The sequence below is a fragment of the Scatophagus argus genome, chromosome 4 (assembly GCF_020382885.2).
Source record: "Scatophagus argus isolate fScaArg1 chromosome 4, fScaArg1.pri, whole genome shotgun sequence".
Lineage (NCBI taxonomy): Eukaryota > Metazoa > Chordata > Actinopteri > Scatophagidae > Scatophagus > Scatophagus argus.
This window is the reverse complement of record NC_058496.1, coordinates 13,100,978-13,167,428: the sequence shown is the minus strand read 5'-3', so window position 1 is coordinate 13,167,428 and position 66,451 is coordinate 13,100,978. Positions and strand designations below refer to the sequence as shown.

Sequence of the window (66,451 nt, the reverse complement as noted above, 5' to 3'; positions counted from 1 at the left end):
CTCACTGAAGTCTTGGGAAAAGACAACCTCTTTGTCTCTGGTTGTGGAATCATTTAGTTGTTCACTGAAGGCTCCAGAAACTCTTTCAGATCATGAGCTTTTCCCCCTGCATGCTCTGTCCCTTCCTGCTCCCATTCAGGGAGATGAGCTGGAGACGTAAACATCATTATACATTACACTGTGGTCTGTGGAACTGTGGTGACTCAGGCAAGACTGTCACACTGAGACCATATGAACGTTTTAGGAAGAGCAAATACACTGCAGCAGGGAACGTTGAATGACACTGGGCCCCAACTGCAATGCTTTGAAGGATCGTGTTGCCGTTGAGAAAATTAAAATGGTGACATGACAAATTGCAGGAGGAAGTCCATACAGATTTAGGTAGGCATTACACAATTCTCTGTAGAGTCAGTTTCAACACAGTAAAAAGTATTACAGATGGATATGGAAAAACATGTTCATGCTTTTATTTTATGAATGAAAACAGTCTTTTCTCAGGTCTCTGCACTGGCTGCCGGTGAGTCTTAGAATATTGCTTAAGGCGTTCCTGTTTCTATAAGTCTGGTCTAAAAATATATTTGATTTTCTTCATCATCTCCTGATGTCAGATTTGAGATCTCCCTGTAGCATTGGGCTCACAGGTCCACAAGGTCAAACTGAACACGAAGAAGCAGCAACAATAAACTCAGTCCACATTCCATAGATCACTGAAATCTGACTCACCTTCCAAACAAGGGTAAAAGCTTCAACTTTATCCATCGCCTTTAACTACAACTTAAAGCACCTACTGCTTTGCCCTGCACTCTATTCAGTTCTCTACACGTTCATCTAACTAGATTTCCTTTACATTTTTAGCATGTACATCATGTTTTAAATCCTCTATGGTGCGTTGCTCATTTACTCTCTTGTAAAATGGTATTGTATGCCTCATGAAAGTATTGCTTTTGCATATAAAATGGCTACGGGTATGCCAGTGACACCCTTTTTATCTTGGATTTTTATGTGAAGGGAAATGAACCTGACAGGGACTCCCCAAGCCTTGCCTTTTTAGGGTTTTTCAGTTTCACGTCTTCAGTCTTGTTGTTTAGATATTCCAGCAGATAAGATGCATCCTGATCGAATAAACACGTTTCAGCAAACAGAAGTTGTTATGTTGCTGTGAGTAAGAGCAGCTTGTGTGAGACTCAGTGCCAGACGCTCATGTTTCCTTACTGTCTAAATGCTAAAATGCTCCCCTTGATGCGTTTTCAGGCTTTATCATTATCATCAGGAGTAGCAGTACACATGCAATGTATGTGGATGGAAAAAAAAATGCATGAATAATTTAAAAGTTTGGGAGGCAAAGATCCTTAAGTGTCCCTGGTGAGGGTCAACCACTGAAGAAGTTCACTTTTTAATGTTTTTGATATCCATTTCCCCCATATTTGCAGTGTTTGCGATCGTGCAATGCAAACATTATGCATTTCACCACATTGGTATGTATTGCATTCTTGCTGCATGCTGTTTCTGTTGTTCTGAATAAACCATACATAAAACCTTCAGAAAAAAGAAAAAAAACAATAACTCCTTTTCCCAGCCTGTTAACATCAACTCTCATTTCCTCTCTGGGAGGCTACAGTGGGAGTTTGTTAAGTGCAGGCCTTCTCACTGCCCTCCCGAAAATCTTCACAGCCTCAAACTTCATCTCAACGCTCACACGGCGCCTCACTTCTCCACCGTGTCATTTGGTTGAGCCCTGCCGCCGGGACTTCCTCTCTCCACACCAGATCTGTCTGTGTGTGTTGTCCTGGTGAGAACTCTGTGGGAGGCAGAAAAGTCTGTAAATAGATAAGTGCGCTCAATGTAGCCCTCTGGTCTCAGAGGCAGGAAAATGTTTTTAGCTACAGGGCAACTCCATCATGCATGGGAAATACAGACAGGACTTAAGAGACAGTGGGAGAGATGATTGGGTTTGATGGTTAGTGACTGTGGGGAGGAAGTTAGTCCCTGCTCACAAATATGCCATCATGTTGTTCCTGGTGTATGTGTCTACAGATATGTGTGTGTGTGAAAATAAGGGCTGGTATAACTGTGTTAACTGCATCAAAAAAACAAATTGTATCATGTGTATATATATCTATATATATAGATATATATACATGAGAGGGACAAAAACACAGCTGTTGCGTCATACACACTAAGAGAAATTTGACCGGTTTTGAATGAAAAGCTTTACTGGTGTGTTTGAGTTGTTTTAGTTATAAATGTGCCTCTAATCAAATTGCTGATGAACTCATACTGATGTCATTCTCCCCCTGAGAAACCAAGCAAATAACATGGAGAAGGCCAAAACTTGCTTTTGGTTAGTCGTGATCTCGCACTAAAAAATCAGGATCAATAACTTTAAGATATTCTGTAAATTCTATAGATTGTTCTAAAAACATCTTCTCAGTAATCCTTATGATGATGACCAGATCACCTCGACATCTTAGGTATTTTCTACAAGCAATGACTCAGAGGACTGACCGTGGCGTTGTTCATGGTGGCACCCTGCGGAGAATTACCACCTGACTCCGCAGCTTCCCCTCAGCTTCGTGGTGTTTCGTACTTTCAATGTCGTTGAGCTCATTGTTTTGATTTTACGGCCCACAACTGTGTTGATTTGGTCCACTCTCACATTTTCTCTGGGAGTAGACATATACAGTCGTAGACATGGCTCCAAATGAATGCTAACTGTTTATCCCCATCTCCTGAGTGTAATAACTGTTTACTAACAACTTCACCATTTCAACTGAAATGATGACGATAAATTGTGCTTACAGCAGTTCTCAAGTGGCATCAATCAACTCATATGGTTGAATGATTTCATTGAAGTTTCCTGATGTCAGTTATTGTGGTCTAAAGGATAAAATGGAGAATGAGATTATGGACAATGCTTTTTTCCTCTCCAGCTCTTTTGTGGGGTTGGTGGTGAGACTGCAGATTGAAAACAAGTCAAAACCCCTTCCCTGAACCTTTCCTATGGTGTTCATAAAGGAAGCAAAGGCTCTAAGTGTGGGCGGTGCCACATGGTGGACTCTTTGGAGAAGTACTAACTCCATCTGTTGATATTAAAGGTTCATTATAAGGTGACAAAAGTACAACGATTCCTGGTTTCAGGTGGCTATGCACAAATGAAAATACAATTACAGTCCTCCTCAATCCTACACTGGATCACTCAAGGCTGCTATCATTTGATTCAAGCTGATCATAAGCCTAGCCAAGCCTAAATAGGACTTTATTTTTCTTTTAAAATACCCTGAGTTCATGTTGTTGTCCCACACACACACTTTGAGTCCTCAAAGAAAGAATCCACCTAATTAGGGGTTAAAATGCTCCAGTCCAGTGAGGTAAACACAAACATACAGTAAGCAGCAGTGTGGTCAGAGGCCTGGCATTTAGAAAACTGGAGAATCCATCGTTTCCGTTTTTGTTCTCGGGGATTTCCCAGCAGTATGCAGTTTAATGTTAGAAATGAGGTCACACCAGGTCACACGAGACAGAAATAAGATATGACATAGTGGTGACACGAGATTTTTACACCACCAAAACACAGCAAAGAAGAACATAACAGATGAGTTAGGTCACCCAAACAGAGCACACTGGGCCTGCTGAGAGAACTGGTGACTTTATAACACAGAAAATGATGTCTCTTCTCCTGCCGCCAAAGACACAGTTTCACCATGACGGATAGTTCAGTGGTATCTCATTTCATCTGACAAACAAAAACAGACGGGCCATTCAATCTGTCACTGACTCATGAGTGTGCGCACAAATATGTAAACCTGAGATTAGGTTACTTTGGCTCACCGTTAGCTGTACAAATATTTTTGACTCTTTGCCTATTCAACAAATTAATTTTATCTGACAAACTTTCTTTTGCCAATATCATCATATTTATCAACCTGCAGACACAAGGAAAGAAGTGAAATGCTGCTTCACCTCCTGACTCATTAGTCAGATTAAGCACCTATCCTAACTAGCGTCAGAAGTGTCACATTGCTGCCAAAATGAACACAAAGTTTGGATGCAGGTGAATTGTGTTTGGACAGCACATTTGTGGTTGCTAACAAACAAAAGAGAAACAGCACACACCAGCTAACTCTGATATAACTGATATAAGTCTGATATGTGGAGAGGATTCCTCATTCCTCGGGCATGTTTTCACGATCCTATTTCTTTTCTCACTTTTTTCTTGTGATAGAAGTTCAAGATTTTATTTTTATTCTTATTGAAAGCATCTGATTAATTTTTGATGCTGGATTCTCCTGCACTGATTATCTTTTTATGTACATTAAAGTACTGGCAGAGTGTTGCTCCATTGCTCAGTTTTCTGTACAGTCATGCTGTGAAACTTTACTGTGAGATTAGAAAGGCCGTTAAAAGATAAGTTACCGTAAACCCTCTGCAGAGCTCTACATATTTACAGTGTCTTCTTGCCAAGTGGTAATGAAAAGAAGAAGAAGGTAATGAAAAGGTGGGCAGGCACTTTATTACAGTGAACTACAAGCTGGTTGGTTTAAATCATCCCTGTCTTTACTGTAAGTGTGTCAAAGAGTTGATGTTAACCTGTTGCAAAGCAGCAATTGCTGCTGTACACTAAAAGCTAATCTGCTGCAGCTGATGTGCTGAAAACTTTAAGCACATACTTTAAACATGAAAATTTTATTTAGGTTTCTCACTGCTGATTGCTATTACAACGCAAACATAAAATTGGAGTTGGGTGAAAAATTAAAGGATGAGGATTAAAAAGATGGGAAGCTGTTAGTCAGCAGAGCTTTTTAATATACTTTGTGCACAACTAACAAAAGACATAAAAGCTTCAAGATGGAGACAAATTACAGTTCTAAGTAGCTGACTTTCCAGTCCCATTTTGGTGTTCCTTTCGCATTTTAGAGCCTGCACTTGTGCACAAACTAAGCATATTGAAACTTTTTTTTTTTTTGCTTCTCTGCAACTGGGAACATATATAATAATATACTATAATAATATGCATAATATTGCTAGCATGCGATATTGCTGACACATTTGGGAGATGGACTCTCCTCAGAATCAGTTTTCTGTGTAGATTCTAGACACAGAAGAGGGAAAAAACACAAAGGTGTGGTGACACCATGAGCCCTGCAGAAAAGCTTTAAAGGGACAAATGGTGTTCTTCCAAAAGACATTCCTTCATTTGTAGTTTTGATGATGGAGGAGCAGAGGGCGAACGTCTCAGTCCAAAATATCCCACAGGAATTTCAAGAGATTGTGCTTCAGTATCTGCAAAGGCTTTAACATATCATTCAGATTCAGATTTCAATACTGATCAAACCATTTGGTGACCTCAGAGTTATTATTTTTCTCCACTCATTTACTCACATTTCTTGCAAGTACATGAGACAGAAAAGCCACCGCATTTACTGAAGAAAGTGTACTATCATGCCCTCTTGTGTCTGAAAGTTGTATCACACTATATCATTTTTACTGCCTTTTTTTTTTTGTTGTTCATTTTTTTATTCTACAAACTTTAGAAAATGGGTTCACAATGAATGTATTGCAGCCTGACACTTAATCTTACACCAGTGTCTCAATGCAAGATAAGAGAGATAAGAAACAAGCCCTCTAAGACTATAGTGAGTTTATTAGGTCAGAGTGCTCTTTGTGCTCTCTCTCTTTCTCTCTCTCTCTCTCTCTCTCTCTCTCCTCATTTATGTTTTTGTGGCTCACGAATCCAGAAACAATGGATGGTTTGAGCAGAAGGTCTTCTTCAGCTTGAGCTGTGATTGGACCAGAAGAAGGGGTGGAGGTAAAGTGGTGGCTGGTGGCTGCAGTGGCACAGAGACAGAGTCCCTCTATAACAGGAGAGGAGGGCATGTGTGAAGGTTTTAGGGTGAAAAGACATCAGTAGGTGGGTTAGTGTTGCTTGCATAGGATTTTATACACATAATTGTCATTTTCTGCACAAGCAGAATGCAGTGGACCCCTCACACATAAACTCAGGCCAGAAACATGAATGTGCAGTGATACAGTTGTAGGTGGCAAGAACAAACAACAACATCATTAATGAACAAACAAGGCCAGTTTACAATGCAAAAACGCAATCTAATGTGATGAAAAACAATTTATGGTGTTAACTCTTGTGACTCTCATCTGGTCAAAAGAGCATGTGACAAGTCCAACTGCTAGTGATTGCTGGTGGTCAATAATTAACCACAACTTTACCTGTGTCAGCCCAGGCCATTTCAAATGTGCTTCCCTACAGGAGGAGCAGGGCTTGCAAACTTGCAAACCCTCTTCCGCCGTTCTCATGACCCAAATCTGACATTTTTCCCAACCAACCCTGCTCCCAGTCCTCACCCGTTTAACCACTCCAGCTCCCTCCCTGCCCTCTCTCTCTCTCTCTCTCACACACACACACACAAACAAACACACACCAGCTTTGCCCACTCAGCCATCGGTCCTAGCTTCCGTCAATCTCTTCAGCCTTTGTTCCCTTTGGAGCGGCTCAGGACGGCCTCAGCTCCAGCCCCAGCCTGCGAGAACTAGTTGTGGCTGCAAAGAGAAAATGTCCCTCATTACAGTTGACAGACGGCCCCTGGTACTCCAACTGGAATAGCTGGAATAACTCTGAAGAAACTTGATATGGTAGAGATACACCATGTAAATAGAGTTTATAGAACTGAATCAATGGTGTAACTTCACATATAAAACTCTTGATGAGATGTCTGTGACAAAGAAAGAGAGAAAGAAGAAGGAAGGAGCTCTAAATGTTGTATCAGTGCATGGCAAAGATTCATTTACAAAAAGTGTTGTTTCGTTCCTTCGCTGCGTGTTGCATGGGGCATTAAGTCAATTAACATGACATAACCTGAGCAGTCGGTACCGTGAGGACAGTTCACTTTGGTGCGTTTGGAGCTCAGAACAGAGTTGTGGTTTAGTGTGCACTTGGAATTTGGGGTCTCTTCCACTGTAGAGATCATCTGCCTGACTCAGCACTTCAGTGATACCTGACACATCAGAGCTATTTCTGCTCATACACACAAATACACAAGCACACACTCGCACACGTGGTGACAAACGCTCACTGAAAACCCCGTGCTCACCACACATGTACATTTAAACACTAGAGCCAGAGGGGAAAAAGTTACATCCTTTAGTAAACAAACCACCCTTCTTTAAATACAACCAGTTGCCTGATAGGAGAAATTTATTTACTTATTTATGAGGACTGACCGGATTGTACGCATGCAGCCATCACCTTCCTACTAGTTAGAGGAACAACATGATTAGTAAGTGTTTGTAAACATTTTATAGCTTATTTTAGCTTAACACAAACCCAGTGGTTTAACGTGGACAAATAGACAAGAAGTTTGTGGCAACACACAACAGTTTTTCGAACAACCAACATAAAATGTGCTCATTAGTGAGCTTTGGCAGGCAGAATTCCTCTCCCCCCCCTCCCGTCTTTGTGCTAAGCTAACCATCTCTTGACTGTAGCTTCATATTTAACAGACAGATATGAGAGCCGTGTCTTCTCATCTGGCTCTTGGCAGGAAAGCAAATACAAATCTGGAGCTGTTTCTTTATTCGGTTAATGTAAAATCCACTTGGAACAGTTCATCCTCCCTTTGCAGCTTTAATGTTGTGGAAATCATCTTGTTCCTGCTCTCCATTGCAGCTGTATGACGATTATACTGAGTTACACATCCAAACCCAAACCCATCAAGTGGAAATATTCCAGTCTTTTGTATCACTGTGTGCACTTTAGTCCAAAATGCAGACTGACCTATTTGAAGTCTTTGAAAACTTTGATATCTCCACTAGAACATTGAATAAATTCTTTGGGTGTGAACAATGCTTGACTGGACAGCATGAGTTTGTAAATACTAACCTGTGTCTATGTAATGCATTGAATGCAGCACTTTTAGACGCATGCAACTCTGATAAGAGCTGATGAAATCCTATGGTGAACTATAGATTAGAGACATTTTTCTGAACTTTGACTCTGTTGATAAACACCTTAGGGAGGCCTATCTGTAAAATTCCCCCTGAAACTGGATAGACCCAGAACTGAGCTACACAAGACCACTCTGAAGGTCAATATCTGTGTGTGTGTGTGTGTGCGCGTGTGTGTGTGAGTGCGTGCGTGTGCGCATGCACATGTGTGCAGAGGGTGGAAAAAATAAGGACAGCAATGTAAGACTGTGGAACAGGGGTGTTATTGGTTAACCAGGATAAATGGATAAAAGGACTGATCTGCACATAAAAGTATTTTTTTTAATCCAGTTTTTAATTCTACCCCAGTGATTGTTTTTAGTCATTCATTTCTTAATTAATTGCTTAATGATCTGCTCTTTAAAAACATCAAAACAAACTTTAAAACTGACCACCAAAAAGTCCTAAGCAGCAAATGGTCTCAATGGAGAAGCTGGAACCAACAGATTTTGGTTGAGAAAATGACTTAACTGGTTGTCAAATTACTTGCAGATTTGATTTATGTCAATCAACTAATAGTTTAATTGACTGATTGTTGCAGCTCCATATCTGTCACAGTATGTTGTAGCTTCTTTGCGTGGCCTAAGATTGAAAGAGTTTCACAACACAAAACACAAATCTTTTTGTTCGGGTCTAAACTGGAATTATGGCCACATGAAACCACAACATGTCGAAGCATCAGTCAATAAGCACACATTGCACATCACCAGGCTTATCAATTGGACTGATGTGCATAATACTAGCGTATCTCTTTAGGCCTTTGCTGAAGATTCGAGCTGTGAGGACACCGCAAGGCCCTGATTGCATCAGACATTTCAGGGTGACACAAAGAAAACAGACACCTGAAAGATTTGGTTTGATGTAACCACCAGACATCATAATCAGCACTTTTAACAGAGCTAACTGGCAAACAGTGTTGGGTCGTTCTGTTACATAAAGATGCTCACAATATGCCAAACAGTCATTTACAACATAGCACACACAGTTTTGAAGTTAATTTTTAAACTCAACTAATATGATCAGATGTACCTGAAAAGACCATTACAACCCATGCCATTTTCAGTGATCTCTGAGCTCGACTTTATTGCACAATTTACAAACAGAAATGTGGAAATTAGGGACTGATTTGGCACAGACATGAAATCCTCCCATATTCACCCAGCAGTATAAAACTAGTGAGGAGCAGCTCTCGGCACTCTTCAGCCCAAACACAGGGGTTCGCTGTTACCAAGGGCTTAGTGCTGCAACTGAAACTGGGGAAAAGAGATGGCACCTGGCAAGAAGGTAAAATAACCTCTTCAAACATCACTGCATGTAAATAGCACTGTGGATGTTACTCTGCAAGAAACAGAGATTTTGTTAATGCAAGGCTTTGTATAATGTGCTGTAATGGCCCATGGACTGTGGTGTCAGTGCAGGTTTTACAAGCGTGTGCGTGTATTTGAGTGTGCGTGCATGTGGCTCATGAAACAGCCGGACTAAAGCAGTCACTGCTTTAGTCCGGATTTTATCTTTACACCTTTGTACCTGAACTGCAGCTTCCCTCACAGAAATCATACAGAATACATGTACACATGTATATGTACATTATATTTTCACTGCACACATAGACATTTCTCTCTATTTCAACTGCAAACTATACTGAAAACCGTATACCAATGTATGAGCTCAAATGCGATTTGTTTGTGCTTACATATAAGCACTTACATTATTGCCATCCTTCTTGCAATCTACAAAATATCAAAAAAGCTTAAAAACCATTCAGTGTAGATGGTGACATGGGCGTCTCCTCCCACAGGGTATCCTCGAGCGTCTGAATGCTGGAGAGGTGGTGGTTGGCGATGGGGGCTTTGTGTTTGCTCTAGAGAAGAGGGGGTACGTGAAGGCTGGACCATGGACTCCTGAGGCCACTGTTACACACCCTGAGGCTGGTAAGACATACAGCACACACATTGTGACCAAAACTGTATGAAACCCAGCTGGAATCTAAAAGCACAGAGTTTTACCTACAATGGGACAAAATCTGTTTGTTTCTGTCAGTGCGGCAGCTGCACAGGGAGTTCCTGAGGGCAGGAGCTAATGTCATGCAGACATTCACATTCTATGCCAGTGATGACAAACTGGAGAACAGGGGTCAATCTCTGAAAATCTCTGTAAGTACCCAACTATAACAGCCAGAACTGGCAAGATTTTGCAGATCTTGCAAATTCCACTTACCACCTACTTACTGACCCGTTTGTCAGTCAACATAATGTGCATTGCAGAGTGCCATCAAGAAACTCATGCTGCCTTATTCAATCTTTCAGGGGGCTCAGATCAACGAGGCAGCCTGTGACCTGGCAAGAGAAGTAGCCAGTGAAGGAGATGCACTTGTAGCTGGTGGAGTGTGTCAGACTCCATCCTACCTGAGCTGCAAGAGTGAGACCGAGGTTAAGGCCATCTTCAAGAAACAGCTGGATGTGTTCATGAAGAAGAATGTGGATTTCCTGATTGCTGAGGTGGATTCACATCTGATTTCATTTTGTTAAGTGTCAAAACTACTTAAGGCTGAAATATGATTAGTGAGCAAATCAGTGCTGAGTGGTAATTGTGGTGGTTTTTGTGACTGCAGTACTTTGAGCATGTTGAGGAGGCGGCGTGGGCTGTGCAGGTGCTGAAGACCAGTGGAAAGCCTGTAGCAGCTTCTATGTGCATCGGACCAGAGGGAGACATGCATGGTGTTTCACCTGGAGAGTGTGCTGTCAGGCTGGTGAAGGCTGGTAAGTATTTAATCCACCCTGTATTATCTCATACTTTCTCCTTTACTTAAGCCACATTATCTGGTATGGAAATAACATTTTCCTCTGTTCTCCAGGGGCCCAAATCGTTGGAGTCAACTGCCATTTTGACCCCATGACCTGCGTGAAAACTGTCAAGATGATGAAGGAGGGAGTGGAGAAGGCCGGGCTGAAGGCTCACTACATGGTGCAGCCCCTGGCATACCACACTCCCGACTGCAGTTGTCAGGGATTCATTGATCTGCCAGAATTCCCCTTCGGTAATATGCTTTACTTGGACATGAAAACATGTACAAGTAGACAGTTGTGCATGTGGCAGCTTTTCACATTTGTCTTTTTGTTCCCTGCTGCACTCAGCCCTGGAGCCCAGGATCCTGAGCCGCTGGGACATGCACAAATACGCCCGAGAGGCCTACAACGCTGGCATTCGCTTCATTGGTGGCTGCTGTGGATTTGAGCCTTATCACATCAGGGCTGTGGCAGAGGAGCTGGCCCCCGAGAGAGGCTTCCTCCCAGCTGCATCAGAGAAACACGGAATGTGGGGTGCTGGTCTGGAGATGCACACCAAGCCCTGGGTCAGAGCCAGGTAATCCCTTCAAAATATACACCACACTGAAATGCATACAATTTTAGGAACACTATTGTTCAACATATCTTTTCTTCTATGTGTTCTATGTTTTTATCTCCTCCAGGTCCCATCGTGATTACTGGGAGCATCTCATGCCCGCATCAGGTCGTCCCAAGTGTCCATCCATGTCCACGCCCGAGTGCTGGGGTGTGACCAAGGGCCACGCTGACCTGCTGCAGCACAAAGAGGCCACCAGCAGCCAGGAAATGAAGCATGTTCTGGAGATGCAGAAGAAGGCCAAGTCATCTGCTTGAGTGAGGGGAAGGAGTGAAGTCTTTCCCAGTTCAGTTTGGAGAAAAGAAGCACTTGGAACAGCGATGCTCCACTTGTGGAGTATTACTATGTAAACCCCAAAACAATAAACCTGAGTTTGTTCTAATTTTATGGCTATGTGCTGTCAGTGTGGAATGAGTGCCGATGGACTGCTGCAACAAACACCATGCAAACAAACTCATAAAGCTGCCACACATTCACATATGCTCCTATTTAGACTCAGTCCTAGCTGGTTTGTGAAAAGTGGCTGCCTATTATCACGTTGGACTTTATGAATTTGCCTATTGAGGTTCCCAAAAAACAGAAACCCGCAAACTAACAGGAAGACGGATAAACAAACCAACAACCGTAATTAATCCAGACCAAACTAGTAACATGCGCTCACAATACTCTCATTCAGTGACAGAGGGGAGGGGAAGGAGTAAACACTGCAGTTGTGTAACTCGCTTCTTGCCAATCAGAGCACTCCTTTCTCATACCCCTCCCCTGCTTCAGACAGATTTATAGTCACACTCTGCTCCACTCTAATGTTGCTTCAGCATCTCAAAGTCTGAGCAGTCAGGGGTCCACACAGCTGCAGGATTATGGCACCAGGACAGAAGGTATGAACTTTGGCAGAATGGCAGGCTATGTTATCAGGACTGTCTGTCAGGGAATTACAACTTGTAGCTTTGTGGAATGCTAATAATTGTGTGTCCAAACTGAATCCACTTATTCAACAACTGAATGGAAATTAATGGTAGATTAAACAAAATCAAAAAAGAAAAATATTTTCTCCTTTAGTTGAGTAGTATATAGCCATGCAAACTGGTTTGGCTGTACTTGTGCAGGTTTTGAGATATTTGGGTTGACTTTTCTGCCTCTATCCCAATGCATAATGATTTTTAAAATTAGTTAGATTTCAGCAGAAATGTACATATAGTTTAAGAAGTAAAAACAATTTGAAAAAGATTACCTTAAATGACCTTGTTTTCAACCATACCTTAATAAGAAACAGAATTTCAACTTCCTAAATAACCTTTAATTACGTTTTTATTGTTTTATCATTTCAAGGATTTGTTAAATTTCATATTATGATTTTAAACTTCAGGAACATGCCTCACTGTCAAATCTGACTCTAAGTGTGGAATTAAGGAGGATCTGCTTTCTTAGATTTAAATTTATGCTTTATGGCAGAATTTGAAAACAATCAAACAAACAACACACATGTTTTTTGCAGAAACAACATTTAAAGTGCCACACAGAGTCTAAGCTAAACTCTGACAGCCATGTATGCTGGAATCAGAAGGTGCAGGTCTATAAGTCATTATGAGCAGTGAAGCTGTTCTCAGATGTGTGGTTTTCTTCATGACTCAGTGTTATAGAGAAAAGGAGGGACGTCTCACTGGATTTGGGAAACCACTACACGTGAGGCATAATGCACAGTTATACATTTGTTTTTACTAAGAGTGTCTGTATATTAATCTTAAAATATAATGTTTGGAATGCATACTTGTCTTCAGGCCAGAAAAAAAAAAAACGAAATGTTTGACAGCTGAAGGATGGTTAAGAGCCAGCCTGGCCAGAGGTGGGCCATAACTCTTTACAAGGAGCATGCTAGTTTCAGCGGGTGTCAAGTGATCTTTGAATTCAAACCTGCAGACCATTTGGCCTCCGCTTCTCATCTCCAGCCTGAGTAATCTGGTCATGCTGAGCTGACACTGATCCATATCCACAGGGAATCTTGGAGCGTCTCGACGCCGGGGAGATTGTGATTGGCGATGGAGGTTTTGTGTTTGCCCTGGAGAAGAGAGGCTACGTGAAGGCCGGTCCTTGGACCCCCGAAGCTGCTGCAGAGTACCCCGAAGCAGGTGAGAACCAGTTATTTTATCATCTTTACAGGTGCATTTCAACTTCAAATGGCTTAACTGCAAATTAGCCTCCTTATGTATCAAGTGTCACAGTTTAGATAGATTTGTTTTTATGTTTGCCTTATGATCTTCTTTTGCAGTGCGACAGCTGCACAGGGAGTTCCTGAGGGCTGGGGCCAACGTTATGCAGACCTTCACCTTCTATGCCAGTGATGACAAACTGGAGAACAGAGGCAACAAGGTCACCTTCACTGTAAGTTAAATGGGCCGTCACACCTCGTTAACAGACAAAAGGAGAATCCTACGGGTGGCTATTGTTCTGCTTCTTGTAATCAGTAGATAAAATGATAAAATGGGGTAAACTGCGTTTCCTCCACTGTTTAAATACAAGCGGCATTCTTTCATCTGTATCTGGATTGTCTATTTGATTCTCACCTTTATTTCAAATTCTGCAGGGGGCTCAGATCAACGAGGCCGCCTGCGATTTGGCCCGTGAGGTTGCCAATGAGGGTGATGCTCTGGTTGCTGGTGGAGTGAGTCAGACTCCATCCTACCTGAGCTGCAAGAGTGAGACCGAGGTTAAGGCCATCTTCAAGAAACAGCTGGATGTGTTCATGAAGAAGAATGTGGATTTCCTGATTGCTGAGGTGGTTATCTTCTCAATAAACATCGTGTTACCTTAGGGGTAACTGAATTGTTGTTTGACTGTTTGACTGGGCTCTGATATCTCCGTCCTACAGTACTTTGAGCATGTTGAAGAGGCTGTGTGGGCTGTGGAGATGCTGAAGGAAACAGGGAAGCCTGTGGCTGCTTCCCTGTGTATTGGACCAGAGGGAGACATGCATGGAGTCCCACCTGGAGAGTGTGCTGTCAGGCTGGTCAAAGCTGGTGGGTACAGTGTTGTATAATATAGCAATAATCATAACTTGTTATTGGTCTATCTCGACTGAAAGTGTAGTGTGACTAAGCAATGTTTGATCAGACATAACATTTCTCATTTGTTTTTAGGCTGTTGGTTCATTAAATTACCAAATTTGTCCTTGATGCATTTTAGATTCAACTTCAAAAAACTTGTGACCACAAGTGCAAATTACAGTTGGTGTCGCCTCTGCTGTGTTTCTTCTTTCGTTGCTTATCTGTACCAGCCAGCTCTCACCAGTGCATGCTCTTCTGTAGGTGCCCAGATCGTTGGAGTCAACTGCCATTTTGACCCCATGACCTGCGTGAAAGCTGTCAAGATGATGAAGGAGGGAGTGGAGAAGGCCGGGCTGAAGGCTCACTACATGGTGCAGCCCCTGGCATACCACACTCCCGACTGCAGTTGTCAGGGATTCATCGACCTGCCAGAATTCCCCTTCGGTAATAATATACTGTGTCGCATTTTTTGCCCTTTAGTTGATGTAATCAGAACCAAAACTGCACCATAAAAATAAGTGTTTTCTCAGTGTGCATGTACATACGTCTGCTTCTACATTGCGGCATAGTCAACTATTCATCAAAAAAATGCAATATTTCACAAAAGTAACCAACCTGAAATCACATGTGTATAAAACTGAACCTTCCTGTCAGGCCTGGAGCCCAGGATCCTGAGCCGCTGGGACATGCACAAATACGCCCGAGAGGCCTACAACGCTGGCATTCGCTTCATTGGCGGCTGCTGTGGATTCGAGCCTTATCACATCAGAGCTGTGGCAGAGGAGCTGGCCCCCGAGAGAGGCTTCCTCCCAGCTGCATCAGAGAAACACGGCAACTGGGGTGCTGGTCTGGAGATGCACACCAAGCCCTGGGTCAGAGCCAGGTCAGAAGCAAATTTTAATCTGTTAACCTGTCTTTGAACACTGTACATATGTACCTGAACTCAGTCAAATGAGAAATATAGGCTTTTCAGTACCAGTGAGTAGTAACTGGTGTGAGTATGATTGTCTTTGTGTCTCATTCAGAGCTCGTCGTGACTACTGGGAGAACCTGAGGCCAGCCTCTGGTCGTCCCCTGTGTCCCTCCTTGTCTGTCCCCGATGGATGGGGAGTTACCAAGGGCCACACTGAGCTCATGCAACAGAAAGAGGCCACAACTCAGGACCAACTCAAGCAACTGTTCGACAGGTCAAAGAAACACTGAGTCAATCCATCTCCCTCATAGCTGAGTCAAACAGCTGTGCTCTGTGACGAGACGCAATGGTGTGCACCATCAGAATTCCTTAATAAAGGAATTCTGATTCTGATTCATCTGTACACAGTGCTTCAACCAAACAAACATAATGTCATGGGCCTAATCTTCATTTGAGACTGACGCTGTTCTGTGCATCTGCTGACTGTAAAACTGTAGTTTATGTGAGGCTCCGGAGGGGTCTGAGGTTAGGAGTCAGCCCATGTTGAGAATGGGACCTTTTGTTTTCCATGGACCAGTTTGTTTAAAAAATAAGATCTAATAAAATGTGAATTGGCCACTTGATGTTGAGCTGTTGTTTCTTGGAGACGATGGGTGTGGGAGGTATTTTCTAACTCTGCTTTCTCGCTTCCATGATCTGTAGATATGTGATGATCATACACATAGACACATGTATTTTTGCAAAGAACTACAATGCATGGACAAATCCAGTATCATATAATCTCAAACAATATAGGCAAGATTCAGTGCACCCTATCCCTGACCTACAGTATGATAGCTGTTATATAAGCTGTTCAGGAGCTGTGATTATGATTTTTATTATTTAAAAAAAAAAACACGACTGAACAAAATGACACAGGCAACATTTAATAATAACATAGCCTACACATGTAAGTGGCTCTCTGCAGTGTGCAAAATAAAATGTCAGAACTTAAAGCTTTGGAAATCTCCTAGTCCCACGCTGTGGTTCAAGAGTTGGACAACAGCTTTATTATCTATGAATGTACATACGAGTAAAGATAGACGTTAAACATGACAGGGCTTTCAAAAATGGTGCAATGAAGAACAAATCCAGTAGGTGGTGCTGTCTGGATATCACGACCCATATGCTTGACACTGGCTACAAAGAGCCTTGTATACAGGAAAGATGTTCCACCAGCCAGCGGCACCAGTTTATTCCAAATGTTATTGAATCTCCACACACTGACATTATTATTATTATTATTATTATTATTATTATTAATATTGTTATTATTGTTGTTATTTATTAAATGGGTACTCTACTGAATCTTAACTGACTACTTTTAATCATATTTTTATGTGCCAATATTAAATAAGTTATGTTTATATATTTCATATAACTTAATTTATACTGTTTAAGTTGCCCATTATATAGTGGAATGATTTGACATGCATTTCTATTCTAAACCGGTATGTAATTACAACGTATTTGGGAAGGCAGTGTGTGAGATTTGTGATTTAGCTGATGTTTGCTTTACAGTACGAATTTCTGCTGGTGATACATCTTTCTCTTTAAAAGATCTCTGCTGTTTCCCTCGTCTGTGATTGGACAAGCCTTGACCACCTGACCGTTATCGTTCTTTTTTTTTCAAGGTTGAGTGAAATTAAAGATCGGGTATGATATTTGGTTAGCACAGTAGTCTTGTATTGAAATTTCAGGTATCCCACAGTCAATACTCTTGCTTTTAAAATTGCTTTATGGGAAATAAAAGCTTTTGGACCACGACTGTGTTTGCTTTCTATCGAATTAAGATCTTTTATTGGTCTATTTTTTGTATGTCCTTTTTTGACAGGAAGCTACTTAAGGTTGCAGGAGTAACCCGGAGTGATAAACCTACACTATGGCCTGACGATTTGACCTAGTAGGACAGGCAACTGGGACAACACGTCTGTCGACAGCTTCCCATAAGAGGTAAAGGCAGAGTAGCAGCTAGTAGGTACAAGGTATAGCATGGCTTATAAAGAAGAATATATATATTTATTTATTATTCTCTTTATCGTTGTTTAACAGTTACACATTTATGGTATGTTATGGTCAACCCCAGCCCCTTTATCATTAACTGCATTTCCTGAGGCAATGCTCAGTGTGTGTGTGTGTGTGTGTGTGTGTGTGTGTGTGTGTGTGTGTGTTATGGTATAGAATTCCCTGTTTATTATTACAACAGCGCCATCTTACGATGTGTTACAGGAGCTCCAAGGCACTTTTTTTATACCGGAAGTAAAGCTGAGGTCGTCATGGGGAGCAAAGTCAGCTCCAAAATGGCTGCTCCCACTGCCCGAGTTATTCAGGTAATGTTTCTTTTGATTTTTTTCATCACTAGACGTTTGTGTGTTGAGCTCAGATGAGCGTTTCAAACTAAAAAACGCTTTCGTGTTGTCATGAACTGTTGGCTTATTTTGGTGAGTGTTCTGGGGTGATTAATACCGTCGTACCCTTGTTGATGTCCTTGTTAAACCGCAGAACACTGTCACGTTATGTTACGTTATTTCATCATGTCGAGACAGCACCAAACTGATTGTTGACATTAGTTGATATTTTCACTGTTTCTGCGGTGTCGTTAGCTCACTCTGTCACAGCTGAGTGCGGGAGTCCTGTTAGTTCAAGGGGTAGATTTCAAAACAGAGCCGAAATTGACCTGAAATAGTCGCAGGGCAGTGTTAAGTTGCCTTCAATGTACTTTACGGTACAGTTATAAAAGGATCAAATACAGTTAATACTTGCATTTGAGAAGCTAGGACCAGTACTTTTGCTTGCCCTAGTTATGAGTATGTCTTAACCACCCATTTTTGAGATATGTGCCATTGAAATACTCACAGATATTAAAATGAAATTTGTAAAGGTGAACAGCTGTGTTATTCTCAAGACACGACGGCTCATTCAGTTGTTCATGTAACCCACAGACCTGGCTGACCGTGGAGGGTTAAAACAATATACAGTTTGTTCACAAATTCTCTTCACCCATACTATGTATGGGCTTTTCAGTCTTGGCAGCAGACACCTCAAACATTCAGCAGATAAAACCAAAACTATCGGGATACCTCCTGAGGGGGAGTGACAAATTGTCTTTTTTTGTCTTTGGGTTAAGTCACCCTTTTGGTAATGTACAGTTCTTTATTAGTTTTGATTGTATGTGTCTTTGCAGGCTGTTCGGCCTCACACTCCCCTAATCAAGTTCCCTAAAAGACAAGACATGCTGAGGCCCAACGGTGAGTATCAATAAAGAGAGAGACCAAAATGAAGAAACCGTTTATCAGTAGTGACTTTTCCATCTTTCCTTTTCTAGCCCAAGAGGCACTGAAAATGATAGCAATTAGCCCCACATCACACGACGCTGCAGGTCCCCCATCAGCTGCAGCGCCGCCTCCATTATCAAGACCCCATGTACCTGTGACCCCAATTCCTGGCACACCAGACACCCTGGCCTCTATTCAGCTAATAACTGCAAGGTACCGCAGGAGACCGTTGACAATGGATGAAATGGAATTTATCCAGGTGAGGAAGCCACCATCTTATGCTGTACATTAAACCAGGTTAAGATAAGATAAGATGAACTTTATTGATCCCGCAGTGGGGAAATTCACCTGTTGTGGCAGCTCACAAGAACACAAGAAGAGTGCAAAAAGTGTGCATAAACAGTTACAAAAAATATAGAGGTGAAATAAATTAACAAGGTTGGGTGAAAAAGGAGGGGAAATGTTCAGTTAAAACCTGAGCACTCATTTGAATGAAACTCTGTCAGCCTTGAAACTGTAGGCATAGGAGTGGTGAGGTTTCAGTGTACTCCTAAACTTGACACTTGACGATAAAGATTGAAAGGCAGAGTTTTGGTTTGCCCTTAAATTAATTCTAATGGATTTATAAAAATAGGGAAATTGTTAAATCAGTGTATGTTAATTCTGCATGCTCACTTTATGAACATTTTCTATAGGGATGCAAAAAGTTTGCATATTCTAAGACAGTGCAGTGTCATGTTCCTTATTAGCACATATGACAGACTTGCTTTCTATTGTGCTTCTTTGCCACAGCGCGGGGGACCAGAATGACATGGAGGTACTTGACCACCGCAGCCAAAGTCCTTATGTGTTGGAGATCAGTATGTGTCTTTCATTCTGTTCCTCGGCACAAGAGAACCTAATGCCACATGAGACAACATGTAGAATAAACCATTACATAAATCCTGTTAAAATGTACATATGTTTATTTTTTAGATATTAGATCTTTATTGTATGTTAAGTTCATATTAAGGGATAGTCATTGTATCACACACAGCAAAGCCATAGCAACAGCTATTAGATTTTTTTAATTTGCTGTGCTGTCAATGCAACTATTCCTTGCAGGGTTTTTTTTTTTTTCTCCAGCTCATCTCGACATATTCCTGGTTTTTGTCATATAATTTGTTTGGGCTACACTTGCAATACGACCATAACCAAATCCAAGAATAAGACTCTCATACATGAAAGGAAATATTCAGATGGTTCCTTTTCATTTTCATGCCTTTCACTGCAATACACTGACTTGTTTTTGTCAGTGAAGAGATGGATGTCAGAGACTGAAGCCACTGAATAAAAAAAGGTGTTGAGTTCATGTGAACTACTGGATTGAAGTGATTAAACATATTATATTTTAATTGTGTTGTTCTTTTGCTTGATGTCGATACATGGACACAAAACAAGCAGAAGACAAGGACGTCCTGAACAGATGAACCACATCATATTTAGGATTCATTTCAGGTATTTATTGTCGTTACCGTTGTTGGCATGCTCTATATAATAAACATTAATAACATTGAGATTTCACAAGAGTGCAGCAGCCACCATCAGCGTGTCACTGGTTTTCTAACTATGAGATTCAGCAAGCTCTTTATTACTCCGATGAATATTGGCACATGTTGTACAGACATGACTGAAAGGCCAAAAGTGAATATACACTTCACCTGTCTGACTGGCAGATTGTCATTTTAGTATCTACCACAGTCTCTACTCCTCTTGCCATAAATAAATGGAGAAGTCACACTCGTCAAACACACGAGAAAACGTTTGTAAGTACATGTCTGCCTTTTGGCAAAAACAAACAGAAAGTGAACAGCCAGCTCCTAAGCACGAATGCCATTGCAGAACAATTCATGGCTTTACAAAAATACCTTTTGATGTTCAAAACCCAATATCAAACACGACCCATCAACTTCATGAAGAAGAAAGTGCAGTATATTCCGATATTAATATATAAACACTTACAGCAACGTAGAACTGTCAAGTCACGAAAGGGGCACGACACTAGAAGAAACACTGAGGTATGCACTGCAGTACTCGGATTATTCTGGGGGGAGTATTTTGTCTTGGTCACAACATAAACAGCGCTTTGTTATTGATGAGCACTTATAATTTCATGATGAGGGTTCAGAAAGTTAATTTTTTGTTTTTGTTATTTATTTTTTTTTGCAAACGCCAAACTAAAACATTGCACTTGAAACGTAGTACAAGCAATCTGTGTTCCGTACTGGAGACGAAAGGACTCGTCAATTGCTGGGTTCGTCCACTTCCTCAAAAGCAGGTAAGAAATCAGCGATGGTGTCAACCACGTAGTCGGGCACCAAGCTGTGGTTGGTGGTCAGCTCGCTATTCCTGTACTCCTGGGCTTCCTCGATCTGAGACACGCCGGTGAGAGTGAGCACGGTGTCGAGGCCGCAGTTGGACCCGAACAGCATGTCTGTCTCTAGGCGGTCCCCGATCATCAGGCACTGGGCTGGGTCCACCCCCCTGAACTGACTGGAGATGCATTCGAACATGAAGCGGCTGGGCTTGCCGATCACAGTGGCCTTGCGACCTGAGGCCACCTCCAGGGCTGCAGTGAGGGACCCAGAACCTGCCGGGGGTAAAGATAAGAGCAAGATGAGGTCAAAGTGGATCTTCAGAGACATCCTAACCCTGGAGATGTCCCAGTACCATTTCTTCTTTCCTGATACTGAACACCTGAACTTTGCAAGCCTATATTACTGTCAGCAGATATCTTTTCAGATTTCTGTCTGCTGTTCTGCTGTTTTCCAGAGAGCCACCGGTTCCAGTTCAGAAATTCAACTGGCAGTTATGGAAACCTAAAATGAACTACTGAATAGGGAAAATTGCCAAGTCACAATCCCTGAGGCCCTTATAGACAAGGCTTCAATTATTTGTCAGTTAATACTTGGTCAGTGTACTTTGTCTTGCAATACGCACAGCTAAAGCTAAGGGTTTGTCCTGCATTACCACCTGTTCATTTTAAGATTTGTGGAGGTTGTTGTCTATGATAGGAGCAGAAGAGAGATGGCAGGAAATTAGGGGAGAGAGGAGGGATGACTTGAACCAGGGTCACCGCAATCACATGGTGAGCACCTCAAACTGTGATCAACTAATAATGAGGCTGTGCAAAATTGTTTAAATGCATTCTAACATGTCAGTTCATGCTTCACTTACATGATATATACTTTAAACAAAATTCGTGTCAGAACAGATTAACTGTGGCAGAAGCTATCATTTGCACCATTGTTTGTGCTGGACACATGCAGACAGACTCTGCTCTCCAAACCTTCTTGTCAGATTCACACAAAGACCCCTCTATTGACGTAGATATACTCTACAAAACACTACAGCTAACTATAATAGGAAACCGACAAAAGAAAATCTCTGATGTATGTTACATTTCCTTCAAGCAATGCAATAGACACTTTAAATGAGAGTCTGCTAAGGGCAACTTGACTCCTTGGGCTCCTGCATGAACCCAGTAGGGCCTTTCAGTGGTCGATCCTAAATAATACAGTTGGTCTTCCTTAATTTTACCAAAATGAACAGCAGAACTAAACTCGAATGATTAAACTTAAACTGGGCAATGCTTCAATCACACGAGCATCATCATCGTCTTACCTGGGAGTATCCTTCCACCTGACAGAGGGTGCCAGGGGTCGTTGTCGGTGGCCAGGAACAGACAGTCTGGGTCCCTCAGGTAGCACGAAGCTTTGGCCAGTTTGAGAAAAGTCAGTTTATCATCGTGTCCCACGAGCACTGCCTTGACGTCCGGAGCCAGGGCGCAGTCGTAGATGGTGGCGTTCGGATCGTCCGCCTCCTCCACACAGGGGATGCCCGCCTCCTGCAGCTCTCTGCGCAGTCCGTCGCAGCCGATGACAAACACCTGGCCGCAGACCTTGACGACGTCTCTCAGGTAGAGAGCCGAGCAGTACGACGAGCTGAAGATCTGCTCCAGCATCACGTCGGTGAAGCCCAGCCGGCAGAACTTGTGCACGTAATTCTCCCGGGGCCTGGTGCAGTTGTTGGTGACGAACACTACGTTTTTTCCGTGCCGGATCAGCGAATTCACAACCTTCACCGCGCCCGTTATCGCCTTCTCTCCGTGCCATATGACCCCGTCGCAGTCGAAGAGAATGAAGTCCTTCGCCTCAAGCAGACTTCTAATCTGCGGACCTCGAATTTTCTGGCAGCCTTTGAACCCAAAGGCGCCTGCCATCCCGGCTTTTTCCTCGGTTTCCTCCGTGTTTCACCTGCTAGTGGTTCCCCATGTCAAAGACTGGCGCGTAACGTGGCGGACATAACCGGTGAATTTATATGAAAACAAATCAATGTCAAGAAATCACATAGCTGAGTCCTTGGTGCGGTTACATACACGGACAGCGGGCTACATAAACATTGATGTCTAGCCACGCCCACTTTATCAACACTGACCAATCAAACTACAGCACTTCAACCAATCATATCCATGTGTGTCACAAGCCTTTTATGAGAAACATCCAGGAGAAATTGTATTGCGCCCCCGTGGCCTCCGGTGGACGTCTGTAAGGATGGCGTTTTAAAGCAAAATGTGTCATATTCCAACAACACTACAATGAATATAAAATAAATTGTGGTTGAAGAAGTACTGAGAGGTTAAAATACTACATTACAGGTAGAGGTCTTAAGTGAAAACTGTAAAAGTAGTCATTATGAACAATGGTCCCTATTAGCGTGTTTTAATCATTGTATATACCGCATTTTCTCCATTGAGAGAACAGCTAAACAGCTTTTAAAGCTGGGTCAGGTGTAGCTAATTTAAATTAATTTCCATCCTGTTGGATGAAGCTTTAATGAAACTGTGCCATATTTTATAAGATGATCATATTTCTATAATATAAATATATAGCTTTATATGGAGTAAAGAGTGGAGTTAAAGAATAAAGTAGCATAAAATAATACTCAGATTAGTAACTCATAAATCATTTTTTATAATTGTAACATTATTTTCATAGTTACACTAAAAGCAGTTTTCAGCAGCTTGGATACACATGACCAAAACTAATCCAGTATAATACAAGGCCTCTTCATTAAATACTACCTTCCTGAAGGTTGTAATGTTTTTTGAATTTCTGAGATGTGTTTCTAACATTTTGCTCAGTATAAATGACAACTATTTTCTAAAATATCTAACTGTAATGCAGTTCCACCACAAAGTAAACCTTTCAAAATAGCAGTGAATCAAAATCAATCTCTAAAAAACGCATTCAGCAAACATTGCACATTAAAACCTCTACGATGGCAGGATTTATGGCATTTTTTCAGTTATTTGAAGCTGAGTGTATGCTTTTAAAAAAATGCATGCAGCAGATTCATGCACTGTGCAGTGCAGGGAAATCTCTGAACCAGTAACAAAGGTTTACATGAGCACCTGTAAGAATTATTTCCCATTTCCTATGATGACCATTGTCCTGGGGAGACTTTTTTGACCTTCAATAATAACAAAACCTATGCAGCCACAAAGTAGTTGGCTGCTAAAGAAGCTGTTTCCACCACTATTCATCATCGTTACAACACATGGGATAATCCCTCTGGAGCCTGTTTGTATAAAACATTGTATTGCAGTTACCATTAAGTCATTTAACTTTTGTTGATTTCATCTTGTTTGTCACTACAGGCGACCTGAAGTAAAAAGTTTTAACAAAGTTTCATGGATGTAAAAAAAAATGTACAGATGTTACAATTCTAGCTTATGTCAAATGAAATACGGAACTATAAATGAACTGCAGTTATAGTATTAAATTGCCAAAAGTGACACAGTTTATCACTTTCTGGACGGTTACCTACATGCTGTGTGCTTTATTCTTTTGTATTCTAATCTGTTTCTTCTCACTTCTCCTTCTCTCTGCTTTGTTTTGTTTCTTCTCTGCACTATGGTTTTCCTGTGTTCTTTTTGCACTGCTGCATTCTTCTCCTTAATTATTCTTCTGCTCAATTAAAGATTAGTTTTTATTCCCTTTTATTTTGATTTCCCAGTGGCCCTGTCAAGTCATGCTACGGCTGCCTTGCCCTGCCTGTTTTGGATTGCGTGTGAAACAGAGGAAGACTCACTGGCACTTGCAACTGCCAGACAAACAGACAAGCGAAATGCAGGAAAGGAACGGACAGCTGAATGGACAAGAGAACAAGCTGTACTAATTGGTCATTATTTCCATGCTAATCTATATTTTCCTCACTGCTAACCCCCAACACAGATGTGAGGAGTGGGAGGGAGGACACAACAGAGGGGTCGGGGTCTGCTCTGCTCTCAATAGAGTGGCTTGGGCGCTGACCGTGAACATTGCACTGTGCTTTTGTGTCTTGTTTAGAGAGACTCAGTGGAAACCAGCAGAGGAGGGTCAGAGTTGAGACTTGCATGGTGGTTACTAACTGAAGAGCCAGTAGACCATAACGCTGCCACAAACACACATGTGCACACACACACACACACACTTTGCAGATAGAGCAGATTTTTGAGGATTCAGCACTACTCTATGATTCTCAACATATCTTCTCAATGCACATGTACCCAAACCAGACAAGCAAAGATTCACAGAAAAACAGGCTCAGAAATAATTTTTGTGTTCTTAAGTTTAATTAAAAGATTTGTCATTTTCTGCTTTGCAGTACTATGCAGCGGTCCTCCTGATAACTAACAAGAATATGTATTAAAAAAAAAATTGTTATATTTTTGTCCTCAAGAGACAGACAGAGACAGAGATGGTGGGCTTACAGGGGGAAAGTCAGTTTAAGTTCATCACTTGTGCCAAAGCAAAGATCTCCCACATCAACATGCCTGCCTGATACTGCTTACTTGTTTTATCTATTCATTAATGTATGTTGTATGAAGCAGTTACAAAAAGCATGGTTTAGTTACTGAACAGCTGCAGTACTTTAAGGTATCAGAAATTCAGTTTTTAGAACCTCTCACATTGGCACAAGTAGAGCAGAACTGAGGTATAAATCCGAAGTACCTCTGAGGAAATGTTCCTTGCCGCTACTGAATTTTTTTGTGTATCTCCCTGCTTTTATTGTTCCTACAGAAAGTCCAGCTGAGAACTACAAGTCCAAGAGGTCCCAGGGAAAGAAAAAACACCAGGTCCAACAGGTATCTCTGGTACCATGGTTGCATTAGTGAAGCTGGCCTTAAATGAGTTCCTCCTCCGCTATGCAGGATGTGCTCCGCCCACTGAATGAGTCGAAGAGCCGGAGGGACAGGATGGGACCTGTGAATCCTGCTCAGTGACAAAGCTGAAGACTTAAACCTAGAAAAGGAGAGATGGTTGGTAAAAATAAAGAAAGAGAAAGAGACGGCAGATATCCATATACTCCACTGGCATGAAAACGTTGCCTTGCCAAACTGTCCACATACCTGCTGTCCTGCATGAGTGTTTGAATAGTGGAACTGAGCAGTTCCCTGGTGATTTGTGTGGGTCTGATGGTGAGGCCAAGTCCCTTTGTTTCAGCCCTCACCACATTATCAAACTGGTCTCCAAACAGAGGGATTGCCAGCACCGGAACAGCATGGTACACTGCCTGCAGCAGGCTATTCTGTCCACCATGGGTGATGAACAGACGTGCTTGTTTGTGGCCTGGGGTGAACAAAATATAGAGAAGACTTCATTACTGAGTAAAAGAAGTAGGTGTTTTTTTACACAGTCATAAAACAGAAATATGAGAGTAGAGTTTAAATATGGTTAAATGGGAATAAACACGAATGAACAAGGCCATTTTCATTGCCTGCAATGAAACATTGTACCACAGAGTGCTACATCCATGATCACTTACACTGCATTGGTATCTTACTTTTATACTAAAACAGGCTTACTGAGCATGTAAAAGCAGCACTTGAGTCTTGAGGTATTTATTTTAACACTCAGAGGTCAAAGGGAAAGATAGAGCTTCAGTGACCTGGACTCCTTCTGCTGCAGTCTTGGTCTGGTGTTTCACAGAAATGTAATGTGAAAATCACTGATTCAGTCTGTCACATAGACCACAGTCCTGCAATAAACAAGCCTGTGGGACAGTCTACCATAAATTGTAACCCACCTTTATGTTTGTGACAAATGTTATCATAAGAGAGGCAGATTTTTCCTACCCAGCAGGTCATTAAGAGGCAGCCAGTCCACAAGTCTGAGATTTGGAGGTCTGTCCAGGTTAGATGGCCATCGCCTGGAGTCATACCTGTCAACAAAATACTGTGGGTTCAGGAACTTCTTGCACAAGCTGATATTTACTTTAAATTTAAATTTCAAATTTGTTTTTGTGGTCGATATTGTGTGTTGTTTATTTAACTTCTTTATTTGTTTATAAAACACATATAAATAGTGTCAGTTTTTTACCTCCAGATCACCCCCTGAGGGATCTGGGAGAAGCCAGCCACCAGCTCCATTAGCAGAAAATCCACAGAAACTGAAGAGACCATTGATCCCAGAGTCACAACAATGAAACCCGTCTCTCCGAAATTAGAGATCCACAACTGAAGATCCTGAGAGATCAGAAGGGTTGAAGTTTGGGCAATAAAGGAAACATGGAGAGAAAGGAAGGATGATAAATCCAAAGGTAAGTGGGAGTGAGAAAGGCAAAAAGAGGGAAATTTGAAAACCTGAGTCTGATGTATTTGGATATGTGTATCAAAAAAAGAGACCTCATCTGGAGGCTTTGCAGGTTTGTTCAGCAGACCCCCCACCAGCACAGTGTAGGGCATAAGAGGCTGGGGGAACTCCAGTGAAAAATCAGTGTTGAAGGCCCAGAGTTCAGCTCCTTGATGTAACTCCTCCAAACCTCCAGGGGGTGCACCTGACTCTAGGTGGCGCTCAGCTAAATCCACAAATATCGACCATATGAGTTCTTGGCCTTTCACATGAGACACAAGACAGAATCAAAACTCAACACTGAATGCCTGATATTTGTTGAGAACCTTTTAGATATAATTATTATTACTAATTTCTTGCTGATTAATATTAGCTGTTAGCGGCTGGTTGCAAATGACATTCTGAGAGCATTCTTTCAGGAAAAAATGGAAAGTAGATGTATGACTCAAAGAAATGTATTTAGGATAAGAATTATTTTTCCTAAAATATATGGCTATAATCATATGCAAACAATGTCAGAATGGAGCTGAAGATGACAGATTTTAATTAGATAAAAAAAAATGTAGCACACAGCTTCAGTGGAATATTTACCAGAAACCGATGCTAGAAAATTTTAACAGATTTTAAGAAACAGTATTGATTACTCTATTTCGATGGTGTGCTCATGGAGGCAGTGGAAAAATAACAAAACAGAAAAACTATGTGAGATAGATAAAAATTTCTGTGTTAATATACAGTAAGTCTGTATTTTAAAAATGACAGGAGAATGAGCCATGAAAAGAAATAAAATGTATGTTTCTGTTGATGAGTACAGTGTGCAATGAAGACATGTATATTAAGCAAGCCAGATAAATACCTTTGACAGCATATAGTCTCCTGTATAACACCATTCTTACCTATGGGTGCCAGGAAAGAATAAAAGAGGTTCTTTGCACGACCCCAAAGGTTCATGTGGTCGGACAGCTGGGAGCTGAAGACTGGGATGTAGGAGACTGGGCTGGAGAGAGCGATGGAAAGAGGACCGTTCAGAGTGCCGGGATAGAAGGCTATGTAGCTGATATCTGGAGCAAATCAAGAAAACAGTGCATTGAACTTTTGACCTGCTGTTTATTTTGCTGTAAATGATTTATTCACAGTTGTTGTAACTTTGAAATAAAAACACTTTTAATTAACAACTTTTAAATACCTCAAAACTCTGCAAATAAGTGGTAAGGTATTGTTAACTAATGTATTACTGTAGTAATGTTAAGACGTAAGGGGACGATAGCGTAAAGCTAAGTGATATCAACAGCAGATGTACCAAGTTTGCGAGCCAGGATGAAGGAACAGGGGTTAAAAGCATCAAGGATGGTGATGTCGTAGCGCTCCCTCTGGAGGAAAGTTATTATCTCCTTGTCCTCTAACAGCTTATCACACTGATAGGACAGGTGGCCCATGAATTTTAGAAAGCTATCAAAGTTATCTCTGAGAGAAAGAGAGGGGAAAGACAAATGACAGAGTGAGTAATATAAAGACAAACAGAAGGACAAGAGGACTAAGAAAATATAATGCTGTTAGAGAACAACACTTTCAAATACTCATATTAATCAAAGAGGGTTCGAACATCTAAATCAGACAAAATGGGCATCAGTATCAGATAAATTCAAGGGTGTTCAAATTGATGGAAACCCAGATTCAGTCTCAAAACATGGTTAAGTAAGAGCCTGTCTGCAATCCAAGCCTGTGTGACACCTTCCCAGTAGAAACTGCGTTTGCTGCTCCAGGAACCAGTCATTGTATTCTCTGATGTACGTCTCTCCTAAGGACCAGGTGCTCAACTGGTAACTGTCTGCACGACCTGCGTAAGAAAAACCTGAAATGTGCAATGAAAATTAGACTGACTAAATGTGACAAGGGATGAGAGAAGTTGTGGAGAAATGTTTTTTGTATGTGTATGTTTGTGTGTGTACGGTACACACAGTTTACCTGAGAGAATGGGGTTGCCTAGTTGTAAGAGCATGCGGACCTCGTGGCCATGCTGGTGGAAGTTATGAGAAATTTCATCTAATAACAGGTAGTGACTTCCTCCTGAAGACAGGAAAACATAGCTGTGCTAACACTTAACACTAACACTTACACTAACACTCAAGGAGGTACTTATTCTTCTCATATTCATGAACAAATATTTACATTGAATATTTCTAATATGACGAGAAAAAAGCACTTTAACAATAACTGCTGTAACACTCACCAATTAGACAGACAGTCAGGATCTTGGCAGACTGAAGTACTGGAAGGGCCAGAAGAGAAAATGTCCAAAATACAATCCCCATGTTGTTCCCAACAAACTGACCTGCAGCCAAAGTTCTCTCAAAATAAATTGTAAGGAAAACCTTCCTGCAAGTACAACAACCCCCTGTGAGAAGGTTTTCCCTGTTTAACTCCGTAATACAGCAACAAAGTTGGATCCAATGAGCTACTGGGACAGACGGGTGCTAAAACTGGAGTGGTGATCCAGATCATTTGAAAATTTTCCACAAGAAAGCATGAAAAAATGCAGTACTGCCAACACAAAACTGAAAAAGTCTTCTTCTTAAAGTCATCTTTTCACGTCACCAAGATGAGTCCTGAACGTCTTCTTTTTGATTTCATGTCCATTTAAGCGGAGGAGTAAAGAATCTTTTATACAGTTTGTCGTGTCAAGTTGATGGGTAGGAAAGCCAAAATCCTTATTTAGTAGACCTTAGATGTATCCAACAGGTTTTGTCTTGAAACAAATTAAAAAGGTCCAACATTAGGGAGCTTTTTATCCTGTATTATTCAGGAGGTTTTGGATGCAAGTCTCCAAGTATGACTCTGTCTATATGACACGTGAGTGGCTCTGTTTTCTCTAAAAGTAAGACACTTGGTCCAAGACCCTGCTGCAGTGATAATGAAAGGGAGGGAAAGAGAGAAAGGGCGGTGGGACAGGGGTATGGGGGGGTTCTGCAAGCCCTCGTACCAAATTAGACAAATGCAAATATCAGTATGACAGGAGTCACATTTTTCTCAAGGCTACTGACAGAATGTCACCCCCTCCATCAAAAAGCACAGTTATTGGCAATAATGATAATAATAATAATAATGATAGTGATATTTGTTGTTTCGCCAAGGAATGCACAAATAAATTAATTTGTCATTCATAACAAGTTAGCTAACAACACTGACTATATATATATATATATATATATATATATATATACATACATACACATATATACATATATATTGATCAAAAGGCAGAACTGACCATGAAACAGAGTAAGAACAATAACTCTGAATGATGTACTGATGTACTGTGATACTGTGATAGGGTAGACGGTCTCTTGGCAGGCAGTTGCTGGCAAGTCAGGCTTGACATGTAGGTTATCCTGGACAATGCACTCATTGTAGCAACAACCAATGCTTATCTGTGTCAGCGAGGTCATTAGAAAAACAAGTCAATTAGAAAAACTGCTGGAGTGTATCAGAAAAAAAGGAAGTAAGAAGGATCAGTCCTGCCACCATTTGTCGTTTATTTTGTCATTCCAACCTTCATCACTCAGACATTTCTGCATTCTGACACTAGCTATTTATTCAACAATGAAATAAGTAATCCATTTTAGCAGATATTTTAAATGTAAAAGTACAGGCAGCAGTATGTATTTGAACTATATATGCCTTATGCTTTAGGAAACTGTCAAGCTGTTAGCCTCTTGATCTTGATGGGACATTAACACCGTGTGAACATTCTGAAGGACGAAAAGAAAGAGAAAGTGAGAGAGAGAGAGAGAGAGAGAGAGAGAGAAAATGAAAGATAAATGAAAATGAAAAACAACACGATTAAAAAAATAAGTAATACGAATTTTAATGCACATGATAGTGGACAGCAGAGGGTGGTGTGCTCCTTTGGATTCTCATCTAACAGACACTAGGAAAACAAATAGCAAGTGATGAGTCTACAAAGAGACTTACTACAAGCTGGTACTGTGTTGAGGTCTCCATCAGGCTCTGGATGAAAGGATGCTGAGAGAGAACTGAGAAGGGGACACAGTCCTCAGGCTTGCAGCCCAGATCTCTGAAAGTGTGCACCAAGCACTAGAGACCAGCAGAGACAAACAGTAGTTCCATGAGGGAGGTGCTTTATCTTAATAATATGATTAATAGACCTCAAGGCCATTAAAATTCACTAAGGTATTCAGCAAACTCATAGAATCAATAATTTAAAACTACTCAGACCTTTAGTATACTGGTGAATTGTACATGTTACAATCTTACATGTTATAATATCTACTCATCCGTTTCTTTTCTTAATCAATTCAACCATTCATTTATGTATTTCTGTAAAAGTCAGTTTGATACCTCAGTGTGCTCTTCCTGACTCAGGCAGCCTGAAGGAATGGAGTACCCCTCTTTCACCTTGGTAACTTTGTGACAGATGACAGCAAGGAGAGCTGGCATGGAAACTTCCTGCTCCCTCAACAAAGTGCTTGATGTACATGGAGACTCGTCTTGGTTGTACTCTGCATCAAGTTCTGAGGAGCTCAGCTCTATAGCCTCTTCTATACAGGGCATAGACTGTATACACAACACATAGTGTCCTATTGCTGCGCAAACATTTGTACTGCACAGAAGCAGCTCACAAGTTTCATTCCAGAACAAATTCCTAACTACAAGAAAAGACACACGCTGATACAAAATGATTGTTGGCATTATTGAAAATAGTACTGAAAATAATTTCTACTTCTATTATGATTCTGGGCCATTTGAAGACATTGGCGAAAAAAATAATAATATTTTTGACAACAGAAGAGAAAGTACTTTCATGCATTCATTCATCTTTTGTGCATTAATTTACTGACCTTGACGAGGTGGCCTGATGAGGAGTGTCTGAGATGTTGTCCCAGCACCACACTGAGTGCTCTGATGAAGCCCTGTCTGGGGTTAGGGTCAGCTGCAAAGTACTGCAGCATTGAGACATAGTCCAGTCGAGGAGGAGAGACAGAGTGGTCTGCAAACAACTTAAAAAAGAACTAAGAAGAAAGAGCAGAGATGATTTATATTACTTATCACTTATGGTGCTGTTCATTTGAAACATAAGACTTTTTGAGGTTATAGCAAAATAGATGACATTGACTGCTGACTGATATCCATATACTGTGCATTACATAATATTCTTATTTACAGTAAGAGAACTCTGAACATAGCTGAAAAGGCTTTTTATAGTAATATTTTAAAACGCTGGGTAAGACTGTATCATCTTATGTATAATGTACTAACGTATTAATGTACCTTTATTTTCTTTCATTACTCTTTTGTCTTTGTTTGCTCTCTTTTTATGTCTTATCTGTTGCTCGTGTTCCATGAAAACCTGGATTTCACATTTCATCAATAATAATAAAATATAATAAAATTTCATGATTTGGAATTAAGCTCCTGGCCCTGCGATTGACTGGCGACCAGTCCAGGGTGTACCCCACCTCTCGCCCGTAGTCAGCTGGGATAGGCTCTAGCTCCCCCGCTACCCTGACGGACAAGCGGTATAGAAAATGGATGGATGGATGGAATTAAGCTCCCAGACGTTTTAGGTACTTTACCTTGCGCAGGTTAGCTAGACGGTCGTAAGGTAAAGGCTCAGAGGGGTCCTGAGGGACAGGCTGGACACGCTCATTGGAAAACCACATCTCTGTCTGTGAGAAAGGAGGCAAGAGAAGCAAATTGGACATTTCTTTTAGCATGCAGAAAACTACAGTTTTCACTTAATATTATATGAACTGCACAACATATACTTAATGTGTTAAATGTCTAGAATGTCTCACCTGAGAATCAGACTCTGAAGTTACAGCGTATGAAGACACTAACCTGGAGGAACTGTTCCTCATTTATGTAGCCTGTGTGGCCAATATCTGCTGTCTTGAAACGTTGGAGCACTAACAGCAGCTGCGTTAAAGAGGGAAATGGCCAAGGGAGGGCAGCACTGAGCAGAAACTGACGCCAGTCTATCAGCTCAGAGTTGTCCCTTAGCAGAGATACAATCTCCATCAACTGGGAACAGGAAAAAATAGGACAATCCTCCTGTGAGCAACATAATGTGTGTTTTATTTCCTTGTTCAGATAGACCATGCAAGTAACTGGGCAGTATGGTGCAGGAATGTTTAATGTCTTGCTTTGCTTTCTCTGAACTAGAGTAGTCAGCAGTGATCACTTGACTCAAATTGTTCACAACTGTCTACCTTGTGGTCGTGTTGCATTATTTATTGCTGTGAAGTGAAAAGACGAAAAGATATTATTACCCATCTTAATGTTCCGAGTCTCTGGAATACTTTGAACAATACCTGTGTTTCGTTCATGTTGAACCAGGGCTCAGGCAAGGTGTTGCTAGCCATGTTAATGGATACCATATCGGTGAGTAACCTGAAGAACTCTGAACTGGATATGAGGCCTGAAAGTTAGAAAGGAAGGAAAAGGGTGGATGAATGGATGAATAGCTTGATAGCAGGGTTAACAGACATCTCAACTTGTCCCCTGCAATAATCACCTGACGCAGCAACAGTGCATAACTGTTGGTAGAGTGACTCTAGCTGAGTGATGGTTGGGGTTGACCTTAAGGGTTTCTCCAGAGTAGGTGGACGTGGAGGCAGGCTAGCCTCCATGTAGCATTCTCTACTCAAACAGAAGTCAGTACCTTCCTAGAGGAAAGAATGTAGAGAATCAAGGCAATGAAGGCTGTGTCAAATTGTCACATTCTGGAAGAACAATTCAGATTTACCCTGTAACTAGTGAGCACCACACTGCACCTACCTAGGATAGATATTAATTAAAATCAATTCATTAATACAATAATAAAGTCATTACATACCAACACCAAGTCATTCTGCAGCTTAGCACCAGCCTCTATGTGATGGCGAGCCACTTCTATTAGCTGTTCAATACTAGAGAAAAGTACACATTTAAAACATCAATAGTGTCTATCTATAATTAACGACAAAAATGTGCTACAAACGGATCATTCTCAGTGGAGAGCCTACAGTTTTTCACAAAGTTAAATATTTTTATATTCTCAAGTAATAGTTCATTTAAATTCTTTCATTAATTTGGATCTTTCCTGTTTTGTGATATTTTGCCAATATAAGTAAAGAAGAAAGAAGAATACTACTACAAAATACTTAAAGAAAAAAATGATAATACAAGAGTCTGACAATTAAATTCTGAGGGCTGATATACATGCAGACATATAGCATTATGATATGGCATGAAAATAAAATACAGACACTAAATAGCACACACTTATCACAAACAACACCAATAAGACATTTTATCCCTCTATAGTCACACGACATACATACTACCATGCCACATTCATACTGTACATGTTCATACTATAACATACCTCTTCATTTCTGCAAGATAGTGTGCTTCTAACCACTTCTGCATGTTGTGTAGTGTCTGCTCAGCTCTGTTTTGCAGGGAGTGCACCATGACTAAACCATGACCTTTCACTAGAGCAATGTACACCTTTGCTCTGTTCTCTGGAAAATGTACACATCACGCATGCAGGAAGACAAATGGAGGAACACAACTATATAAGCATACTGACCATATACAAACACATGCACACATGTAAGTGCACATAGGAAATCACACATGAATACACAGACCCACTTGCATGTATAAATCCCTTACAATTCTTGGAAAACAGAACCACATAGAAAAATGTTAATATGAACATTAAATATACTATGAAATCAAGAAATTGCTGTGTGTGTGTGTGTGTGTGCGCGTGTGTACATGCATGCATGTGTGTTCATGTGCTCGTGGGTGTCTGTGCGTGTACCCTCATGATGCAGTGCAGCTGCATATTCTTTAAATATTTTGTTTTCGGCTTCTTGATCACGGCTGTTGTCATCAGCTGGTGCAGGGCTGGGTACAGGAGATGGGGAAGGTGGACCTGCAGATAATGATTCGGGAAGGTAATGATTTAAAAGACACACTGAAGCTTACAGCATACCGCAGTATAAATAGATATCAGAGTCAACATTTGTCAGTTGAAAACAACTGAAGCTAGTGATACTAATATTTTTTGGGTTCTGTTTTTAAAATTTAAACAGGCTCATTGGTCTCCCAGGTAAAGCCTCTCCATAGTTTTCAGAATGTGCTACAAAAGACATGCCTTTCTGTTTTTTTGATGACCGCTTTCCCTTTACAGATGCCTTTGCACTCTCCTTCCCTGGCAGGCTCTTCATCTGCTCTTTCGTCTCCCCCTGCTGGGCTTCCTCTAACACCTACACACATGTATAACCCATACAGGTCAAGAAAGGAAAAAAATGTATACCCGCATGATGTGCTCACGCAAAGTCTGACACGCAGAGCATTACCAGTTTGCTGATAGCTGTGATTGCCTCTTCATAGTCGGAGATCAATTTCTCATGGGGTGGCTAGAGTTAACAATGGCAAGACATACATATCAGCACAACTATAAAGCATCTGTTTTATGAAATAGCACAATCTGAAATACCTGAAATAAAGTAAGATAGCAGGGGTTATAATATCTGTGTTAATTCTAAAATAACAAAATCAGTTACAGACCTATAGAGAATACTAAGAAGCCTAAAATATGAAAGCTATATAAAGAGAGGCAAGAAATTTGATTTGATATCACCTGGACAGATTCTGCCTGACCCTGGACTTGTGTCTTGGAGACTTTCCCTGGGAAGTCAGGATGCCTGGGGAGGTGGGGAGTCCTGAAGAACAGGAAGAAATTTATTTTGTGTGTTTAGGTTAGTGGGGAGAATGTGGACTGTGAAGAAAATGACAACATCCATATCATCCACAACAGACATAACCAAAGCACTCTGTGTGATGGTGCTTCTCCCTTACAATTTAGTCTTCCTCTTGTCCTCCCCGTCATCCATGCTTGTGTCCGCTGGATCGGTACTAGTGGAACAAAATAAATATTTAACTTTCTGCACCAGATGTCCATAAACTCTTCATTTTGTCGTTTCATTGTATTTTCTTGCATTAAGGTTGAGGTTAATAGTGTGCTTCTTGCCTTTCATTCTGGTCCTTAATTTCAGTTGAGTCCAGTAAGGAGATACAAGCTAAGCTGGAAGGGAGTTCAGGCAGCACCTGACTGTTCATACTCATATAGAAGGCTCTGAGAATACGGAGTGTGGCCTGGAAACGGTCCAGCTCCACCTATCCAATAGCAATAATTGAATATTATAGTAACTCATACTGAAGAGACACTTAGAGGTTGGAAACACAGAATAAGTATTCCATAACATCCATAGCTAAAGAACTGAAATGGCCAAAAAATCAAATCAAATTTTCATTCAGCCAGGTAATTCGACACATACAGGAAAGTCACCTGCATGAGTATAGAGTGGTGGTTTATGAGGGTGGCAGTGTGGTCCTCCAACCAGCCTTCATCCATGAGAGCAGCCCTTTCTTGCTCGTCCTCCTCTTTGCGCTTATCACTAACGTCCCACAAACGTTCACACAGTTCCTGCAGACATATCACAACATTTCCATAAGGTCTATATTTTCATTTTTACACTATTTTAGTGATCAGTGATCAGGAATGTTTTTATCGTATTATATTATAAATTCCTCTCACATCCAGTCTCATATGTAGTTCTGCTTTGGTTTCCTCATCTTCTCTCATATCATCAGGTATGCTGTTGAAGTCCTTCTGCCACTGAGACACCAATTCCTGCTTCAAGTCAGGACGCGTCAGGTAATGCTTGTAGTCCTCGCTACAGACACAAGGACCCAGGTAACACTTAAGTCAAAATAAATGTAATATATATTCTAGATAATTTTTTAAATAACATAAATTTTCTCTTTCATTTGTAAAATATTTCTGACCCTAAGAGCCTAATGGTATTAACATATGCCCCAAAATACATATAACCTTGACAACCTGTGACTCATAATGTATTCAGTACCTTATTAGAAATATTCAGTTGTTTAAACTTACATGATAAAACCTAATGTTCAAATGATAAAACGCATTAATTGACTGTACTTTGACTATACATTTCTTTTTATCAGATATTCAGATGAAAATTCACATGAACAATCCATGTACAGATATGTCCAAGTAGGCAATTATGTATCTTTAGCTATAGAGAGGAAATAAGAAAAATGGAGAAAAGACAGGTACTGAAAGGTGTCCATTATTAAACTGCTTAGTTATGTGCTTATCTACCGGTATACAGCACGAGCTTATCAGTACAGCATGAAATAAACGACATTCATACTACTTCCAGGGCCTGGGAACGTACCTGATGTTATATAGGCGATGGTTAATAACAGTGCGTTGCGTGCGCAACTGCTGCATCACTGTCTTTATGTTGCTAACATAAGAATTGCACATTGCGTCCCAGTGCGAGCATAAGTACTCTGGCATCACCTAAAGATAGAGATGAGGATGTGAATGAGGACAGAGGATGATTGAAAAAGGAAAAGAAAAAAAACCAAAAACTGTGTAATGCAAACAATTTCACTTAAAAGATATCACTTGACATATATTTTCACATAACAGAAACAGAATGAAAGGCAATACAGGTAGGAAACCACAGGTACACAGGCTAAACCATGTGAGAGAACCGCCTTGTTGTAACCCTGAATGAGTGTATCTGAATGTCATGTTGACTTCCATTGCTAAAACCAGATTTTTTAGGGAAGGTGAGATTAGGAGAGTATTTTAAATGTCAAAAAGCAAAACAAACATAAATAGAAAAAAGTGGTATCCTACTGGAGGAAGAGGCTCATCCACATAGACCCAGCTGGATGAACCTGGGCAAGGAGAGGTTAACTCAGGTGGGTTCTTTGGGACTCTCTCAGGGTCTTCATTGGTCACTGAGGAAGGTGATGCTTTTGAAGATGAGTGTCCTATTAATAATTCAGAGGAAAATTACATAAATCTTCATTATAATACAAAATTGTAATAATCACTACAAGCAATAAAAAACTGATAATGAATGTGTTTTGATTGATTCCAGCAAAAGAAAAGCACTTTATTTTCAAATCTCCCTAAAATAGATATCAGAGTCAACATTTGTCAGTTGAAAACAACTGAAGCTAGTGATACTAATATTTTTTGGGTTCTGTTTTTAAAATTTAAACAGGCTCATTGGTCTCCCAGGTAAAGCTTGTATCTGAGTACTACATGAGTTTGGTACATATGAAATAGAATGAAGATACATAGAATGAAGGTACATAGAAGCAGAAAACACATGCACCATCCACAGTTATTATATGGAAAACAACACTTATAAACACATGTTCATGGTCACAATGCATCATTTTTAAATCCTCTCTTTGAAGCAAAATTTATTTTGTGAACAGAAGTGATTTTAAAATAATTAAATGTTTAATTTGACAACCACTAATCAAATCACCTCTGGGAGAGTGCGTGTTGGATTTGGAAAGTGACTTCAAGCTTTCAGTTTCTTTCGCATTTAGGCTGGAATGGGACGTTGTGGCGCCAGGAGTTGCATCTGTGCTATCTGGAGGTTGGTCTACAGGTGTGGCTGAAGAGGAGGAGTCTCGAGCTTTCCCACTGTTCAACTCTACATCTTCAGGAGGAGGGACAAGAGCTGATAAGGGATTATATCAGAATATTGTGAGTGAATGCTGTCCTTCAAACAGGGAAGACATATCATTTACTAAATGTCACGTATTCCAAGAAACAGACAAAATTTCATTATCCTTAAAAATAAAAACCTTATTTTAACAGAATTTATTCATCTTAGCTATGAAAAAACTGATGCTGAGCTAGACAGTGAAAACACCAAGAGTTTGAGTTTTTTAACATCTGGCAAATACTAAAATGACAACCACTTACCGTGCTGTGCTCGCATCATAACTTGCTGCAGGACAGACTCCAATCTCTTGTAAAGCTCTTCCTCATCTACATCTGCATCAACACGGACCAAAATGTTTTGCTTTCCACCAAACCAATCCTCCAGTTTTGACCAGGTGTCCTGAAAAGCTGTGATCCTTAAGGGGGGGTGTTAGATATTAGACATACAGTCAAACAGTAGCAGTGATATAGCCATTGCAGTTCAGCTTCCCTTTTGATTTCCTTTCTTTATTACCTGTGTGGAATCTGTGCAAGATACAAGGTCTTGTCAGTGGGACCAGAGGTTGTTGCAGTTGTAGTATCTGCATCTGCATCTGCATCTGCATCTGCATCTGCATCTGCATCTGCGTCTGCATCTGCATCTGCATCTGCACCAGGTTTGGGAACAAGAGAACCACATCAATCACATTTAATGGTTACTCGTGTATGTATACATACACAGATCTAAAAGATAATGTTTGGGTGTATACAGATAAATAGCATTAAACTCCTACAAGTTAAACATACCTGTATCACTGAATGCACGTGTGATCACACACTCATCAGGGATATCCAGCAGCAGAGCCAGATCCAGAACAGGAGCTGGTGGTGGTGGGGGTTTTGGTGGATTAGGATCAGCAGCAAGGTTCGTCCTGTTGCTTACAGCGGGATTCCCTATATCTACAGATCCACCCAGGGATTTCTCTAGCATGTGGGCCTGGGTGATGTGCTGGGGAAAGCCATCCAGGATCCAGCCTGACTGAGCTGGAATTTGCCTTAAAGGGACACAACAAATATTTCACTGTCTTGAGAGTGCTTGTGTTTTGTTTTTCTTTTTTATGTATATTAAAACAAGAACTGTCTAAATCTCTTCATAAAGTACTTTATAGCAATACAAGTTATGGGCTTACCTGATAGCCTCTACTATAATGTCCACTAACAGCTCATTTGGGATGGCATTGCCTTTCCTCAGCTCTTCTTCTGCAGCTGCTCCCTGCATGGCCCTGGTAGACAGCTGGGTAAGGTACACATATAAGCAGGACACAGTTAGCTATTTCATTTTAAAGGTACATGTAGTTTCTGGCAAAATAATGTTTAATGTTTCATATTTTTTATTTTTTTCATATTGTTTCAATATTTAAAGCTATTAAATCCTTTAAAATGTCATTATTTTATCAATAAGGAAAGCTAATTTTAATCTGGCTAGTGATATATATTGACTATACAGGCATAAGTAAATATAAAACAGCCATAAGATTACAAATGCAAAGCACTGAGGTTGTTCAAAAGTATCTGCCCTTTGATACATGTTTGATACTGCATGTTTAAAATGATATTAATAGACATTAACATAAACACCAATTTGTTGAGATGTGCTTAGTAACTGAGCGACAGAATGGGCTTATTTTGTGTGCCTAGGATTTTGTTTCTTTTGTTGTGGTAAAATTGTCACAATCTTACAACATATACGCAAAAGCAACTCTTACTCTTACGTTATTGTTTCTGCTCTCCTCTTGAGTGTCAAAATCTGAAAACAATGAGATGACAAGTGAAATACTGTGTGAAATACCTAATGTGCAGTCCTTTTTTTATTACAAACAAATAACCACTGCAATTTTAACTGTAAAATGGCATAGAATAGAATCATGTTGGGTTCAGTGACTGACCACGTTTCAGTGATGTGGAGGATGTATTCAACGTGCCACCATGGTTCTCTTCTTGTGGCTCTGTGACCTGTAAATTCTGTCCCAAAAAGGGCTGTTTTAAAATGTGAAATGTGAAATGTCCTTTAAAAGCAAACTTACTGTAAATGACAAGATCTAATAAACTGATGGTAGTGAACTGCCCTAATACCAAACTTGACTAACCTTCTCTTCTTTCCGGTAAGCATTCAGCACCTCCTCTATCAGTGTGTTAGCTGATAAGACATAGATGCCATGGGCTAGAGCACAAAACAACACACATACTCAGCAACAAATAGATCATAGAATCTTATTCCATATGTCTTTAATATATCATTACAGTAAAAAAAAAAAAAGTCGTGTGACTGCAATCATGTACCTTTAGCAATCTTGGCCAAGCAAGTGGTCTTGCCAGAGCAAAACTTGCCCAGGACACAGGCCTTGAGGGTAAAATGAGGAAATGAAACGGAGGAGGGTTCCACGATGGGCTGATGAATCATGTTCCTCAGTTTCGCAATGACATGACCAAGGATGTTGTTGTTGGTTGGGGGTAATTCAGTCTCCCCTGCTTCCTCTCGCCATGCCCACTCGCCTACCATGTTCTGACAAACATAACACATGGCTAAGACAAAAAAAGGATCCTCAGCATGCAGACAGTTCAGGTCTTCGGTTCAGGGATCATTGAAACCTTTCCAGCATCAAAAAAACGTAGCTGGCTTGGTTTTCCCCATTTCACATCTAGTGACACGTGATAATAGTAGTAAAATCGGCATCCCCTTGAAAATGGGGGTTTAATCAACAAGTTATTCAGTCTATACAGACAAGCTACATGAAAATGTACAAATCTGATTTAAAAACACACTGCACTTGTGTTTCACACTCACAGTGTATTCATCATAGTCCTGGTTATTGAGTATCTCCTGCTTCTTAAGCTCTACAGGCTCTAGTGAGGCAGAGGACTCAACCCCTGGCTGGTGGCCCTTAATCGGCTCATAGAGAGGCAGTCCACTGAACAGCAACTCTTTCCACTCGCTCATCTGCTTCTCTGGAATGAGACTGAACATGACAGCAGAAACAAAATGACAGGAGGGAAGGCTACACTTCAGTGGGGGGGGGGGGGGGGGGGGGGGGGGGGGTTAAAATGAAATTTGGATGACACATGACCTGTTTGAACTGCTTAATTTAATACACACAAAGACACTTACTGGACCGTAGTCCATTTTTTAATGTCCTCTAAATGTATTCTATTGTTTTTTTGATTGCAAATTAATATTTAACTGTATTTCTTAACTGTCTTAACTATATTTCAACAAATGGAAGAGCTGATATAGCAGATAAGTAAATAGGACATGCACACACACACCCACACACACACATATACATACATGTGGGTAGTGCAAATCTGTGCAAATGATGTATTTGGTCATGAGAAGAAGCAGACAGGATGTTGACATCACCTGATTTTATTTGACCACCCACTGGTCAGTTGCACAAAAATGTTTTCAATATTAGTAATTTGTTCACAGGTTTTTGACTCGCAAGCGTATTAGACCTGCACTGCAATGTTTTGTTTTATGTATTTTAAAACAAGTTTACATGAAAAGCTTCTATCTTCAGTTAGAATTCAGGTGGTCATTCCTTTCCTAAAATACATTTTTAATGTTTTCCTGTATCAATAAATAAAACAATGAAATAATGATGAAAGACAGAAACAAACCAATACTTAAAGGGCAATATTTTTCCCATTTCTTTTTCTGTTTTCTGTTTCTTATGTTTCTTTTGAAAGAAAAAAGCTGCATACTTTTATTCTTAAAATTAAACAGCTTTGATATTTTTTTAGTGGTTGAATATGAACTTGATTCAAGTATAAATAAAAAAATAAATAAAAACATGGCAGAGGACAGGTCATAAAGTGGTCAAACTTGAAATGTCTTTATAACTACAGTACTTTTAACTCTTAAAATTAGACTGCTTAACTAACTTTTACAATAGTTTCTTATAATAAAACTTGGTAGGTACCGAGAGGTGCAACTTAAAATTCTGGAAACTCCACATATTCATGAACTGACTGAAGCCCAAACATGTATGCATATTTCTACTGCATCATTAAAAGCAACTGTGTTACATACTTCCCAGTGAGCAGTCGATATTCTCCAACCTTGGTGGCCAAGTCCACTATCTGCTCCAAAATGTCCTTGCAGGTCACAATGTGCTTCTTGTGCTTGCTTTGAGCTCGCTCAACAGCAATCCTGTTACAGAACTCAAGCTCCTTCCTGGTCTCTTCAGCACGTTCCAACTTAGCCTGCCGAGCCAAAGCCTGTACCAGGCCCCGGTCAGAAAGATGAGGTGAGTGGAGATGGCACAAAAGAAAAGTTCCTGCTAATCACTACTGCTTCTTAAAGCAATCAATGAAGAAAAAAGATGTAACATCTTTCTTCTTCATGATAGGTAATTTATTGCACAAAACACATAACTACTGTTGGCATTTTATGGAAATTAGTGACACACACTAAAAGACATCACTTTTGAACCCCATACCTTCCTGATATTGTAGGTTTCAGAAACTAAAAAAATAAAGGGAGATTTTAAAAAGCTTCCTGATGTGCCAAGAAACACAGCATTGATAATAACTTATTAAACCTTTCATGTGTTCATACATGTAATTGTGTGACTTTCTCCTAAATCATCTCCTAAAAAGATTCTCTCACTTGTCAGTGTAAAGGGCAAAATTTTACAACAATCTGCTCTGAACTGGCTGACAAATTACGCTAACAACACCTCTGCACCATGACCACATCGTATTACAACACACTGTATACATACATAACACTGAAACTATGAGGAACCGCGGCCTGCATCCTTTGTGAGGCATTTATGCTATGCCTATTTTATCATCATCATTATTATTATTATTATTGTTCTGTGCCTTCTTTGTAACTAAATCAGTTATCTACAGTTTAGGTGTGATCAGTGGAAGGATGTTACAGATAAACATATAGTTGTTTATGTCATAATTCAAAGAGTCTTACTTTACCTTCCGTCCCTCTGAAGTCTTTGCGTTCTATCTTAATAATACCCAATACCTTGTTGATACTATACAAACTACCAAAATCAACCCTTCTTCTCTCTCATGACACCACTAATGCTATCACTGATACAGCCTAATACAAAGTGACCACGATGAGATGATTTTTCTTCTTCCTTATTCATCCAATCTCACCGCCTCCCTCTCCAGAGCTTCCTGGAAGTCCCTCTCTCTCCGCTGCTGGTACTGCTGCTCTCTGAACAGGCGATTCTCTTGGATCACCTCCTTCTGACGACGTATCTGAAGGAGCTGAGCTGCCAAACGCTGCTCCTGCTGAGTCTGACGCGTCAGACGTTTCACCAGCTGCTCCTCTCGTCGTGCCTCCTGCAGGGTGAGGCAGAAATCGCTGGTCAGTCGATTGATTTTCAGTTAAAATGCTGTATGTCAAATAACAGACTGTTAGAGGTCAAATACAAAAGGATTTCTAAGATTTATTTAAAATGTATTTTGGAGTTTTTGGTCTACAAAAACAAACAGATAGAAGACTACATGTGAAAGATAAAATAAAGATTCTTCTTTTATGCTGAATGAATACTTATCTCTATGAAGATTAAACATATTTTAACCTCTCGAGCTTCATGTGTCTTGAACTGCTCCACCAGGAATCTGTCTACTCTTTTTTCCCTCTGCTCACGAGAAACAGCATTCTCTGTCAGCCTCTGTCTGATGTCCTGTATATACTTGCTATTGGACTGTAAAATCAGCTTAGCTCCATTTCCAGGCACATCACAGCCCTGGTTGCTGCTACCAAGGGAAAGATCTGAAGAGAAGGGCTGACCACTGGAAATGAAAAGATTCACATCACATATGAAGCCATTGTTCTAATGTATGACGGTCCACATCTAAGGTAGCTACAAAACTCAATTAATAAAAAGCATCTGGATAATACTACACAAAAAGTATACAATATTAATTTAGTCAATTTTGTTTTGCTCACCTTGAAGAGGAAGCAAAGCCACAAGTAACCAGCTTCTTCCTGTTTGTCTCAAATTGTGCTATTTCTGTCTGGACCATCTTTATGGACAAAATGGACAGACAAAATGGTGAGCTCTGAACTCTTAAGGTGCCGTGAAAGATTTTTCATCTTTTATCCATCAGATTCTAATGACTGATAATTTTGAGCATACCTGTGCTTGTCTTGCTCTTTGTAGCTGCTGATGTTGCCTCCTCTTTGCGTTGAGATTGTAGGGTGGTGGCTTGGGAACTGGGACAATAGTGCCCTGGTGACAAGTCATGGTGACATTGTGCTTCCAGCAACAAAACCGCAGCTGCAAAATGCATGCTTCACCACTGTTTGTAGCATAAGCTTTGTTTTATTCTATCATCAAGCAGCTTAGGTTTATTACTCAATATTTGCATAGTATTGCAGTAATGTCAAACATGAAAGAACCACAAATAATGGTAACTAGAGGAAATGCTACATGAATACAATACTGTACTTTTATTGTCCACGAACTCTACTACCTTCTCAATATTCTTCATCCTCTGGAGATCTTGGACTTTGAGTTGTCTCGTCTGCTGGACCGGATGGATCATCACAGACCTGTCGTTCCACTGCTGGCATTTCTCCTCATAGTGCTGAGAAATTTTTTGCAGTTTCAGCTCTGCATCACGTTTCACAACCTGATGCAGTCGCTATATATACACAGAGAGGGATTAAGGTGCTTGAAAACACGTTTCTGTTGATACTGATGTTAAATCAAACTAATAACGCTTCAGTAAAACTTCAAACATTAAAAAAAAAAACATTTAAAATTGGAAGACTGCAAGACAGTCAGTAGCGTCATATTTAACCATACAGTTTTCAGCACTCAAATGTATCTACAGAACAAAACATGCTGTTGCCAAACAATTTTGCCCCTAACCACATCAGCTCACTACACATACATCTATACAGTCCCCCTTACATCAGAGTAGATCTCATGCTCTTTTTTGTGCAGGCCAGCTTTGGCTGCAGGCTGCATGATTTCCATCACTGTCTCACTGATTTGTGCTTTCTTCTTCTTTTCAAGTGAGACATAGAGTTGGTAAAGGATGCGTGTGGCAACACCGTGCTTCTCCTGCATCAGGTCCTGGGCTGTGTTTATGTCGAAGGAGATCCCCAGTAAATGAAGAGTAGGCTCAAGGCGGGTAAAATTATTCAGTTTGGAGATGGAGGTGCTATGAGAGAAGGTTAAAAATTAAACAGTCAGCTATTTTCCCAGCAACAAAAAGCAAAGGAGCGTGGACAAATATATGATAGAGAGAGCGAGAGAGGCCAACTTACTCTTTCTTTGTAAACATAGTGAAATCCTTCTGCAACTGATATTTATGCAGAACCTCCCCAATTAGGTAACCATTGGAGAAATTCTTGGCAAATGTCTTTGGCTCTGTGAAAATGTACATGCAGTCATTTAGGCAAATGACATTTTCAACATCTGATCACTTTGTAATGTTGTTTACAACTTGATGTTATGTTGAATAACCATTAAAATGTCGGGCAACCATTAAAGAAGGCAACAAGTGATTAAGTAAACAAGTACATAAGTTACACTATGGTAGCTATTTAGGTTTTTCAGATTTTTCCCAAAGTACTCTTGTCTTCTCTTTAAGGTATCTTACCTGTGTTTATAAGTTAAGAATTGTTGATCAACTTTAATAGGTACCTTCTAAAATAGCTCCTAACTTTACATTGTAAGCTTTGTAAATTCAGTAGGCAAATGTAGTTCTTTTGGCCTCCCTTCACTTGCTCACACTTCATCAGACAGTGTTTGTATTGATTAGATTTTAGTGAAAACCCTTAAAGCACTTCGTAGTTTGGTTCCCTGCTACAGTGCTGAATTGCTGCAGCCCTATGAGCCAGGGTGCATCCTCAGACTCTCAGCCAGGGCTCTGCTTCCTGTTCGTCTCTGGCTTGCAGAGTCAGTGACATCTTTTATATCACTTCAAAAAACAAACCCTTTCACGAAAGCCTTTTTGACAATCATATCTTCTGTTATTATTAAGCTTTGATGCTGTTGTTTTTATTTGTCTCCATCCACGTTTTGTTTAAAAATTGTAAAGCACTTTGTAACTGCAGGGGTGTAAGTAAAGTTTATTGTTATTGCCATTATTACTATTAATATTGTTAGTAGTAGTAGTATCCGAAATAATTACTCTGATAAGAGCTAATCCTAGATTAAAATTATCCGTGCAGCCTGAGAAAACAACGAATGTACGTTGAATGTACGTTTGAACGTTAGCAAAACTAACGTTAAGCTAGCAGACAGCCTAATACGTGGTAACTTCAGTCACACTTACCGACCGCTTGTGATAGCCGGAGCTCTTCGTTCAGCCACCTGCACAAAATATCAGACATCTTATTTCTTTTAGGTTCCACTGAGACAATATACTAATTAATACTTTACATGTCACTAGGTAATGGTATGATCCTCCAGATCGCTAATAGGGTGTAAAAGATATTCAGGAGCGGAGGAATACCCAGTGGTGCACTGTTACCATGGTAACACGTCAACTGGGTTTCCCAACATACTTGAAGAGGGCGCTCATGGGAGTGGGCGGGACTTGCTGATCCTGGATCAGATTTCATTTCTAGTCCAAAGTTAAAACAAACTGGGACGCAATGACTACACACTGGTCCAGAACCGTTAGAAATTCACACTCGAGAAGGACAACAGAGACACTTAAAACTGACAAGCGGCCTACCAGTAACTTTATTGCCTTTACACAAGTAGCATTTCAGTTCGTGTTATTCGTGTTAACATGTATTAATCCACTGAGAAGCATTTCATTGTCTCTATTCATCATCACAAATAGCAAAATATTCTGCAAAATATCATGAAATTTAAAGCATGTTCAAAAGAAAGATTTTTTCAGGTGCACAATGTTTCAGTCCTGTTGTCACGCACAACGTTAGTCAGTGTTAGCATTTCAAAGCCACAGAGTAACATAAACATGGAATTTAAAGGATTTACGAGCTATTCTTCTGTAGTAATAGTTCATACAGCATGCACCGATTTTGCAAAAAAAATAAAAAAAAAGCTAGAACCAGAGATGTGCAGAGGCAATAAGTGTCCATTGCTGTATAAACCACAAAATCTACAGAATTAAATATAGTCCCAATTAAAAATGTGCATGGACAACGGAAAAAAAATAACGGTTTCTTGTTAAATTACATGTCATCTGTTGCTGTGTAAAAATCTGCACAGTGGGTACTCTGGCCCTGCTTAGAATGTGTCGTGCCAAGCAACACTGCTGTGATAAGACAGGAATGCAAAGCAGGCTAAACTGTTATAAGAAGACAGCGTCACAATTCTAATTCAGTTTACATGATTTATAATACATTTAAAAAGCATTCCATGTGTTTAATCACACAACAAATATACAGTGTGATACCTTTACATTTCATAGGACTCTATATATCTGGTGTCATCAACACGGACATTTGCTTTTATTCTCTCGAGAAAGCTGGTTAGTCAACATAACTCTACTTGTTGTAGTATAGGAAATCTTCTATTTCCAAAGTAAAACAATATAAGATTTTGTATTTTAAGGGGGAAAAAAAGAAAAAAGAAGTTATCTACAGTTTGTATAAAAAAAAAAAACAAAGATTTAGAGGAAAAATAAAAACGTGCCATTTTGTTGATCTAAATCAACATAAAAGCATGTAACACATAGCGTTCATAGGTTACGCTCCAAAGCCCTGCTTGTTTGAAGAAGTAGGCTTCAAAGGAAACAATCTGCATCCATGTGTAATACAAAAAAAAAAAAAAAAAAAAAAAACTATTGCCATCCTTTACCTCTGCCTTGAAATCATCACTGATCTCCCCCAGTGCAACTGGCTGGATCATTCTTTACTCAGGTACAGAGTGTAGCTTTTCAGATTTGACTAATTAAGATCAGTGTTACAAGACAAAGAGAAAGTAGGGATACACTTTTCTCAGTAATCAAAGAGGGCTGCCTGCCTGTTATCAGTTCATCAGTGAAGCCATTGAATATAGTTAATCTAAGTCATCTTTCATGTCACAGTAGTTTTAATTAAAGCTTGTTGGCTGGAGGCACTGAGAAACAATGGGCCACAAGCTGCCACACAGGCAAGCCAGGGCCTGACTGCATACAATAAGAAAAAATCCTGGTTACCACTGGTTTCTACTTTGGAAATTTGCATAATGACGCAAATGAAGAATGACGACTGTACTTGGGCAACTAGTGGCCTGTGTTTGACACATTTATAGAGATGGCAAAGTGCTGTCAAGTCACACATATTCACCAAGTAATTTCCAAATGTTTCTGTCAATAAAATCTGACTCATAGTATTCTCTGGAAATTCTCCATAATCTCCCAATATATGCTTTCCCCTTGTTCACCTTTTCCAATTAAAACAAATTAATAAGAGACTTCAGGAAACATTTGCAACTAAAAGATAAGTAGTCCTATTTTAATTAAAATAAAATACTTGTATTATAGATTTTGATCTCTCTTAAAATAAATCTCTAAGCTCCAGAGCACAGCAAATCAACATCAAATCATCTCACTGGTCTTGAAAACACAAAAAAAAAAAACGAGAGCTGAGAGTAACACCAATGGAAATTAGAACGTAATCAAAGTTTAGAAATTCCAGCACATAATAAAATAAAATGGATCAAAATGAGTATCTTTTGTACATTGTACATTACACATACATACTCAAAACTCAATGTGACCCATCCAGTAGATTTCTGATCAGTTCAGAACTGTATTTCTGCAACATATTATTTTTCCTTTTACATAACATTTAGGAGAAAGGCAGTGTGTGACAGATGATATGACGCAAATTACTGGAAGCATTACATTTATCAAGGCAACTTATCTGATAATTACCCATCCGAGTTAGCCGTCATAATTCAATACCAATCATCCAGTTGAGGATAATGTGCAACACATCAGATTTCATTATATGGGGGGGAAAAAAAGAACACTGGCTTGACTGTAACACGTATCATCGAAAGAAAATTATAAATGAAGACAAAATAACAACAAAAACACTAAAAAAATAACACAATAGTGTTCATTCATTAAATTACATCAGTTTGTACTCATGCTTTAGCTTATATCAGACTCTCACACAATTCCAGACCATAATAGAAAGCACCACTTCTGTGTTGGTGTAAAATAATGACTGTTCTTTATAAGTGCATCTATCAACCAAAATCTCACTGTTCAGACAATACGTGAAAAACAGATCACATCTGCAAGGATGGAAGCTACCTTGGAATTGACTTTCATAGCCAAATACATTGCTTTCATTTCCCTTCAGTAGCTCATCAGCAGAAGACATGGAAACTAATGAGAACTGAAACGGTTTTGTTTTTGTTTTTTTTGCATCGTTTTTCTAAAATTGTCTTTTATTATTGGTATGTTATGATTTGGTTTGAAATGATTTTGCCTTCTGTCTTCTTCTCTAATGTAGTATAGTTCACATCACAAAAAATAAAAACATCTGATATGCAAGCTAAAAACTGGACATACTCAACTGAAATACAGAATATGCCATTGTTAAATGCCCATTAGAGGGATTCACAGAAAAGGCAGTTAAGGGAACACAACTGCCACCATGTGGCCAGGGGGTGCAACAAACACGACAGAAATCAAGAAATCTTTTGATGAGACTTGTGGTCAGAATAGAAGTGTTTTGACATAAAAATATACAGATTTTGATATTTTCTGTGTTTAAAAGTAAATTAACTCCATATGTGTTTCTGTATGGTTGGAACAAAGGTCTGAAATAGCATATTAACCTGCTGTGAAAGTGCAACTGTAAGAATGTAGTGCCACATCAGAGTGGGTATTTACACGTACCCTGTGGGCAAGGCTTGTCTGATGCATGACACTGGTAAGGTAAGAGTAAAGAATCTGAAAGTTATATGTTAGCCCCCCTGGCCTGGCTGGGGGAGAGAGAGAGAGAGAGATGATATCATGGTTTTGAGGATGACAGCAGGTTTGTGAACCAGGTTGCTGCAGATGAGGACAGCTGGCGTTTCTCTTCTGCATGTTCCTCTCCCTCAGGGAGGAGGAACTGAGTGGAACCAATGGAGGTGGGGGACCCAAGGGAGGGCGCAAGGCTGCTACTTTCCCCGGCCTCCACAGGGGAGTCAAAATGCCAGGAGCTCTGTGGTTTGTAGCCCCCTGCACTGGCAGCCTGGGGCTCTATGGAAGGCTCAGGTGAAGCGAGGCCCATGTCTTCACCCTGGGCTCTAGGTTGCATCTGGGGCTGGTAACCCCCTCCTCCTCCTCCACAGCTGATGGACAGATCAGCTTGGGGTTGGTGGCCATCAGAGGAGCCCTGTGGATCCTGTGGCCAGACCAAAGAAGACCCTGAGGTCTGAATCCCTGTGTACGTCACATCCGTACGTGCTGAATCCAGTGAAGACGCAGAAGAAGCAGAGGAGTCTGGGAAACGTGGCCTTATGGGCCGTTCATCTACCACTTGGTTGTAGTAGCGTAAAGAAGCTGGCTCATCTGTGTCAACTGGCTCGTTTCCTATCCTCTGCCCTTCTTCATCCTCGTCTTCTTCAGGAATGGCGACTAGCATTTCTTTACTAGAATCCCACTCCGGCTTTTCTACAACATGGACCATAATGTGGGGAGACGGCTTCACATCCAATGGCCCCTGTAAGACACAGAGTTAAAACACTTTACATCAGGATGATCAAAAACTCAAGAAAACAGGAAGAGGTCAGACTGGATTAGACTGATACCTGTGTCCTGGACCAGCCACCATTCAGCTTTGGCTCAGGTATGTCGGGATAAAATGCCTTTTTCACCCTAGTGAAAAAGAAATATGTCACTTTTAACAGACATGATCAACAAAAGCCTGAACAAATCAAGTATTGGAACACACATAAACAGAGAGACACATGATAAGAGCATAACAATCTCACCATTTCCGTTTCTTGTAGCAAATGAAGGTGACAATCACCAGGAATAAGGCTGTGATTCCCAAAGAAGTCAAGATTTCCAGGATCAGCCAATCAGCTGTCAGGGGAAAAAAAAAACAGTAGAAATATTTGAGATATTAGACTTGAAACAAGATTATTATTTTTCCCTACTTTAGAGTATCAATCACTGCATAAACTTAAATCAAAGTGTGGTTCCCTGCAAGCACTTGTTTATACAAGTACAACTTTTGTAGTCTCAAATACTAGTACATTCATGTACCGTATGGCTCCAGCGTTACAGAGGCAGTAGCTCCTGTGTCCTCGCCTGCTGAGGTGTAAGCCTTGACAGTAAATTTATAGGAGCCCTCGGAGAAACCTTTGACTTTGTAGTTTCTGGTTCCCACGTCTGATAGGTTGGCTGTTCATGGGACAGGGAGAACAAGAGGATGGAGAGAGGCACAGGAAGGAAAGAAAAGAGTAATGAGTGGGAATGCAAGGTAGTTTTTACAGGATACAAAATGTACTTTCTACATTATATATCGATGAATGTTGAAATAACATTAATTGTACACATTTTGAATAGGACTGATTTTCACTCTTCTGTAATAGCTGTAATGTCTACAGAAGTGGCATTTGACATCATGACATTTACCAAGAAGTGTGAGCTGGGAGCCATTACTGATGTAAATGTTGTAGCCCAAAATGAAGCCCCCTCTGTTGACCATGTCGATCTCTGCCCATGTGAGGAGAATATTAGAGTCCTGCTGATGGGCTGACAGGGAGACAGGACTGGAAGGGACTGTGGAAGCCGCAAAGAAAGGGAGCCACAACAGAATCAATGAGAACAAAAAGTCAGCAATTAAAATGCAGCATGTGACTTCTTGGAAACTAATGAAAAACTAAACTAAGCTTAGTTTCCACGTGCACTACTGTCCTTACCCAGCTCCTGCATGTACCCCTGCCAGCGCTGAAGCGGGGGACCGGAGGAGCAGCTGTACAGGGAAAAGTTGTACCTCACACCTGGCTGGAAGTTGGCTGATGGAAAACAAAGAGATTATTATGTGTTATACAGTGTCATTTCAAATGTAGCAGCCCTTTATTGTCAGATACTAGAGATTACATTTATGGTTTAGTCATTGACTGTATATAATGACTGATGATATGAGAGCTCCCCAAGAGTGAAGCCAAAACATCTTGATCACCCCCTAGTGGCAGAATCCAGTACAGGTCATAAATCCCTTCCCTTCCATGTTAGCAAGGGAAGGATATAGACCCAACAAAAAGTACACATTGGATCATTTTTTCCAAATATAGTTTCTGTCATTTTAGGAAGTTTTTATCAATTTGATTGATTTCACAGACTTGTTTAATTTCTTTTATAAGAGGCATCAAGACTGGCATACCTGACTGAGCAGAGACATTATTGTTTCCAGCTGCAACCTTGATCCATTCCACAGGGCAGTCCAACGTACAGGAAGCCTCATACCATTCAACAACATAACCACAGGTGGCGTTGGCATCACTTTTCCAGAACAGAGGGAAACCGCTATTCATATAAACCACTCTGGACACAGCCAGAGGCTCCACTTCTGGAAAGGTGAAAATATTTATGCAGCAAAGCAAAAACCATATGTCTTCATATTTCCTTTCATAACTAATTGGCTGCTACTTTAATCTTTCAAGTTAGTCAAGCATTTCATGACAATGGAAACAAACAGAGAAGACAAACACACTCTCATGTGCACATACCTGTCAAACGTAGAGGTATAAGTACATTTGCAGGTTGAGACACACAACAAGGGTTCTTTGCAATCACAGTTGCTATGACCCTGTCACCGCTGAAGTTAGCGATCTGTGTGAAGTTGAATGGAGCAGAAGAAGTATCCTCTGAAAAGGTCTGCGTGTGCCATATATTTTCTTCAGGGCTCCAGAAAGTAACATTATAACCAGTGAGCGGACCATGGCGCTGTCTTTGAGTAAGAGGCTAGAAGAAATCCAGTGAAAGGAAGAGAAAGGGCAAAAGGGAAATTTTAGAGACAGAAAGACAGAATACTTTACTCACAAAATACAACTTTTTCCACTTAGAGGGTCAAAAACTGAAGCTTAATGGTAGGCCATGAGCCAAAAGCACACACACACCTACTGAACTGTTGGATCTCACATTCTCTTAACTGACCAACTTGGTGCACAAAGTGTCACTTTCGTCTCCATGCTCAAATTATGGTAAAAAAAAAAATAAGGACACTACATATTTAAAGAGCGCTTATACCTCATGAAAAATAAAACAGCATGAACAGCAACTTAACATTTTATATACATGCTTTTTTTGCTAACGACCGACTAAAAGGAGCATTAGAGGGACAACTTTGGCCAGCAGTCCCCTCTTTGGGCAGTCCTGATCTACATCTCAAGCAATTCAATCCAAAGATGGAAAAAAAAGAAGTACCTTCCAAACGACCAACCCAGTGTTGTCTTTGTTCATCCACACCCACACATCAGGTGAATCTGGATCTGAGAGAAGACAAAAATGAAATGAAAATGAGTGTCACTCATCAGATTTCTACTACTGAAAACACAGAGGTGCACATAAGCAAAATGTAATACTTTACAGTGTTTTCCCTATAATCATAGGGGAAACAGCAAATGTATCAACAACAACTATTGTCAACAACTGATAACTGATCAATCAGTGAACTTTTCACTCAGGAAAATATGCCACGCATTAACTAATTTAAGCTTAAAAAAATTAAGAATTTGCTGCTGTTCTTTGTTTTATGTCACTGAGTGTTGGACTAATGGCCAGGCAAAACAAGGTATCTGTAAATTCATATACTAAACCACTAATTGAGTGGGGAAAAAACAAAAAAAAAAAACAACACACAGACATGTTAATCAGCAATGGCAACTGTCATTAGTTGCAGCCTTAATTCACTGATATCTCTGCAAAAAGAGATACCACAAATAACATCCTTACCAGTAATGGTGGTTCTGAACGAAAATGGCCTGCTCCAATCTCCCCACTTCCAGAAATTTTGCTGGGCACCGCAGCAGACTCGAACACTGTGATCCTCATCAGGATACAGGTCTGACAGAAGCACTGACCGCAGTCCCATCCCAGAGAAGGTACGCTGGACACACACATTAGACTTCATTACTATTTGCAACATCGATGTTCACACAAATGGAGAGAGCAAGCAGAAACAGACTTGTATTTGTTGAGAGTAAAGTGGTGGGTCATTAATATAATGAAAATGTGATAAAAGAATAAGGGTCTGACTTATGTCTGACTGTCGTACTGTGTACACACAAACAGAAACACACACACACACACACAACTCACTATTGTTTTGTGTCCATTACAGGTAAGCTCTACTTGGCAGACTAGAGCCAGGGAGGAATATTTGTCATACTGCCACTGCCATTGCACAGTGGCATTCCAGGCATGGACCACTGAGTTCATATTAGCTGGTGCGACTAGATGCACTGTGGGGAGAGAGTGAAACTAAATCAGATCAGTGAACTGATACAACAACAAGTAGGGTACGTTGACCTCTACTTTGAAAAATGCATATAAATATAAATGGTGTTAATCTATCCATTGATTTTGATAAAACGGGGCGGATACACCCACCTCTGTGACTGAGTTTGGCCACGTCAGTGAGGCTGTATTTGCCAAGACCATTCTCAGCCACCAGTGTCCAGTTACCCTCCCACTGGTCTGAAGTGCACAGTTTCCGCTTCTCCTGTAGCCGGTAACCACCACAGGTTCTACAAACAAAACATAACACATGAACAAATATAAAAAGTAAAACACAATCCCTTCAGATGCTCAGCAAAACTCATTCATAATGTACCAACTTTTTTGGCCAGCACTCAGACAGTTCCTGTAAAAGGTCTGGCACACAGCCAATCCACTATCAAGCAGCCAAGTGATTACTTAGACTGAGTGCTTTGTATTTCTTGTCATGGTCTCTCACTTGTTTTTTTTTCTGGACAGAAAACACTTTTAGATAAAGGCACGGGGAACAAATTTATAAACAATGCTGGAATATCATATCAAAAACAACATAACACTATAACACATCCCAGCATGCCAATCAACCGCTGTGCAACTGGCCAAATATAGTCATCATTGCACTATTGCCACCACTGTCCCAGACCATTATGACCTCCTACTAAGACACCAATACAATGCAAGCCAGACACAAATATCATTGTCTGATTAAGTAGGCTTTCTCTTGTTTAATGTGTTCACAGCGGTAATAAAGCCTCATTTCCACCACATGGTACCGTACAGCACGGTACAGTATGGTGCAATACAGCTCAACTCACTCTTTCTTTTTGATTATCCACTGATACTTTTTAAAACAAGAGTTGAGCCAAGCCAAGCAGTACCATGCAGCGAAAACTAGGGTTTACTAGGGTTTTAAGCGCTAACATCTAACCCGTGTGGTGGACATTCATGTTGGTTTGATTACGCAGTGATACAGGCGGCGACCAAGCTGTTAAATGAACTCCGATGTAGACTGCATAAACATATCAAAACCACCTAAAAAGATGGTTCCAACTAAAACTCACGCCATTGATCCGACTTTCGCATGAATTCTAAAATCTACACTACTGTTAAATCTCTAGCTGGCTGCGAATTGAGAAACTGATCTCCAAAACTAGCAGGTTGTGGTACCTATTGTTCACAGAGTAGCGTGTCTCTCGTTTGCCATGCAAATGTGTGTCTCGTCCTTCGTTCCATATGCACACAGCTGAGGTCAAGTCACGAGTCTCACACACAAAATCACTGGGCAGCGGTGGATCTGTGGAAGGAAACAACAAGGAGACTCTTACTTACTTGCTTAAAAATATACATACAGAAATAAAGATTGCATAGATACACATAATGGTCGAGAATTATTTAAATGACTATTATCTGCAGACTCTTATTCAGAAGGGTAAGTTGCATCTTATACTGACTCCTTGGATGAGATCTATCATTTCTGATTTCTAACACCCTCCCTCTGCCACTCCAATCACATTCTCTCATCTTAAATGTAATGACCATTCACACTTCAGTTCTTTTCCATCCAGTTATTTGTCTTACATCCAACAAACACAACAGCTCCGGTCAGTACATTCACTGAGCTGTAGCAGAGGATATTGGTTCCTGTCCTGTCAGATGGTCCCTGATTAACCACTGTAGCGGCGTAGCTTCGTCTACTCAGTCGCGTCACGTCCATGACTGTGTTGCCAGAGCGCATGTTACCAAAGCTCTGCCCTTCTTTCACAATGCAACAGAAGGTGGTGTTGCCCCCTACAGGTACAACTTTGTCCTGCGGGTACATCTGGAAATTCTCATTGCTGGGCAGATCGCTTCCTGCAAAGGAGTAAGGGAGAAAGAAGAGTGCTTGATAAGCTCAAAATAAAAGGGGACAAGTAGATATAAAAACCGATCTGTATCTTGGTAAGAAATTAATTTTTTGGGTTTAAATGTCAGAAAGAAAAAGAATTTGAAATATCCAACACCCCCGCCAAATAAAGAAGGCATTATGTTAATCCCAACCTGACACGCCACTCCTGACACTGACCTTCAAGTATCTCAGTGTTCCATTCACTCGTTGTCTGACCATCTCTTGAGCGGATTTTGACCGACAGCGAGGTACACTCCAGAGGTTCAACTGAGGTCCAGTTATACTGGTGCTGACCACTCAGCTGATTCTCTGACACAGAAACGGTCTCCTACACATGATGCACAGAAGACACAGTGAGGGAATCAACCAGAACATGAAGCTGTTAGATGATTGTTGGTGATGACAGTCATAGCGCAAGTAGGAAAAGACATTAAGGCTGAGTTGTTGTATCATCTGAATAATCCAAGACAAAGGAAAAATGCTCTTACATAGAAGATACTTTCATTTAGTTCAGTTCTTAGAATCATGAGGTCAAAGGTTGTGGCTGAACCTCCCAGCCATGATATGGATAGTTGCTGAGTAGACATGTCAGCTGACAGGCTCAGCTGCTGGGGCAAAGGAAGGGCTGCCAAAAAATAAAAAACAAAAAAAAGATCAGGAATAAGGGACTTAAATGGCAAAGTATACAGATGCAAAACACATTTAAAAAGGCCCAACAGAACCAATTTTCCATATGGACCAGCATTACTATTCATCCATATCAACATCACATGCATTGAGTGGTGAAGATTAGTGATTTAAGACAATGCCAAGGGTATGTCTGAGAATTTTCCCATAATGTAGTTTGATTCTTACCATTGACATGAATAGCTGAGAGGCCCAGGAGAACACAGATGAGCCAGATGGGCCTACAGTTAGGCTTTGAGCTTGCACTGACATTTAAGCAAAGCATAGTGATCAGCTGGGTGAGTTCCTGTAAACAGATCCTAAGGTGGTTGTTCTCTCCACTACTGCGACGCCATACTGGACATCCTGAGAGCCACGGCACAGACAGAGGACGTCCTGTGGGAATTTACAGCAGAAGAGAGAAAATAGGAAATGTATTACAAATACAACAGCTAAAACAAAAAAAGAAGAGTAAATTCTACCAAATTCATGATGAGATAGTAAAGACTGGTCAGCCAACTCGGAAACCTATTCTAAAAAAATAAAACCCCCTGAATGTCAACATGGAGTACTGGTTTACACTGTTAAGGTGGTGTTGGGCTGAGGGCAGCTCTTGTGAAACTGTGAAGACAGAGCTATGCAAACACACTGTCCTTATTCATGGAATACTCAAATTAATGACATGAACAGTAATTTCATAAAATGTTTCCAAAGATCTGATTGGTTTGTTTTCATCGCTGATTCTGGTTCTGGGGAGGAGCTGTCATTTTTTTCACTGCTTTAAATTTTTTGCTATAATTCCTCACCAACTCTGTTTGCTGCCTGCCAAAGCCAGATGTAGCACCGCCAGTGAAAGCCAAATTTGACATCTTCATAAACAAACACATTTCTCATGCAGCTGCTTTCAGGATAAATGTGGAAGCGCACGAGTCAGACAACACCGTTTGTATAAAGCTCGGCCTTGTAGCTTACCCAGGTCACTTGCAGTCTTCACAAATTGCTTTTTAAGGTTGAAGGTTTGGTTTTGTTACTTATGTATCAACAATGCAACTACTGTATCTACTGCTGTTGCAAAGAGCCAATCATTCAGACGCATGTATTAGACAAAGAAAGTGAACAGCTGTGGCTCCTGCAGGATGAACGCATACGTTTTGCTTTATGTAACGCACTTGGAACCACCTCTTGCCCAACATGTTCTAACACATTTAACTACTACTTTCAGTATCAATACAGTTTCAGTATTAAACCAATCTTATACATACAACCCAATGTTTAAAAGTACAGAGTGCCACAAAAACTTTAATGCAAGAGAAAAGTTACTGCAGCAAACAGTTGTGCAAACTCTCCTTGTCTTATGATAGCTCACCAGCTACATTCCCTATCACCTTGTATTTGTGCTACTTGTAGTAGCACACACATACACCTTTTAAAAAGAGAACCAGGAAGCAATGAAAATACAGCTGTTTTTCCAGGCAAATATTTATCCACCTGGATAACGGCCATCTGTTTTGTGCTGACTGGAAGGTTACAGTGTATTCACTTCTACCGTCAACATACCCTAAGCCAACTGCATACTTGTTTCAACATATTTAGTGCTCCAAAAGATTCTGCATAACTGTTCACTCAAGCTTTTGCAGCAGTTACAGTCAACGGGATAAGTTTTTAAGTTAACAAAACTAAGAAAAGAGCTGAAACAACCTTTAATTGTTTAAGTGTCAACAACGTGATATTTAATGAATCATTCAAGTCTTTTTATTTTCCTTGCAAATTGCCAAACATTAATTGGTTCATTGGTGGGGCTGGGGTGCTGCTTCCTTACATGAATCGAGGGTCTAAGGACAGAGGATCTCGTACTCCGTGTAGATTTAAAAGCCTTCTGAGGCATTGCAATTAGTGATTTTGGACTAGATAAATAAAACTGGCTTGATGCGACTATATATGTGATAATCAACTGAATATCTTTGGGTTATGGACTGTTGGTTTGACAAAAAAAAGGAATTTAAAACATTACCTTGCTTTAGGAAATAGGGACAGGGAGAAAAGATTCAATCATTAATTAAATCATTAATCACTTGCTGCAGCCCTAATAAAGAATGTGGTTTAACACTTGCAATGCAAGGGGATTGTTTTAATAAAAGTGCATCAGTAATTATACAACACTAATGCAATAACGGAGATACAAAGGGACCAGACCAAGATACAAAATATAGTAGTATCTGACAGGCATACTGAAAAAAAATAGGTTAACTGTAAAAACACTTTTGTGGGGAATGCAATGTCAAAGCTCAGTACATTAAATGATTGTTGCCCTCTCAACGAACAAAAAGGCAAAAGCAACATGCCAGATAAAAGCACAATAGGAGATGTTGCAATGATGTTATGAGCCCCCATTATGTTTACATTTGCATCTGCATTTCTAGCTTATTTGTACGTTTAACTGTCACACAAAGGCCAAAGTGCAGTTTGTCTGGTTTCCCTTGAGTCAAGTTGGGACAGGTCCCAAATAACGTGTTAGCTTGAGAAAACAATGCTCTCAATGTGACGACTGCAAATCTCATGGAACAAATGAGACGACTTGTTTTTCCGATGTGGTTTCATAACTTATCAGTATCCCCTAACACTTGAATTGGAAAAAACAAAAACGGAGATCATAGATAGAAGGCTAGGAATCCTTGCTTCTCTTTTTCACTAACACGGTGGGTGATTTATCGCTGTTTTCCTACCACACTTCAGTGAGTAAAACAAGCAGCTACAGGTACCAATGACGGATCTATAACAGGCACATGAGGTTACACAAACAAACACACAGTGACACACTGCTTCCATGGAAGGCAAAGCCTACGTACCTTATGGGAAAACAGGATGGGGGTACTTTGTTTCAGCCTCCTTATCTAACTGCCTATTCAGTGTAACTCAGTACGTTCATTTCAATTCAAGAACGGAATGCAAATAAAGGGATAAACTGGAATGATAAAAACAAGATGAGTACAAAAAATAAAAATCTGTGTAGGTCAGCTGAAAGAATAGCTTTTAGGCCCTTTGAAAGCACAGGGACATAAGTATTATGAACAAGTAAAGTAAAGATCGTGAACTTAAGTTAAAAAACTTAAGTTAAAAAAAGTTGTGTCTTAAAATATATTTAAGGAACATCTCGATAATCCTTTATGAGGTTCACTATAACATTTTCCTGCCTTTAAATAATTTTGCAGATTTCTGTGCATTCAGTGCTGGCTCCTAACATGTTCCCATAATTGGTTTGAAAAGAGCTCCAATTCAGACATGAAGTCCATATGGATGAACCTTAAAGTCATCCTGTTGTTTTGCATGCACAATACTTGATTTTACTGCACATTTTTATGGTAGCGCAACAGGCCTGCTGCTGCTCAGATAATACAATGGAAATACTGCAGAGTCTACAGACAACAGCTATTTCTGTAGTCAAAGCCACTCTAATTATGACTGCTTAGTTTAACTTGGTTAACAAGATGTGAACATTTGTGATTTTGTTATCCCAGATTGGTGTTGCTTCCCACAGTTGGCTAGGATTTTTTTTAAAAGTTTCTTGTGCACTTCTGGCTTATAAAAATATCACCTCCAGATGAAATTCAGAGGCATGGCTCAACATAAATACAGCTGTGTGGAGTCAAGGTTTCACATGCCTGTGTGCTTGCACCAAAAGGGTTCTTGAGCCATGTTGCAGGCCTAGTGGGTCCCCACATGAAAAGAGCAGTAACATTTTAGCAGTCTTGGAACCCATGGATTATTATTTTTTCAGCTTTAGCACCAAGATGAAACATTGTACAGCCTCCAATGTATCCTGCAACCATCCAAACCCTGAAAAAAAAAAAATCTGTGCACTGATGGGAAGTGGTAAAAACAGCCATAGATTCCGGGAAATCCAACCAAGAAACTGATAGCCACAAATGCACACCACTGCACCAATCAATACTTTTCTACTTTTCTGGTCCTTGTCCTTGCAGCAGTAACGAATATGACCACAAACTACAAAAACCACAGGGATGATGTTGTTACTTTAAAATTTAAGCCTAAACCTCATCTGTATGCCTGCAGTTGGCCGATTTTAGGAACAAAAAAGAAAAGAAGAAACTCAACTAAAAAAAACAATGTTGTGATTTGGAGCTCACCTCTGCACACTGGACTTTGCCTCTGTTCTGTCTGATTATTCAACTGTGTAAGGCAGCCTATTGGAGTGTGTACACACACAAAATACACTGTGCAGGACTGAATTTATTCAGGGTCATTCCATGCCAACACACCCCGTATTCAGAACTTTTCCCAGTTCGTGTCATGGGTTTTCTCAAAAAAAAAAACTTCAAATTCATCGGACCTTGTGAAACCCTATACCAGACACATGGAAAAGGATGACTTCATTGAGCAACAAACCAAGGCATTGCAAGCCGTGACCTGAAAATTTCCTGAACCCAATAAAAAAAAAAAAATAGTAGGCTCTATAAATATCACACAAAGATCAAAAACATTATAGTCACATAGGACAAATATCTGTCTATGATATAAAACCACTGAATGTAAAAAGTACAAAAAATAGCTATTTTCTAAAAGATTATTAAATGATTAATGGGGAATTTATCATTTTTATATTTATATGTTCAATTAATATTAACCCTTTCCCATAAAAAACTTTCAAGGAAATTACAATAATTCTTCTTGGGAAAACATGGATTCATAATATCACTGAAGCTATATTTAGTAAGTCCTGTTGTAATCAAATGTTTTATGCAGGACCAAACACCTTCTAGATGTGATAGTGTTACATCAATACCACACAGAATCAAAATTTTGTTGCAAGAAAGTGAAAACTAATGGTGGATTAAGGATTCTTCCTGTAAAAAAAACAATTTCCTTTTATTAATTTGATTACTGTATAACACTGTGTAACAATTATCAATTATTTATATGCATACATGTTGCAAATTATCTTTAGATTTTTTGGGATGTTTCAAAGATCCAAAGATCAAGGTTCTCGGTGAGCTGGTGTGGAGCGACCCCTCCTGTGGTCCTTTGACTGACTGGAGGTAAGAAAACATGCAGTTACTGGTATATGCAAAATTGTTTTATTTCTGTGTTGGCTGGAGCACTTTACTTCAAATATGAACTATTTTGTGCTTAATCTATCTACTATTTAAACACATAAGACATCCTAAAATATAAAGTGAAATGCTTCCGCAAAACCAGGACAAAAATAAAAATGAATTGAAGCCAAAGCCAAAATTACTCCAACCTACCACTGCATGAAGAGAAAAAAAACTTCACTATATATATATAGACATCAGATTGCAGTGAAACTTTAAATATCCCAGGTGTAGTGTTTTTCAGAAAATACATTTTTTTTTATCTTTATCCACTTGTACAATATACACAGCTGCCAACCTTAAAGCATCTTACTATCACAACCAAATTAAAGAAACAAAGAGAACTTCTGACAGTATATTTCCTTTACTGAAAGTGTGTGGGATGAAAACCGAAGCAAAGTTGTGGCAAAAATTGTGTGTGCGTCCTTGGCCTGCACACAGCAACACTGTCATTACGCTGTCATACAATGACCACCAAGACCAAAAAAATAAGGACACAATGTCTCTAGTATACTATGTAAGTGTGGTGACTTTTTACAATATGAGCTAAAGTTGTTGCTAATTACGTTTGACCTTTAAATGGGACGAGAGGGGGACAGTGTGCTAGCGGGAGGCTAAGCATAAAAAAACAACGAGGGAGTTAAAAGATGAGTCTGTCTGTGTAAAATGTTGAAGCTCTGACCTCACTGGAGAGGGTACATTCAGTCCTGTGTGTGTAGCTTTTGGACTCCAACCAAACATCACTTCCTTCCTTCCTTCCTTTTCGCTTTTATCCTTTATGAATGTAAATCTAGGAGGCAACAAGTAGGCAAAAAAAAAGAAATAAAAAAAACAAAAAAAACACCCGTACAAAAAAAAAAGTACAGTTTGTTTGTAGATGGATTCCCCTAAATAAATGGCAACAGAAAATCAAAGCATGCCAGTCCAACCCCACCCACCAAGAGATAAACGAGTCTAGTTTTTCTTAACACAAACACAAGTGACTGGTAATAAAAAAAACAGACAAACAGAGACTACTTTCCTGCCAGGTACGCGCAGGCGTGTTAAATTCAACCAGTTTGTTAAGCTGACTAATGATCGGTGTTTCTTGTACCCAGTCATACCAAGATGACAGCATTTGGCATGAAAACTAACCACCTGTTTTTACAATCCACCCTCCCATAGCACAGCAACCTCACTCCATAAGAATATTAAGAACAGAATACAGAAAATGTTCGTTTTTTACAACTAAAAAGCACCAAGGCTAATATTGATCTGTTAAGACGTCTATGCCAATGCAAACATTAAATATTGATGCTGTATTAACGGCTATCGTTTGTCTCTTCTGTGCAGGTGCAGCTCTCTTTTTGATGCTTTTTGAATTTCTACATTTCCAAAAAAGTTAGACTTCTGAAAAGAATTAAAATGGCATATTGATTATATGCCATTAAAGCTGTGGAAGTAACCTTGAACTGATTATTGTGTGATATCATTGGCGTCAAATCAGTTTTCTGTCAGAACATTTTATATGCTTGCAAATGGGAAAACAACTCTAGTCCCCTTTCCATAATGGAAAATCCAAATATTACTAAAATATCATTAAAGATTAGCGGAGACGAGTCTCTTCAGTCTGATAGCAAAACAACCACGATGACGCAATACAAATGATCATACTGGACATCACACCTTTGGGGTCCCCACCACACAAATGTGAGAAGAATCACATTGAGATCCACAAGAATCTCAACCTTAGACCAACCTCTTAGGTGATCATATTTAATAGCCGTTTTTTTATTCTTATTGTGCTTCGGGAAAGGTGGCTAAACAGTAGATGTCCCAAACTGCACCATCCCAGGACGGTTTGCATCATTAGCATTAGCAACGGGGCAGTATGATGGGTATATTATTACAAGTCTTACCATAAACAGACGGTGGTTACACTTTGTAAAGGTAGCAATTATTTTTAACAAACAAATTTATCGAGTGAAAGCGTGTACAAAGTGGAAATGCTGAGTTAAATGACATTTTAATTACACTTAGCTGCCAGTACCCCACCACACACACACGCACACAGGCCACGGGTGTTTGGAAAAACGCTGCTCGCTACACATACCACATACGAAATAACGGTAAACCTTATTATGAGCTCACAAATTACAGCAATATTACCTCCGATGTAGCAAAAAAGCCTCTTCAGTGTTGTTTCGGTTATATGTGTCCAATAATCCAGTTTCTTTCGATTTCTGGCCCGTGCTAAATAGTCACGGTATTCCCAACGAATCCAGAGTGGGATATGATTACTGGAATAGAGCGAGCAGGCGATTGATTGACGCTTGCATTGGCCAATGGTCTTCGAAGAAACCCCTTTCGTCACGCGAGGAGGGTGGTGTCGTGCTGCGTTAATGTAACATTGGAATTACGAGATGTACGGGTCACTTACTATGGTCACGAGCCACGGCCACCCTTTCAGATATCTGTTAGGACTCTGTTAAAGTCGATTTGACCGATTTTAAGCACTCCAATACCAGAGTCAACAAAGCAAGAATTCTATGGAAGTAGATGGATGATGTTAATTTCAAATATAACAATCCCCTATTGTTAACATGGGATGCAAACTACAAAACTGCAAAACTACCGTGCCATGGCACAGTGTAGTAACTGGACTTTAGTTTGGGACGCAAATGCAACCTAAGCTTTGGGCGTTGACAGCGTAAAGAAATATTTGAAAAACAAAGTTGTGCTGCCAAAGAACACAACCCTATATTTTATGATAATATTTAGAATTAAATAGCACATGTATCCATACTAACTGGTTGTGATGCTTTACTCTTCTGTTGCTCTGTTACACAACGGAGTTGAAATAGTCCCAAAAAAATAGGGAATTATTAAGTAGTATAACAACAATAATATTATTAATTATTATCTTTATTATTAACAATAATAACAATTTATTATTAACAATAATAAAGATAATAATTATTTTCTTTTTCAGTGATGGTTCAAACCATTATCACAATATTAATGTATGTTTTCGGTATGATAAGTCACATATAATGAATCAAACTGATGTTCTACTTTTATCAATTGCATGAAACCAGACTAATCTTTGCTGCTGTTACATAATGACAATTTCTTCAGATTTATTCATTTTGACAACAGAACAGACAAGACAAGACAGACAAGAAAAGTCAAGTTGAGATAAAATGAATAATAAATTAAAGCAATAAAATTCAGAAGCAGGTACAGTCAGAAGCACATGTAGAAGTCATATAGAAATTGTGAACTGTGAAAATATGCAATGGTGGAAGAAGTGCCAGTAGTATCAGTACCACACTGTGAAAATACTCCACAACAAGTAAAAGTCCTGCATTCAAAACCTTTCTTAAGTAAAATATGTAAGCATTATCAGCTAAATGTACATCATAAGTAAATAAAATATGTAATAAAATAGATTCTGTCACTGTTCC

The 66,451-nt window shown here is 40.0% G+C and overlaps 7 protein-coding genes across 18 annotated transcripts; 3 read left to right on the top strand and 4 right to left on the bottom strand.

Moving 5' to 3' along the window:
• Positions 1-9,123: 9,123 nt before the first annotated feature.
• Positions 9,124-11,784, top strand: LOC124058509 (betaine--homocysteine S-methyltransferase 1-like). Its single transcript, XM_046387860.1, has 8 exons — positions 9,124-9,279; positions 9,794-9,926; positions 10,036-10,148; positions 10,302-10,493; positions 10,607-10,754; positions 10,850-11,032; positions 11,130-11,358; positions 11,465-11,784. The coding sequence occupies exons 1-8, from the start codon at positions 9,262-9,264 to the stop codon at positions 11,652-11,654; spliced, it is 1,206 nt and encodes a 401-aa protein (XP_046243816.1). The 5' UTR covers positions 9,124-9,261; the 3' UTR covers positions 11,655-11,784.
• A 346-nt stretch (positions 11,785-12,130) lies between these two features.
• Positions 12,131-15,974, top strand: LOC124058510 (betaine--homocysteine S-methyltransferase 1-like). Its single transcript, XM_046387861.1, has 9 exons — positions 12,131-12,275; positions 13,391-13,523; positions 13,664-13,776; positions 13,979-14,170; positions 14,264-14,411; positions 14,700-14,882; positions 15,093-15,321; positions 15,464-15,708; positions 15,747-15,974. Exons 1-8 carry the CDS (start codon positions 12,258-12,260, stop codon positions 15,639-15,641), a joined length of 1,194 nt encoding a protein of 397 aa, XP_046243817.1. The 5' UTR covers positions 12,131-12,257; the 3' UTR covers positions 15,642-15,708; positions 15,747-15,974.
• Positions 15,975-16,983: 1,009 nt separating this feature from the next.
• Positions 16,984-20,059, top strand: mrps36 (mitochondrial ribosomal protein S36). 2 transcript variants are annotated; one of them, XM_046387865.1, is made up of 6 exons: positions 16,986-17,090; positions 17,225-17,343; positions 17,620-17,720; positions 18,575-18,638; positions 18,716-18,924; positions 19,458-20,059. In XM_046387865.1, the coding sequence occupies exons 3-6, from the start codon at positions 17,667-17,669 to the stop codon at positions 19,473-19,475; spliced, it is 345 nt and encodes a 114-aa protein (XP_046243821.1). In that variant the 5' UTR covers positions 16,986-17,090; positions 17,225-17,343; positions 17,620-17,666; the 3' UTR covers positions 19,476-20,059. The 2 variants fall into 2 exon arrangements, with proteins under 2 accessions (XP_046243819.1, XP_046243821.1); XM_046387863.1 differs by lacking the exon at positions 19,458-20,059 and having other exon boundaries at positions 16,984-17,090; positions 18,716-18,962.
• On the bottom strand, positions 19,735-23,159 carry LOC124058511 (pyridoxal (pyridoxine, vitamin B6) phosphatase). The gene is made up of 2 exons (XM_046387862.1): positions 22,329-23,159; positions 19,735-21,294 (listed from the first exon to the last, which is right to left on the bottom strand). Exons 1-2 carry the CDS (start codon positions 22,924-22,926, stop codon positions 20,948-20,950), a joined length of 945 nt encoding a protein of 314 aa, XP_046243818.1. The 5' UTR covers positions 22,927-23,159; the 3' UTR covers positions 19,735-20,947.
• A 2,337-nt stretch (positions 23,160-25,496) lies between these two features.
• On the bottom strand, positions 25,497-29,413 carry LOC124058516 (UDP-glucuronosyltransferase 3A1-like). Its single transcript, XM_046387872.1, has 9 exons — positions 29,285-29,413; positions 29,051-29,171; positions 28,620-28,783; positions 28,216-28,380; positions 27,373-27,581; positions 27,068-27,213; positions 26,824-26,909; positions 26,098-26,317; positions 25,497-25,990 (listed from the first exon to the last, which is right to left on the bottom strand). The coding sequence occupies exons 1-9, from the start codon at positions 29,316-29,318 to the stop codon at positions 25,723-25,725; spliced, it is 1,413 nt and encodes a 470-aa protein (XP_046243828.1). The 5' UTR covers positions 29,319-29,413; the 3' UTR covers positions 25,497-25,722.
• A 1,476-nt stretch (positions 29,414-30,889) lies between these two features.
• spef2 (sperm flagellar 2) lies at positions 30,890-47,433 on the bottom strand. 9 transcript variants are annotated; one of them, XM_046387856.1, is made up of 39 exons: positions 47,211-47,433; positions 46,198-46,300; positions 45,839-46,091; positions 45,396-45,566; positions 45,059-45,151; positions 44,869-44,945; positions 44,498-44,711; positions 44,067-44,255; positions 42,976-43,163; positions 41,731-41,902; positions 41,226-41,448; positions 41,033-41,106; positions 40,832-40,907; positions 40,652-40,692; positions 40,076-40,179; positions 39,693-39,940; positions 39,421-39,553; positions 39,168-39,322; positions 38,722-38,898; positions 38,076-38,212; positions 37,603-37,730; positions 36,933-37,071; positions 36,684-36,821; positions 36,366-36,511; positions 36,194-36,250; positions 35,976-36,057; positions 35,692-35,751; positions 35,487-35,598; positions 35,151-35,264; positions 34,707-34,845; positions 34,176-34,248; positions 33,855-34,005; positions 33,652-33,758; positions 33,179-33,361; positions 32,914-33,006; positions 32,179-32,349; positions 31,679-31,894; positions 31,292-31,414; positions 30,890-31,068 (listed from the first exon to the last, which is right to left on the bottom strand). In XM_046387856.1, the coding sequence occupies exons 1-39, from the start codon at positions 47,266-47,268 to the stop codon at positions 31,006-31,008; spliced, it is 5,181 nt and encodes a 1,726-aa protein (XP_046243812.1). In that variant the 5' UTR covers positions 47,269-47,433; the 3' UTR covers positions 30,890-31,005. The 9 variants fall into 9 exon arrangements, with proteins under 9 accessions (XP_046243812.1, XP_046243803.1, XP_046243807.1 ...); XM_046387847.1 differs by lacking the exons at positions 30,890-31,068; positions 31,292-31,414; positions 31,679-31,894 and having other exon boundaries at positions 32,137-32,349; positions 38,722-38,919; positions 40,832-40,922; XM_046387851.1 differs by lacking the exons at positions 30,890-31,068; positions 31,292-31,414; positions 31,679-31,894 and having other exon boundaries at positions 32,137-32,349; positions 40,832-40,922.
• Positions 31,087-65,308, bottom strand: lifra (LIF receptor subunit alpha a). Of its 3 annotated transcripts, none has more exons than XM_046387858.1 (19): positions 65,154-65,308; positions 58,084-58,290; positions 57,717-57,853; positions 57,406-57,556; positions 56,922-57,194; positions 56,511-56,637; positions 55,458-55,594; positions 55,167-55,309; positions 54,801-54,954; positions 54,273-54,337; positions 53,576-53,810; positions 53,230-53,415; positions 52,766-52,861; positions 52,479-52,625; positions 52,107-52,244; positions 51,830-51,923; positions 51,647-51,713; positions 50,840-51,558; positions 31,087-31,124 (listed from the first exon to the last, which is right to left on the bottom strand). In XM_046387858.1, exons 2-18 carry the CDS (start codon positions 58,178-58,180, stop codon positions 50,863-50,865), a joined length of 2,943 nt encoding a protein of 980 aa, XP_046243814.1. In that variant the 5' UTR covers positions 58,181-58,290; positions 65,154-65,308; the 3' UTR covers positions 31,087-31,124; positions 50,840-50,862. The 3 variants fall into 3 exon arrangements, with proteins under 3 accessions (XP_046243814.1, XP_046243815.1, XP_046243813.1); XM_046387859.1 differs by lacking the exon at positions 31,087-31,124 and adding an exon at positions 63,688-63,795 and having other exon boundaries at positions 47,588-51,558; positions 65,154-65,305; XM_046387857.1 differs by lacking the exon at positions 31,087-31,124 and having other exon boundaries at positions 47,588-51,558.
• Between the last annotated feature and the right edge of the window lie 1,143 nt (positions 65,309-66,451).

Coding starts and splice junctions, on each gene's coding strand:
- LOC124058516 (XM_046387872.1), bottom strand. CDS start 29,318: ATGCTCTTACAACTAGGCAACCCCATTCTCTCAG. Junction 27,214..27,372: donor CTGCAAAGCCTCCAGATGAG/GTCTCTTTTTTT, acceptor CTGATCTCTCAG/GATCTTCAGTTGTGGATCTC. Junction 25,991..26,097: donor ACACTCATGCAGGACAGCAG/GTATGTGGACAG, acceptor CTCCTTTTCTAG/GTTTAAGTCTTCAGCTTTGT.
- mrps36 (XM_046387863.1), top strand. CDS start 17,667: ATGGGGAGCAAAGTCAGCTCCAAAATGGCTGCTCCCACTGCCCGAGTT. Junction 17,721..18,574: donor CCACTGCCCGAGTTATTCAG/GTAATGTTTCTT, acceptor GTGTCTTTGCAG/GCTGTTCGGCCTCACACTCC. Junction 18,639..18,715: donor AGACATGCTGAGGCCCAACG/GTGAGTATCAAT, acceptor TTCCTTTTCTAG/CCCAAGAGGCACTGAAAATG.
- LOC124058511 (XM_046387862.1), bottom strand. CDS start 22,926: ATGGCAGGCGCCTTTGGGTTCAAAGGCTGCCAGAAAATTCGAGGTCCG. Junction 21,295..22,328: donor AGGTGGAAGGATACTCCCAG/GTAAGACGATGA, acceptor TACCCCCGGCAG/GTTCTGGGTCCCTCACTGCA.
- LOC124058510 (XM_046387861.1), top strand. Junction 13,524..13,663: donor TGCAGAGTACCCCGAAGCAG/GTGAGAACCAGT, acceptor CTTCTTTTGCAG/TGCGACAGCTGCACAGGGAG. Junction 13,777..13,978: donor GCAACAAGGTCACCTTCACT/GTAAGTTAAATG, acceptor CAAATTCTGCAG/GGGGCTCAGATCAACGAGGC.
- lifra (XM_046387858.1), bottom strand. CDS start 58,180: ATGCTTTGCTTAAATGTCAGTGCAAGCTCAAAGCCTAACTGTAGGCCC. Junction 52,626..52,765: donor GGGGTACATGCAGGAGCTGG/GTAAGGACAGTA, acceptor CGGCTTCCACAG/TCCCTTCCAGTCCTGTCTCC. Junction 51,559..51,646: donor GTGGCTGGTCCAGGACACAG/GTATCAGTCTAA, acceptor TGTGTCTTACAG/GGGCCATTGGATGTGAAGCC.
- spef2 (XM_046387856.1), bottom strand. CDS start 47,268: ATGTCTGATATTTTGTGCAGGTGGCTGAACGAAGAGCTCCGGCTATCA. Junction 35,752..35,975: donor GTCAGGCAGAATCTGTCCAG/GTGATATCAAAT, acceptor TGTTAACTCTAG/CCACCCCATGAGAAATTGAT. Junction 34,249..34,706: donor TATCTTGCAGAAATGAAGAG/GTATGTTATAGT, acceptor ACTTTTCTCTAG/TATTGAACAGCTAATAGAAG.
- LOC124058509 (XM_046387860.1), top strand. Junction 9,927..10,035: donor TGTTACACACCCTGAGGCTG/GTAAGACATACA, acceptor TGTTTCTGTCAG/TGCGGCAGCTGCACAGGGAG. Junction 10,149..10,301: donor GTCAATCTCTGAAAATCTCT/GTAAGTACCCAA, acceptor TCAATCTTTCAG/GGGGCTCAGATCAACGAGGC.